We start from the raw sequence: 68,515 nt of genomic DNA on the forward strand, positions 1-68,515 counted from the left end.
ATCAATTTAATCTAGTTCTCTTCCGTCCCCAATATACAATGAGAAAGGGAGACCAGTATGATACAAGGAATATAGTATTGGAATAAGAGTTAGTTTAGGGTTTTAGTTTTATGGGAAGAAGAGTTTATAATGAAAGAAGAGTTAATAATAAAAGAGGTAAACACAATATTCAATGATAAAATTGAATCTCACACTTGACACGGTACAAAAACGTGTCCACATTAAGTCTAAAACTTCTAGCGATACCTTTAAAAGTGTCCAAAGGAGTGTCGACATGTGTGAACACGCGTGTTGTGTCGGACACGGCAGGACACGTTTGTTGGCAATAAATTCAAAGTGTCGGATGAATCATAGATATTATGTAATACATATATCACCAACACATACGATTTTGGCTTCTGTGCGCATTTTGGTTTCGATATGCATTTCGGTGGGGATGAAAATGGAAACATTTTGGTTGTTTCGTGTCGGTTTTAGTAGAAATTTAAAACCATGTCCCTAAGCTCATGGAAACCTTGAATGGATGAACATGGATAAGTTCATGGAGGAGCTGTCCTTGTGTGTTTTAACCACACTCTAAGACACTCTAGAGAATTGGATGAACCTGACATGGAGAAGAGAAGAACCTGGAGAGGAGATGACTGGTAGAGAAAAGAGTTAATTCGGTTGGCTGTGCACAGCTAAGAGCCTCGACGGACCCAGTCAAGAATACATGGTTTTTTTTTTAATGGGTCAAGAACACATGGCTACAAGTACGAAGTGGTGAACTGGTGATAAAACCCAGTTCACAATACCAAATTAGAAATCTGTAGTTGTGAGAGCTAACTACCTTGAACCGTTGATTCTGAGGAGGCTAAGCCTTTCTTCGGAAAAGATTATGAATGAAAACGCACCTTATTGACAAAAGTCAGTGGGAAGATAACACTGTGATTGTGAAGGCAGACATTCACTTTGATATTCTGAATCTTTTTAGCTATAAAGGTGAAAGTTTTAAACCTCATTTGACCTAAGATTAAGGAATCTGACAAGGGATTATTTGTACTCTTTTTGTTTCCGTTTTAAAATTTTATTTTGGAGGAGTTTAAGGGATGCAATATTTGTGTCACTTCAAGGTGGTGCAAACCTCTTAAATAGACCGATAGTGGAAGATATTCCCTCAATTTTATCAGATGGTTGATGGGGAAGTCTCTCCAAATTCTCTGCGGTTTGCACACTGGATTGAGGAGATTATGGTGTGATAATCCATCTCTTTCCAGCACGTTAGAAGATCAGCTAATGGTGATGCCCATAGGCTAGCCAGAGCAGGGTCCATTTTTTATTTTCTCTCCTTTGAGGGAGTAGTTGCTTCATCTATTTTCTATGTTCTTTGTTCATATCAATCTCGGTCACCAGGTTCTCCCCTTTTTATTCCCCTCTAATGCAATTTTTTTACTGTTGAAAAAGGTTGGTGCAAACCTCTACACTGACTCAGTGGAGGTTAGACTAGTTGAATTCAAAGCATCACCCTTCTGTATTCATTTAAACGTTAATCAAATCAGTACTGTTATTAAAATAATCATGTGGCGTAGTAGTTATTGACCAATTATGCTTATTTCATCATGCCTGAATACACCAAGCTAAGTTCTAACTGTGTCATTATATATAAGATTAGAAGATATATTTATGCTGTTACATTTGAATAATGACGCTCTATTTACATTTTAAAAACTCTAGATAATAATACCTCAACCTTATGTTTATTTTATTTTTTTTGTATGGTTACCTCATCCTTAAGTTGATATTATGATGCGAGTGTAATTAGATGTTTGATGTTACACAAACATCACTGAGTTACAGCTCTTGGTAGTGTAGGATTAGTGAGCAAATATCATCTCTCTCGCTCTAATTATGGGTATTATCCCTGATTTTGGTGAACTACTCTCCCGTTCTCCAAACTATCCTCTCCTTAACTTTGTTTTATATGTTTTAGCCGGCTGTAAAAAATGAATATTAGAACCTCTCAAAAGCTCTCTGCAGCCAGTCGGAGAAGGGTAAAACAAAGGGAGTCATACCATTATCAAAATGTGGTTGTGCCGATATCGGTAGCCTTAAAAAATCAGTGTTTTGAGGTTTGAATTCCACGCAAAACTGTAACTTTCTTTAAGAAGTTTTTTTTACCAAACTTGACGGCAAATTATTCTTTCTCTAAATGAGGATATTCTTAGTGAAGAGAAAATGAATCACCAATGTTGTTATTTTTTGCCCAAAAAATCATTGTAAGAGCGATGTGAAAATGACAAAAAATAGAGGACAAATATGTGTATCTCTTAGGTGAACAGGAACCCAACCTGACTCAACCCAAACCGATTTCAGTTAAGATGGGTTTGGCTAGGATTGAGAGATTTAGAGGCTGGTTGGGTTAGGGTTGCCATCCTCAACCTGATGCTTAGGTTGGGTTGGGTTGGGTTAGGGGTTGAAGGAAAGCTAAACCGGGTTGGCCTCAACTCGATCCAACCTGACCTGAGTAGCACCCCTATTCTTAGATGGGCCCCAACTTAGGCCGGTCCAAATTTCATACAGTTGGGGTATGGACTCATAAAGTCATAAGATGTACAATTTAGACTGATTGATGTACAATCGTGTAGATTGTGTAGATTTTGTTAGCAACCGTCCACTTCGTGTAAATGATCTAAACTATGAACGAGCTTAGAGTAACTGGTACCTGACAAGGAAAAAAACACAGATCATATAGATTTGTTTGTGCTCTGGTACCATCAATATTAGAAAAGGAATATTTAGTATATGGTCATGAGATTGATTATCTCAACTGATCTAAGAAGGTAACAGGATTTTTCAGGGGTTGGGATTGAGCCTCTAGCTCGATGGTGGAGTCTTCAACTTTGAGGTCAGAAGGTTCAGAGCTTACCTACCCAAAATTGGGAAGGGGGGTCTTCTCTTCTACTTCTCTTCTACTAGATCAAACATTTACAGAATGATAAGAGATTTGCTAGGGACCATTGCAGAAAGGCATTTTGCGGTTGGCTGTTGCATGGGAGAGCAGCCACGTAGCTTTTCAGCAGATTTTATCCTATTCATTTGATTCATCGGAGGTGGCTGCTCTCACGCTCAACAGCCACCCACAAATTGCCTTTCTGTGATGAATATGCATCTTCATAAAAGAAAATAACCCTCTGCGAACATCTACTTAAAATGGACATCACCGTTTCTAAAACAGTTATGGTCCTAAGTGGGGGCTTGCCTTGGGTATGGGACTAGGTGAGACCCAGTATTGGTACATGACACTTTTAAGGGCCTAGCCTAATGCGTTCTTTCAGCTTTGGAGCTTTTAGCATATTGATTGGGTATCTAACATTTGGTATCAGAGTAGCCACCACATCACACGTTTGAGTCACTGAATGGGGGACCTGTGGGTGGTAAAAAAAATGTCGTGAATGCTTTTTATAGGAAAGTTACCACTGGGTTGGACTAGCTTGCACCTAGCCTGACACGTTCCAGCTGTTGAGCATTTGGCATATTGGTTAGGTACCTAATTGGAAGTCATTGTTTCCACCAAAAAAGGAGCATTCCAAAGGCCATTTTATGCTAGTTTTCTCAAAGCAAAGAAGGAAAACAAACTCTCCTACAAAGCAACAAATGCTCATATACGACATGTTTAGTGGGAGAGAGGGACCAAGAAATCTCTCTAAAAAAATCCATGAAACTTGTTTAATGGTTTCCAACATGCCCAAAATGGGGTCATGCAAGGCGTGAGAAATTTATAGCATATAACATTCAACAAAGAAAAAGTTGAAAATGGACCCCACTTGAGCAAGAGTTTAGGATCATCCAAATACCTACATGGTGGCCCACTATATCAAAAACCCTGATCAACATAGATTCATGAGATACTCGGTAGATTGGGTTCGGCCTCGGTCTCTTTCTATCATGTTAAACGGTCGGCTAATGGGGAGGCGAATAGATTGGGAAAACAAGGAGTTTCGAGAGAGCATTTAGAGCTTTTTTATTCTCTTGTTCTATGTCTTTTCTTTTTCTTCTTGTTGTATATTTTGGGTCCTTCTCGGTCCTTTTTAGTTAATGAAATCTTTTCGCCATTAAAAAAAATACATAGATTCATCAATACATTGCATGGCTAAGATCTGTGCAATTTGCGTGAAAAGGAAAATTTACCACAAATCTCATGTTTTAAATCAGGATCAGTCATGTTTTAATTGGCAGTGTCAAATGATCCCGATCTATGATCAAGGGTCTTTAATGCAATTTATATAGAAATTCATATAGAAATTCCAGTTATTGATGTCGAAGTACTAAATTGGACGCATGGGATGGTCTTGTGGTAGTGTACAAGATGAGCAATCCTCATAACCAATCTTCTTCACTTAAGGATTGCAAGCTTTTCTTGATGAGTTTTAGCCGCCAATCTTCTTCACTTCAGTAATCCTCTGGATTGAATGATTAGAATTCCGGGGAGATTCTTCAGATATGGGCCACGCATTTGGAGTTACTTTTATAAGATTACAATGTAAGCTTTGTGTTAACTATCGGTCAGTGATCTCTCTATCTTCTCTTAACACAAATAAAGGTTATCTTCTCTTAACACAAATAAAGGTTAATGGCTACCTTCTCCTCCTCCTTTATTTGTGTTTTAAAAGAGCGAGGTTAATTTTTGTTAAAATGTCCTTCATTTTCACGTCCACCCTCCTTATACCTCATTAAATTTCTCCTTTCTATGCCGAAGCAGACTAAAACGAAGGTCCTACTTACTCGGTATTGAGACTGTACGTTTTAAATTTTTTTACTAATCTACTAATTTGGAAAGATATGAGAGATTTACTTGAGAAAAAGGTAGATTTAATAAGAGGGAAAAACTTCTTTTTGAAGGACTAGTGAGATGACCCGTGCAAATGCACCGGTTGAAATATATTTCATTTTTTTAAAAGTCTAATATCCCTTTGAATTGCAGGAAACCAGTTAACAAAAAAAAAAATGAAGAAAAAAACTTCCACCACAGAGTCTCGCAGAGTCCCATGTCACTCTTTCTATTTTTTAACTTTTCTATAGGAACTCTGTTGAATACGGTGCGTAGGAGTGCAGCTCGGATTGCGTTAGGTCAGGTTGAAGCCAACTCGAACTAAACCCGAGGAACCATTTACTCAACCCAAACCTAACTCGAACCAACCCGACTCGACCCAAGTTCCAACTCGATGAGGTTCAACCTGATCCAACCCGAGGAACCCTTTTTCCAACCCTACCAAAGTTTCAACCCGACCCAACCTGAATTTTTAAGCCTACTAAAAACTAATAAAAAAAAAGGGAAATAATATCATCACACCCATATTTTGATATTTTCACAAACTATCATGTCTTTTAGTATTTAAAGAGCCGTCAATGGTTATTACATTTCCCAAAAAGCGACCATGAGCCAATTAAAGAAGAAAAGACAGCTTGGTTTGTACAAATATCAAAATATGGTTGTGCTGATAGCATTTCCCACAAAAATGATAAAAAAAAATGTTAGGTTTCACTCGGGTCAAGTTGCCCAAGCCGTCAGCCTGAACCTGACCCGAACTCAACCCGGGTTAAGAACACCCAACCCGAACCGGATTCGAATGACACCCAACCCGACCTAAGTTGCACCCCTAACAGTGGGTGAATCAAGCAAGGAGATTTCCATCCAAAATGTAATAGGGAGTTTTTAAATGGTGCAAGCACGTCAAGTCCGTATTTTTCAAAAAGTATTGTACGGCTTACACTATAGGATAATCCAAACCATCCATTTGATGGGGCAAAATGTAAATAGGCTGTGTCCCAAAATTCATCTCCACAGGATGATCCCAACCCGTGCGATCTATAGATGTTTCCATAATAAGCTGTTCCTCAATAGATCGGATGGCTAGGATCAACTCATTTACAATGTGGCCTATAAAATGGACGGTTTAGATAATCGTATCCCGAAATTTAGGCATCATGTCCCATCCTAGAAAGGTTAAAGTGCAAAGATTTAAACTTGTATTGATTGGATGAAGCTGACCATCGACTGCATGTAAATAAAACATAGATATTGAATAATGAGAAGCGCTACAATCTTGGGCCCTACGCGGGCCATGAGGAAATGACCCGACCAAATAATATGTTTCAATTCAATAATACTAGGAATGATCGTCTAATTAATTGACTATCGCATACTTTTTGTTAATTTTTTACGGGAAATGATATCCCCCTGGCGGATAAAATACCCCCTTCACGCTTTAACGTTTATTTTTGCCTTTAAAGCATAACGAAAAACGTGAAGGTGGGGGGTTTTATTCGTTCCCTTGTTTTGCTCACATACGTGCATGTATGTGCAATCAAGAGGGCACATTTTTAGCAGATTTTGCGTCCAAAAGATAGGGAGAGGGAGAGAAAGTTGCCCAAAATTGGATAAACCAACTAATTAGTCCTTATCTTTATCTTAACTAATTAATCCTTATCTTTATCTTTAATTCCATATAATTCTCATCTATAGATTTTTCCTATAATCATCTCTATCCGTTTTTATATATATATAGTCTCTCACAATCCTATTCTTCTGTCAATTTCAGTAAAATCCTTCTTCTTTTTGGCTGCTCAATCAGCCATGGCTAAAATCCATGCTGCTTTTTCCCTTTTTCTCTCTGTGTTTGCTCTTGTAAATGCATCTGTTGATCCCCAAAAGAAAATTGTTGGCATCTATGAGCTTAAGAGAGGGAATTTCTCTGTCAAGATCACTAATTGGGGAGCTACTGTGATCTCTGCCGTTCTTCCTGATTCAAAAGGTTTTTTTTTTTTTTTTTTTTGTGGGTTTTGATTATTGATTATGGAAAGTTGATTTGATGGTTGATGTGGGTATGAATTTGATATATTTTGTCTTTTTGGTGCTGCTTTTGCAGGAAATTTGGCTGATGTTGTTCTTGGATTTGATACAATTGCTCCATATGTGGTGAGATATTTTTTGTAATAACAATGAATAGGTTTTATGTTTTCTTTTCTACTTTGTAATTATTTTGGCCCTGTTTGGATTACTTGAATTTTATGGAAAAGCTTGGAAAAGAAAAACCTTTTTCAGAATTTCTTGCTTTTCCTTAAACCACTACAGTTCAATTTTTATCTAGAGAGACCCTTTAATTTATAAAGATATTCCTCTAAATAAGCCATAACCTATCATTTCCCTCTAAATTGTGGAAACAAACAAAATTCCTAGGAAAAAAAATCTGCAATCCAAACATGCTCTTAGTTTTCATGATCTTTTTATACTGTTTTTTTAATTATTTTAGTGAACTCATATGAATATGGGTGATGTTTATTCTATTTAACATTATGATTTTTTAATTATGATTTTTCTTAAAAATCATTCATTGAATGCAGAAAATGTAGTAACTACATACATATTCATTAACTTCTTTATTTTGTTTCAGAATGATACAACATATTTTGGGGCTATCGTCGGGCGAGTGGCCAATAGAATTGGTGGGGCTCATTTTGATTTAAATGGAAAAAAGTATAGATTAGTTGCAAATGAAGGAGAAAACATGCTTCATGGTGATCTTTTTTCCCTTAATTTCTCTTCTGCGAGGAATGATAGATACAAGGGAGCCCTTGCATAAAGAGCCTCAGAAGGGCTCATGAATGGATCCACGTCATCAAATGTAACTGATTTTTCATTTCAGAAAATGACGTGGATTCAATGAAGAGCCCTTTTGCCGCTCTATCATTGCTCTTATTTTTTTCTTAATTTCTCTTTTGCTCTTATATAGGCGGCCATAGAGGATTTAGCAAGGTTATTTGGACAGTAAAAGATCATAAAGCTGGGGATTTCCCTCATATCACATTTACTTACCACAGTTTTGATGGAGAACAAGGTAATGCTCCTTTTCCCTTTTGTTTTTTTCAATTTTGTTTGATATTGGCACCACCTCCTTTTCAAGTTCTATGATTTTGGTGTCGCATTTGTTGCATTATATTAAGGGAAAACACTAAAAAATGCCTACACCAAAACTTATTTACAGGAATCCCCTAAAAATTTCCTTAATTACTATTGTCACCACCTCTTACTTTTACTTTTAATAAGATGAGTAGAAATAGCAACAAATCCCTAAAATCACTCCCCTCTTAACGTTTTGATTTTGATGAAAAATCTGTTTAGTTTGTCATTCGTTTTCTTTCCATAGGAATTTTTTTTAGAAAAAATTCTCGTGGAATATTTTCAATGATGGATTTTTTACACCTATCCATAGCACTGGTGGGGCCCATCATTTTAAAACACATTTTGATAGGGTGAGTCCCATCATTTTACACACATACATAGCATAGGTGGGGACCACCATTTTACAGCTCATGTTTTGTTCTGTTGTGATAGGGCCCGCAAATTAAACATTTTTGATGGGGTGGGACCCACCATCTCTACCCAAATCTTGCCTGGGCCTTGGGCCTACCATTTTAGTTCATGTTTTGATGTAGTGGGTCCTCTGATATATGTCCAATTCCATACAAAGAGTTTGATGAGGTGGGTCCACTATGTGCCAAAAGTCATGAATATGTCAGGGCCCACATTTACAACTAATATAATGAGAGAGAGAGAGAGAGGAGATTAGATACCGCTCCAGAGAGAGAGAGACTATTTAATCTTTATCTATACGTAACGGTAAAATTGGTAATGAAAAATTTATACATTATTAAAGGCATTGGACGAAGAGTATGGTAATTAAGATTTTATGGGGAATCTTGTAGATAAGTTTTGATATAGGGGGTTTTTAGTAGTTTTCCCTTAGGCTCTGTTCACTTTTTTTCCCCCGAAAGGAAAGGAAAGGATTTTGTTTTCCATTCCTTTCCAGGTGACAAGGTAGAAGGAAAAGGAATCAAAGAGGAAAAGGCTTCGTTTTCCTGGAAAGCCTCTTTCCGATTTATTTAATCGGAAAGCAAATCTCAAGTAACAAGGAAAAAGTCAATTTCCACGTCATTTTTAGCTTTTAAATAAGAAATTCCACATATGATAATAGTTTTCCCTGGAAAAGAAGTGAACATAGAAATTCTATCTTGTCAAGGTCTTGTCAGGGAAAAAAAGGGCTGTTTTCCAGGAAAAACAGCACCAGGGAAAAGAAGTGAACAGAGCCTTATATTAACGTGTCAACTTTGAATTCTTGACCTATATGTTCACTCTCGTCCAACCTTTCGACTTCTTTACCGATAAGGCCCATTTTGTTTTGGATTTTGAAAACTGATTTTTGAGTTCAAAACTGATTACTGGACTCAAAATTAAACGCAATTTGCCAATTTGGAGTCTAAAAATCACTTTTGGACTTGAAACGAAATTTTCAAAACCCAAAACAAACACAACCTAATGTTTCTTATTTGGGACTGTTAAAGTGGGGCCCATCACCTTCTCAAGGTGCAGGCTTATTTTCCTCCCTCGAGAGGGTTACACATGTAGGGCACTGAACATACACCATTTGTTTAGTGTATACACTATTCACCATTATCAAAACACAATCCTGGTAACAAGTGGGTCGGGTCGCACTTGTATGCATTTCATATGTGTAAGCGATCCAAATCCTTCATTATGTGGACCCAATCCCATGTACAAAATTGCACTATTAAGAGGGAAATGATTTATCCCCCTCTTCTTCTCTGACCCACCCCCTTCTAGTTTTAAGAAGTAGTCATAAATACACTAAAGGAGGTGTCCCGGGGAAGAAAAGGGGGGAAATGTGTCACTTCCCTATTAAGATGATTATTAATACCATCCGACCATCTGATGGGAAATAACCAACACTCTTCCTCTTCATCATCTACTTGCAATCTTCAAAAATCCTCTAATTTCATGGTTAAGATTTCCCGATCAATATGATTTTATTTAGGAAATGATTTCAGCACAACCATATTTTGATATTTGCACAAATCCAGCTGTCTCTTAGTATTTAAAGAGCTGTCAAAACTCGAAAGGTTATTTAAACCAAAAGTTCTCACCAGCTAATTAAAGAAGAAAAAGACAGCTGGATTTGTGCAAGTATCAAAATATGAATGTGCTCATAACATTTCCCTTTTATTTAGCCAGATCAATATGATTTTATTTAGCAATGATAATGGGTCCCACTAATGACACATAGGAGAAGATCCTTGAATTCAATGGCGGATGCACTGGCGAAGGCAGGAGTTGATCTCAATGTCACACATATTGTGACAGGAGAACATACTAGGGAAACATTTTGAATTGTTGTTGTAATTTTGATTTTGTTTTGGTGGGAGATGAACCATTGAGCGTTACCGCGGTTTGTTTTGGCCGGGGACTGCTTGTCCCCATCATAATCTATGATGATTGGAATAAAATTTGAGTTATCTTTAAAAAAAAAAAAGGGCCCCACTAAAACCATGGTTGAGATCATGCATATACAAGCCACACATTCCAGATTAGATTTTCCTTATGGAATCCGTGTCCAATGCTTGATTTGTTCTACTTGTCAAATGATTTTGCTAGTTCTAACACACTCTTCCTTGTGTAGGATTTCCGGGCAATCTGGCTGTGGTAGTCACCTACAAAATAGTTGGAGATTACAAACTAAGTGTCAAAATGAGAGCCAAAGCTCTAGACAAGCCCACTCCAGTGAACCTAGCTCAACATACCTACTGGAACCTCGCAGGCCACAACAGTGGAAGTATCCTCTCAAACACAGTCCAAATCTTCGGGTCTCACTACACTCCGGTCGACGATTCCCTCATCCCCACGGGCCAAATCCTTTCCGTGGAAAACACGCCCTACGATTTCCTTCACCCCAACACGATCGGAAGCCGATTTGCCGATCTCCCTACAGGATATGACATCAATTATGTGCTCGATAGTTCGCGCCCGGATCCCAACGGCTTGAAAAAGGCGGTAATTGTGAAGGATAGCAAGTCTGGTAGATCATTAGAGTTGTGGACTAACCAACCAGGATTGCAATTCTATACAAGTAACAAGTTGGTGGATGTCTTGGGGAAAGGTGGGTATTCTTATGGGCCCCAGAATGGCATTTGTTTAGAGACTCAAGGATATCCTGATTCTGTAAATCACCCCAATTTCCCTTCTCAGATTGTGAATCCTGGGCATGTTTATAGGCACGACATGTTTTATAGGTTTTCTTTTTAGTAGGATTGAAAACAATGCATGGGGTGATATGGGGGGGTTTTGGTTGAAACAGTAAGGTATCTAGTTATCAATTTGTGTTCATGTGTTTTGCAATTGAGGGAGAGAATTCTGTTATTATAATTCAAGAAATCATTTGTGATTAGTGCCTTTGGGCTTTTATTTCTGATGCAATAATTCAAGAAATTCAATGAAGAGTTATGTGTTTTTTTTTTTTCATTTCTTTTTTATTTGTGGTGATATAATGATTTCTGATAGAGACCCTCAACCATGTTCACCATGTGTGGTAGCCAGTGATTGCTCCAGTGGAGATGGCTTTTAAATAAGTTGAGCCTAGTAAGGAGTTTGGCCAACTCAACAGGGGCAGCTGCCCTCCTCATGCTACATGTGGCTCCGCCCCTAATACCAGATATACATGTATAAAATCGGGCCACTGTAAACGTTGGCACCTTGTACGAAGGATGAGTTAACTGGCTATAGGAGTAAAGGGGAGGGGAAATGCTGGAGAGGAAAAAGCCAACTGTTATCATAAATTGTTTTAGAAGACGGGTGGAGAGTAGTTTGCATACTTAGGCCCGATCTTGACCGTCCACCCAATCTTTATAGATCAAAAATATAATATTAGGATAATGATATTTCCCTCCTATCAATCATTTCTTCACATGTCTTGAATTGATGTGCAGGACCATTTCCTTAGACTAAAGCAATACATGTCTTGATTGGTTTTCAAGTATCTTCAAATCCACTCCATCATTGGGCCCCACAAGTGTCCGCAGCCAATGGTACACATGGCACAAACTAATTGAATAAACAAAATGGGCCACACAATTGGAGAAAGGTCATTCGAGTCACCCTAAACAAACAAAGAATTACAACTCATCTGTGTGTTAATAGTAGCCATTAAGTTTTAAATAACGTGCAGTGAACTCATGGCTATCTTCAATGGGGACCACCCGGGGGCCCACTCATTTGCTGTTCTAGTGTTACCTGTATTGGGGACCACCTTTCATTTCCGGACTATTTTAATCTGTCTAAAATTCTCAATGGTCATAGGGAATAAGTATCCCAAAATACCACTCTGAGCATGTTTGACAACCATGAAATTTTTTCCCATAGAAGCTGAGACGGGGGAGGAGCCTTGAGAGGGTGGAGAGTGGAGAGAGCATGAGAAATCCCTAAAAAAAAACCATGAAAAAAAAATACACTAGTACACTGCTCCCTCACTCCCCCCTTCTGCAGTCTCTCCCTCACTACCCATTTCTCACTACTGTCCGAGTGTCCCCCGCTAATATTCAATATTCCATGAAATATTTTTTTCATGTTGCTAAACATGACCTATAATTACTTTTACACCCCCTGAAAAAAACCGCCAAATTCAATTTTGAAAAAAAATATTAAAACGGCGCCAAGACAAACGTTACAAATTAAAGAGACATTCTTCCATACATTCGGTCTTCAGTGTCAAATGCCGCGTAATCAAATAACTAGAATACCCTTAGAACTGTAGAATTTTTCATCTTCCTCTTAGAAGGTAAGGCTGCAACTCGAGCCGGGTTTTACCCGACCCGACCCGAAAATAGCCTGAGTTGGGTTCAGGTTTCATGGGTTTCGGGTCGAGCCGGGTTGAGCATTCAAAAGCCCGCATGAATCTCAGGTCGAGCCAGGTTTGAAGGGGCCCGACCCGACCCGACCCAAGTTACATAAGTTATAGTATGTACATTTTTTTCTATTGTTAGTTAAAAGTTAAAAGTGAAAACCCACGCATGTGAGTGTAATTTCTGCTTCTATGAGTTGAGTTGATTCAGCATTGTTTGATTGTAATTACAACATTGTTTGATTAGAGCATTGTTTGATTCAAGTGTAATGTGAGTGTAATTTCTGCTTCTATGAGTTGAGTTGCCTTGCCAAACAAGAATTTTTCTTTAAAAATTGCGTCAACGTGAAAAAACCCGACCCGCCCGACCCGAGTTGCAGCCCTATTAGAAGGTGACTTCTTTCAGTTCATTATCAAACGAATAATGATATGATAACCGAGTTGAGGACCGAGAGTAGAACTGAACAAATAGCCTCTTCATGTCCCTTGTTTTCTGTCTTTTTTTCCCTTAAAAGGGCAAAACTACCCTTACTGCCGTGCCATGTGGCATGTAGGGATTTGTTAGGTTCCACTCTTTGTCTGCCCCAATTACAGAGCCAAGGAGCTGACTTCATGGTAAAAGAACAACCAAAAGTCTAAAAGAATGACCTGATCTGCGGCCCTAAAATTTTCGGGGCAAGTTCGTCAATCCACTATTCAAGTAACATCTCAAACCTAGATCATTGTAAGCATATTTTGGTCCTTATCTCATGACGAGATTTTATATGGTGTAAGACCTTATAGTACAGTAATTTTCAAAAAGTGCTGTACGGACAACACTATAGGATGATCCAAACCGTCCATGTGATGGGCGACAACGTAAATAGGTTGTGACCAAAATGAAAATTCCCATAGGATGATCCTAACCCTCCGATCTATAGAGGAACTGCATAATGGAAAACTCTATAGATCGGAGGGTTAGGATCATCCTATGGAGATGAATTTTGGGGAAACAACCCTATTTACGTTATGTTCCATCACATGGACGGTTTGGATCATCCTATAAGGGCTGACACCCTATAAAATATCGTTATGACTTATGAGTTATGACAAGCTAAAATCAGAAAAAACAAAGGGTGTATTTTACCACGCATAGTGTATTGGTGTGGGTCCAGGCCATCGACTACCAATGGAGATAACCACTCCGCCTTAAAAAAGTTAAAAAGGAGCCCAAAAAACAAATTTCATGGGTATACAAATATACAATACAGATTTCAGCGAGGGAAACTCGGATCAAACAAATCTCTCACTCTCACTCTCTCTGTGATTCTGAGAGAGATCTAGAAATGGAGGGTGCCATGGATTTGATTCGTAGAATCTCTCCAAACGAGTCTGAAACGGCTCTTTCAGCGCTCTTATCTCTCCTCCCTCACCACTCATCTCATCTCCTCTCTCAAGTTGATCAGCCCCTCCAGGTCATTTTTCTCTCATTTCCCCTTTTTCCATCTGCTTTTATTTCAACAAATTTTATTTTTTTTGTTGTCTTCTTTCGTTTTTTTCCCGCTTATTCTGAAGAAAGTCTAGGATTCTCGCTGTCAAATGCTCCATGCGGCTCTTTTGGCCCTTTGATTTTGATGTTGTTAGGGTTTATAGCGTCCAGATTGGAAATCGAGCTCTGATTGTTCTATTTTTGCATCGATCAGCGCAATTTGATATTTCCTTTGGATTCTGTAACTTATGTATTTCGGTTTACCTTCAAGTCGATTGCATTCGGTGCAAATTCTTGGATTTTGTTCCTATTTAGATTTTCGTGCAGTTTGCTAATGTGTGATTCTTTTGATTTTGATTGATGTGGTATTTTTTTGTTAAATTTTTTTTTTGCCACTGATGGCGTCAAAGGGAGCTAGTTTTGATTTGGTGTGAAAAGGGAGCTAGTTTTGATTTGGGGTTTTGAATGCTTTGATTTTGTGTTTGAGTCGACTTTGTGTCCTTTGGAAGTAGCTGTCGAGAAAAGCAAGTTTTGTTTCATGTTGATTTTTTTTTATATGAACTGTGTTGATTTGGATTTTGCTGGTTGTATTTGTGGGAGCCCATTAAGATATTGTGCTTTGGTGGGAAATGTCTGATTTTCTTTAATGGATTTAACTGATGGAGTGCTTATGGCGATCTATCAACTTATGTGAAATTCCATGGATTGCTTTCCCTTTTGGTCGATTTATGAATTAGGCAATGGTTATTGTGACCCAGAGAACCAAAATTTCAAATCTGCGACATTGTTTCCTTGCATCTGGTACCTTTCTACTGACCGTGATTATGTTTTTTATTTATTCCGAATGCCCTGTATTTGTTTTTTTTTTTTTTTTGTGTATGTGTGATAATTATTTTATTTATTAAGCCTTATTTACAAGTCATGAGTTGTTTATCTTAATGTTTATCACCACATGTCATTTCAGAATATGATCTTTTAAATGGAAAAAATATTCAAATTATTATATAGAAACTGATGCTATAAATTAATCTTTTTGCACCTATATTACCTGCATACTGATGCTGTTGTTAAAGATATTGTGAGGATTTGATATAAAAGGATCCTCTAAGTACCAAAATCATAGGATATAGTTATGCCAAGGACTGATATGTTGGGTGGGGTAGGTCATATGGGTAAGATCCTTTAAATCAAATATGGTCTGAATTTTCAAAAGCACACACATCTCTCGCATAAAACAAGTTAACATTGCTCTTCTAAAAACATCTCTCTCTCTCTCTCTCTCTCTATATATATATATATATATATATATATATATATATATATATATATATATATATATATATATATAGAGAGAGAGAGAGAGAGAGAGAGAGAGAGAGAGAGAGAGAGAGAGAGAGAGAGAACGGTTCCTCCACACTACGGTAGTTAAGTTATCTACACACTAGCTTTAAATACAGTGGGGGCCCACATCCAAACCATTCATTTGAAAGGCCCTCACATACATAGCGTGTGCACAAAAAATCAGATCCAGAGGATCCTCCTAACCATTAGAACCGTTGATGCAAAAAATTGACTGATTTGCGAAGGTTTATAGATGTCCATTTTACATCCACAAATCGTAGGGTTGGGATGATCATATGGATCTGATTTTTTTTGCACACCCTATCTATGTGAGGGCCTTTCAAATGAATTGTTTGGATCACCCAAACAATGTGGGCCCCCACTGTATTTAAAGCTAGTGTGTAGATAACTTATCTACACCAGTGTGTAGGAACCGTTTTCTCACATATATATATATATATATATATGAGGAAAAGGATTGTACGCTCAAGCGTACCAAGCTTATGGTACGCTCGAGTGCCCAATCACATGTGGGCCCACTTTGTTTGGATGATCCAAAGCATTCATTTGAAAGGCTCTTACATAGATGGGATGTGTACCAAAAGTCAGCTCCATAGGATCATCCTAACCCATCCATTTGTGGAGGTCAAAATGGACAGACACTGTTTGTCCACAAATATGCCCATTTTTGCCCTCCACTTTTGGAGGGGTTAGGATGATTCATTGGAGCTGATTTTTTGTACACACCCTATCTATGATAGGGCCTTGCAAATGAATGCTTTGGATCACCACAAAAAATGTGGGACCAATGTGATTGGGCACTCGAGCATACCATAAGCTTGGTACGCTCGAGCGTACAATCCTTTTCCTCTCTCTCTCCCTCTCTCTCTCTCTCTCTCTATATATATATATATATATATATATATATATATATATATATATATGAGGAAAGTGTTGGTGCGCTCGAGTGGCCTAAGCTTAGGTGCGCTCGAGTGCCCCAAACTCATGTGGGCCCACTTGTTAGGATGATCCAAAGCATTCATTTGAAAGGCCCTTACATAGATGGGGTATGTACCTAAAATTAGCTCCATAGGATCATCCTAACCCATCCATTTGTGGAGGTCAAAATGGACAAACTCTGTTTGTCCACAAATCTGCCCATTTTTGCCCTCCACTTTTGGAGGGGTTAGGATGATTCAATGGACCTGATTTTTGGTACACACCCTATCTATGATGGGGCCTTGCAAATGAATGGTTTGGATCACCACAAAAAATGTGGGACCCATGTGATTTGGCACTCGAGTGCACCAACACTATTCACATTTCCCTTATGATGAAGAATATAAATGAATAAAGTAACATTTATTATCTAAATGCCATCTTTCTTTTACCATTAAAAAAAATGTCATCTTTCTTCTTGTTTGCATGGCTCTTTCAGTTTTTATTCAGGGATACTAGTGAAGTGACGTGACATCCTAGTGAAGTGGAGTGGAAAGGAAAGTGAAGTGAGAGTGTTTGGTTGTTGCTTGAAGTAAATCATTGATGTTGTTGGGAAAGTTGCCTTATTTTCACCACTCGGTGGAAAATGCAGCGGCAAGGCAAAATAGAAATTGCCTTTGACGGTGTTGGGAAAAACCAAAAATAACGTGAGATAGGGTTTTCTCTATTGTGGGCTGCAGAAAAACAAGAAATCTTTGGTGTGTCGGCTGCCAAAGGAAGAGAACGGAAGATAGAGGAAGAGAGGAAGAGAGGGAGAGAAGAAGAAGAATAATAGAGGGTTTTCTTCTTGGGTTATTCTCTTGGGTTTCTCTTGGGGTTTTCTCTCGGGTTTCTCTCGGCGTACGATCTTAGGTTTGGGAAGCAAGGAAAGGGTTGCGGGTTTTGGGTTTGGGTTTAATCCATTGTAATCCTTGTATATTGTTTTTCTCATAGTGGAAGATCGTATTTCTCCCCCGTGGAGTAGGCTTTGCCGAACCACATAAAATCTTGGTGTTCATCTTGTGGCTTGTTTATTTTACTTTTCCGTTATATTTGTGCATGATTGGATCGGATTGCCTGGCAGATTTTCTCAACAGATGTCAATATCAATTTGATTGATGGAACAATAAATAAATCCTTAATTTGACAACAACTCAAATGACTAGAATTCCCAAAATTCGATCAAAATTTGACCAAATTTCTCGAAATTTGACCGAAATTCCCAAAATTTGATCGAAATGGTCAGAACGACAAAAAATGGAAAGAGGTTATGATTTGAATTTATTTCATTTTATTAATGCAGAGAATGATATTTGGTAGGCAACATCATTGAACTGCATAGCAGAGTAATTGTATCTTATTCATGGGATGTCAGATCGGCATGAGACCAATAATACCTTACAACTTCGTGGTATTGACATAGAGACGGGGTCCTTGGGGGGGAGACACATCATTTTACTTTCTTATACTTTATTAGATTGTACTTTTTATTGACTTTACTGTTCTAGACATGTGCGACAATGCATATCATTAAGTGCTCGATGTGATTAAGCCATTTCTTGCTTATGTGATGGTTTCGAAGTATGTATTTGTTCTTGTTCTAGCGTTTCCCAAATTTTCATCTTAAAATTTCATCATTTGCCGACTGGAACTGAACTCAAAACTGAAATTTAAGATCTTGTTTAAAAAACCCCTGCAGAAAATAACTGCAAAAAGCTTTCGAATTGAAGTTTTATTTTCCAAGAAAAACTCCACAAACTGCAACTGGCTGTAAATACAAATTGAACCAAAAGAAGATTTGTTTTCTTATTCAAATATCCAAAACCTACACCTACCTACTACATATATATTATATATTATATATTATATATAATATATTATATATTATGGATATATGTGTGTGTAATTTAAAACTCTCAATTCTAATGACTTTCAAAAACAGAATCACAACAGTTACTACTGGACTTAAGAAAACTGGCACAGAAATTTGCAATTTAAAATACAGTCATCCATAAATGGAACCCATATGTGTCACATTGAAGTGGGCCCCATCTGCATCAGATTTTCCATCACGAGCAGTGGCCTCTCCTGTCTTCTCTGGTTCGTGTTTCTGCTCCATTTCTAGGTCATAAACATTACTAATATCTTAAAACTCTCGAAACTAATGACTTTCAAAAACAGAAACACAACAGCTATGGGAATTAAAAAACTGGCACAAAAATTTGCTATTTAAAATACCATATTCCATAGATTGACCTCATATGTGTCACATTGAAGTGAGCCCCGTCTGCATCAGATTTTCCATCACGAGCAGTTGCCTCTCCTGTCTTCTTTGGTTCATATTTCTGCTCCTTTTCTAGGTCATAAAAGTCCCGATATTTCCTCTCATTGCCTATGTTTTAGCTACTTTCGGATCTTCCATCTTTTACCTATGTTGGTCCATCTCATCCTTTACTTCAACGTGGGGTTGTACTACATCAAAAGGACTTGCCATGCCTTTTTATTTGCTTGTATCTATTACTTGGTTTGACGAGCCAAACCCTACAGTTTTGTTTTTGGAAAATTTTTATCATGTATAGTTGGTTTTTAAAATGTATTCTGTCAAAAAATATGTTTTGTATATCAATAAAAATGAAAAATCTCTCTATTTTCTTTTCCACCCTTGGATAATTTAAATTTTGTGTGGACCAAGAGAACAGGTTTTCTGCGATTTGGACTTTGGAAAGGAGTTCATATTGTGTGAATACAACCGAGATGCAGATTCGTATAGGTAAACAGCTAAACCAATCCAATAATGTTTATTCATTGCAATTTTTTTGTTACAATGTTATGGCATTGCAATTTTTTTGTGAACTATTTCAGATACTGCTTATTTTTTGAAGTTCATTCACAGTACTGTTCTATTACTTGTTGAAATTTAGATGAGGGGGTTGTTCACTTGCCATTTGCCTTTGTAGATCTCCTTGGTCAAACAAGTATCATCCACCCTTGGAAGATGGACCATGCCCGTCAGATGATTTGAGGAAACTTGAAGTCGAAGCAAATGATATCTTTGCAATTTATCGTGACCAGTGAGGTCCTTTGCTTCCCTTTGTCCTAGACTATGTTTATATTTCTTTAAACATAGTCTTTCTATTTTCTTAGCAATATCTTTAGTTGTTGGTTTGTCCTTCCCTACTTTATGTAGCTAGTTGTGCAAGTAATTCCAGCTCTCACATTTGAGGGAAGCTTTCTTTGTTTCTGAAGAAGTAATAGCAACTTTTTGCACAACTGCATTGGTAGGTATTATGAGGGTGGCATTTCATCAGTCTATATGTGGGAAGATGATAATGATGGCTTTGTAGCTTGTTTTTTAATTAAAAAAGGTCAGCTTTTCTACTATTATGGCATCTCTCCCAACAAAAAATTTATATGATCGCATTGATATATAGTGATTGCTGTGTATGAAGATGGTTCAAAGACATGGCACGGTCGAAGAGGTTGTTTGCAAGAAGGCGCATGGGATGCTATTCATGTTATTGAGGTGTGAACAATTTCTTAGTGGATAGAATGCACCAAGTAACTGAATTTTTTTCCATTCTTTTCTTGTTTCCTGCAACCTCGCTCTATTTTAACTAAAGATGGTTCCTTTCCCATGTTTATTATGATATATTAACTTTCTCATTTTCTTACTTACTAGGTTGGTGCTCAGGAAGAAGGAATAGCCCATTACTGCTTAACCAGTACCGTTATGCTATCATTGACCACAAGTGATAAGCCAACTGGCACTTTCAATTTGTCCGGATCAATCAGAAGACAAGTATTTCCTCTTTAAAATTTATACAAATAAGATTGAATCTTTTGTGCTAAGCATTAGTAGTTATCTCTCAGGGCATGCCTCAGTACTAATAGTTTTCTTATTGAATATTTAGTCTACAATAGATGAGTTTTATTTTCAGATTGCTAGCATGTTCATGCAAACTCATATGGATTTTTATTGCTTTGGTCTTATTATTCATAGTTATAATTAATATCAAACTACAGGAGGCAAATGTAACTAATTCTGCATTCTTTCTAGCTCTATCCAATAGTCGCTGTGGACATTTCTAAAGTGAACATTGTTAAAGCTTTTTTATCTCCCATTTCTCAACTTATTATGTTTGATTTCATCTAAATGTGTGTCATAGCGGCAATTGACGATTCAGTGTTCACTTCATCTTTTCTCCACGGGTACGGCTGGTTCCCGCTCACCCTCCTATCTACATTGGGGAAATCCCCTTTTACTATTAGTCTATTGAGGTCACTACAACCCAATCATAGCAATCAAGTACAACCTCTTCATTGTCATCGCCACCTTGTATAAGTCTTGGGAATATCTCTACTAAAAGTGTAATGTGACACCATTTATGATGTCAGAACTTTACCCTTTGCCCTTGTAGACTCTGAATATGATCACCTCGTTAAATTTATGATTTTGTGTCGGAAATTCCCTCCACCAAGTCAACCCTTTGAATCTGTAATTGTTGTCTAATATCCAATTTGCTGGCGTCCTACCATATTTACTTTGTTGTTAGTATGGGAGGTGAGGAACAAGAGGCTAATAAAAGGGGTTTTGATGCCAATGCAGGCGATTCACTATTCTATTTTCTCTACCATGGTAAGGTAGGCCATGGGTGTGAATGAGTTCAGTAGTGTCATATAGACTGATCTTCGGGCCGTCTGGGATGTGGTTATGGTCAGTTATATATGCATGACTGATCGTCTCCTCAGCGGTCACCTCTCCCTCTTGGCGTTCTTAAGCCTAACTTGATGGTTCTAGCATAGACAGTCCTGATACGGGTTGGATTCTCGGATCCACAGAGGTCATCACAGCTCGGTTAGGTGGGTGTTTTCAGGGCCTATTGAACTGATGAACTCCGATGAGGCTAAAGCCCTCATACTATAGATAGGAATCCTTATCATCAGGTGTGATGCACTTGGTTCTTAGGTTGTTGAGGATAATTCGCTTAATGATTGAAAGAGGGAAAAGGATTCCCTTGGAGATTTTTCTCATGCGATGGAGGATGTTTTAGATGGTAGGGGCCAGGCTGTTGTTTCTAGCACATCTATCAGCGGGCTAGTGGAGATGTGGACTCTTTAGCCCACTACCGGGTGGCCATAGAAACCCTGACTATTTGTGGGTATTCCTGTTTCTGTTTTGAGGATATGGCTTGAGCTATTGTTTTGTTGTTTTCTTCTTTCCTTTGGTTGACCAGCTTGGTCAAGTTTTTGTCCTCTTTGTTTTCTTAATAATGCTTTTGTCTTTTGATTACCATTCGAAAAAAATTCCAGCAGGTGATTTTTTTAATCGAAACAGACTCTATTAAAAAATCTCCAATTACACTTGACTCCCAATCGAGATGATTAGTCACTAAGCTATGGGTACTAGAAAATAACCTGAAATAGACATAGATCAGACAAAATATGGCATGGAAGGATACTTCAAAACAGCTGTTACTCTTGCATAAAGCCCTTGGTAATCAAATCAGCACGAGACACTCCTTCATTAACTAATTTATCAGCCTCCTGATAGCTTTTTTCACAACACTGCAGGATTTGGTGATACTCTAGGCTGTCGAACACTTTCTCAAATATATCTTCGAGTCTCCATGGGTGTCCAATATTTTCCTTACGCCACCCGAAGATTAATATCAAAGAGTCCAATAGCATTAATTTCAGTTTCACCCCCTGCCCAAGAGCTACTGCTTAAACATCTGTGGCATTTTTAATTCCAACTACACCGGTAGAAGTTAGTAAGATGACACCATTGCCATCACTAACAATACCTCCAACACCCGCTCTTTCTAGGGTGTCTTTACTTGCTCCATCAGAGTTTAATTTTAAGCAGCCCAAAATAGGTGGTTTTCATCTAGGGACATTCTTCAACTTCGGTTCAGAACTTTTGATGTAAAATCATCATTTTCTTTTCACCATTGACAAGTGCACAACTCTGAAACAGTTAGTCATTACAGCCCATTCCACCACCTACTAATAACTAATATTTCTTCTTGAATCTTGTTATCAGAACTTGTTCTTCTAAATATTCTCCCATATCTTTCCAACCATATTGTCCATGGTGTGGCTAGGAGACTTCCATAGAGTTCTTCATCCTGACGACCATGAAAAAAGCTCTCCAAGCAGCTATAAGTAAATCAATAGATTTTGGCATCATCCAATGGCACCCAGATATGAAGAATATATAATTCTACTAATCTGGGGCAACAGGGCAGTGGAGAAGGAGATGATTAATAAATTTTTATTGCTTTGACACATGCAGCAAGTACTCAGGATATTTCGATTTCTGTCAATGTGTTATACATTGATTTCACTGAAAATATTCTATTCAAAGACAATGGCCAGATTCCATGGTCCTTTCGTGGGACTTAATATATGTAGAAAACCGAGAGGACTCTAATCTCTCAATTAAGGATAAAACCATGGTTTTAAATTTCGACTGAAATCCGAAATTTCGAATTTCGGATTTCGGTGGGGACCGAAACCGAAATCTGCCGAAATTCATTATTTCGCCATTTACGAAATTTCGGAATTTCGGTCCGGAATTTCGAACCAAATTACCAAATTTAGGATTTCGCCGAAATTTCAGTTCGGTGGGGTCCGAAACGGTTACCGAAACCGAAATTTTAAACCATGGATAAAACACAATGTGCAGCAAAATGTTAAGAAGAGATGCAAGAAATGCAATCACACAAAACAAGTTCCTTACTTAACGGCACCACCCAAGAACTCTCTGATTCTTCTCTACGAATTAGAGTGCTCACTGCTGCTTACTTGTTAACAGCGAACCTAAATAAATCCATGAATAAGGTACTAAGGGGTTCATCACTACACCATTTATCCTCCCAAAAGTTTACCCTATTACCCATGCCAACTCTGTACTATGTCCACATGTAGAATTTCTTTGCTACTTTGTCAATACCCTTCATCCTTTTCCTCCTGCTAACTTCCTTGGGCACCAACCATTTTCTTCCACTCCAGTTTTTTTTTTTTGTTTTTTGATAATTTCTCTCCAAAGACTTGATTCCTCTTCCCTAGACCGCCAAAGCCATTTCCTTTGGAGAGCAAGGTGCATCTCCTTAGCTTTCTAATTCCCAAACCGCCCTCTCGTTTTGGTTTGCAAACCATATCCCACAATGCCAAGTGGTATTTTCTGCTTTCCTCCCGATCATTTCAAAGAAACTGCTTTTGGATTCTTTCCAACTGATTTAGTACACTATATGGGCAAGCAAACGACGACTTGTAGTAAATAGGAAGGTTTGCTAGTGCTGATTTTTAAGTGCTATTCTATTACCAAGAGATGACGACCCCCCTCCAAGTGGATAATTTTCTTTCAAACCTCCCCATCACCAGGTTCCACAATGATTTGTTTGGCTTACAAACTCACAATAGCAGCCAAGATAAGATCCTGACAATTTCTCTTTGGTGCTCCCAACAACATAAGTAATCTCTTCTATTGGTGGATCTTCCACCCACACCCTGTCACCACTAACTATGAGAAGTTTACTTGCTTACTCAATGCCGCCTCATAACATTGGATTACTGCTTTTAAGTCTTATAGCCTGCTCTATAGCTTAGATGCTCCACAGAACAGTAGTGCATAGTCTGCAAACTTTTAGTGACTAATTTTAAATTGTAAATCATCCACCTTAATGTCATCGAGTAAACCCCCCCACCAGTTCTCTTGCTCTTCCACTCACACTAGGTGGAGTTTCTATCAATGTACATGCGTTTTAGGGGAAGATCTAATCATGGTTTTAATGTTTCTTCGAAATTGACATAAAACGACCAAAATATTTTGGTTTCCATCCCCACGAAACAATATCGAAACCAAATTGTATACCGAAACCAATACCATAAATATATTAGTGATATACTATACCTGAATGTATTACACAATTATATTTATATGGATTGGCATGTGAAATGTGTTATATGTATTATGGATTACATGTGAAATGTAGTATATATACTAAATTATGAGACATGCGTGACACCGCATGTCACTAGTTGTTCAATGTATGATGGTCGTGTTGCTTATGTGAAGGTTTCTGTGTGTATTTGCGCTTATTCTAGCATTTCCTGACTTACGATTGTAAAACTATATCTTTTGCATATGTTTCCATATGTTTCCGTGATTGTACAAGACTTCTGCCGAAATTTCCATCTGAAACCGAAATTTCCATCCGTTTCTGTGGCGACTGCAACCGAAATTTAAAACTCTGGTTCTAATATTATTCATTTTTTTCCAGTATTTTGTTGTTTTCTTCCAAAAAATCCTCACACCATCTAAAAAAAAAGCACTTTTCTGTTATTTAACCATGGATGCATGTAAGATGTGATGCTTGATCTGCCTTGCTCATGGAGCAAGGAATGATGAAATAATGTGAAACAAATGCAGAACTAATAGAGAAATTATGCACAAGAACACATAACTACGCGATAGAGAAGTGCATGAAACAAATGCAGAACTAATAGAGAAATTATGGACAGGAACACATAACTACGCGATAGAGAAGTGCAACTACAGGAAAGGAACTCATTTGTTGAGAAAGTTGCCTTGTTTGCCGTGTATTGTGGGTTTTGTGGTGGGAAACTAAAATAGGAAAGGATCTCGTAAGGTTTTTTTTTTGGAAAAAATAAAACTCTCATATATCTACGACAAAAAAAGGTGGGAGGCTAAAGTGGCAGCTGCATGGGGGAGGTGGGGGGCTAAGAGGGAGAGAAAATGAGAAATAGAGTGAAGTAATTTCTTGGTTTTTCTCTTGGGCTAGTCTTGTTTACGGTCTTGGTTGAGCAGACAGATGAAGGGTTGCGGTTTGCAGGTTCGGGGTTAATCTTGTTGTAATCCTTGTATTTTGTTTTCTCATAGGGGAAGAGCGTGTTCTCGCCCGTGGGCATAGGCATCTTGGCCGAATCACGTAAAAACTTTGTGCATCTTGTGGGTTGTTTTTTTCTTCTATTCGATTTCTTTGCAGGGGATCAGATCCGATTTTGCCTGGCGGATTTCTCAGTGTAAGTGTTATGAACCTAGTGTCTGAGCAAATACATTGCATGTCACATCAGAAGTATTTCACCACTGAGAATAACATCGCTCCTATAAATCCAAAAGTTTAATATTTCCTACCATGGCAATGGTGCCCCCTTTAATGATTTCTTATGTTGATAGAGGGTTATTACATCCCATGTCCCATTGTACTTTGAATGTGGCCACTCTACTTGTATGTTGTTCTATTTCTTGAATATGACCATAATGGTCTTCGTCATTCGAAAAAGAGCCGTCACTAAGTTATGAGTGGATTGCTACTGCACCCATCCTCTTCTAGAATGGGAACTATTTGCCATTTTAAATTGGATTGAAGATGGAGAAACAGTTAACTAACAAATTCAAAAGAACTTGTAACTTAAAGATGGTTGAGTTGAACGTGTATGAATACTAGCACCTTAATCTGCCTTGCACCAACTTGACAATGCATAGGTTTTACTTCACAAATCCTTTTGCTTGCATGTCATTTTGAAATTTGATTGCTCATGAAAACTAAGGCCCTGTTTGCGTTGGATTTTGAGAACATATTGTGATCCGAAAATCAGTCATGGACCCAAAATTACATTTAATTTTGAGTCCAATACCCAGTTTTGGACTCACAATCGGTTCTCAAAATCCAAAGCAAACAGGGCTTCAAGTGTTTTCGTATTTCCACAGCTTGTATTATTGTAATCCTTGTTCCGTCCTTATAGAAGTTTTGGATAGTGTATCAATGTTTGATTTCATATAACGTTTGGATTTGTGCTCCAAAATATGAACATTTAGTTAACATTTCTACTTGCAGATGAGTGTAGACCTATCGGTCGCAGAGGGTCACCTCTGCAATATGGGGAGGATGATAGAAGAAATGGAGAGTAAGCTGAGAAACTCTCTAGATCAGGTTATTCCATCGTGTCCTTTTTTTCTTCCATCACTATCTGCTAGTTTTGTGCAAGCATTGTATTCCTGAGCCATCTCAACAACAGGTATATTTTGGGAAGACAAAGGAGATGGTTTTCACTCTACGGCCACCGCCTGAAGGAGTGCAACTTAGACTGCCAGATTGTTGATGTTGCAATACAGTTTGTGTCATGAGAACTGTGAGAGGCCATATTCTGATACTTTACAGTATGCTTCGCTTATTGATGCTGTACTTTTTTCTTTTTTTTTAAAGTTGACATATTTCGTTAATATTAAGATAGCAATCGGGGCCAGTAGTCCCATCTTGCATTACAAAATATTAAGGTGAACTGGGGCTACATGCCGGTACCAGTCCAAGAAAAAGATAACATTGACATTGGATTATGTACATCCCTGTACTGCACAAAAAGCTGTGATCTTTACAGTACCGTTCAACCGCAAAATATTTACCGACTAATCAAGTCACACGACAAGCACACACTGCTTGGCCACACCTTGGAACCTAAAAACTTCATCTTCCGCGAATGGGATTTAGATGACTTTACGCCTTTGACCTCTGCATTTCGAGACTCCATCCCCAGGCAGGACCCAAATAAAAATGACCAGATAGAACGAAGCGAAAGAACGAATCTCTCAAGCTACTAGCTTTAAGAGAATTCCTTCTTGATGTTATACTAACTATACCTATTCCTGCTGAACTTTGGATTGCAGGCGTCAAACAAAAGCTCTTATTGGCTCCAAGTTTTATTCTGTTTCATAGACTCGTGTTTATGTTATCTGAGATTCTACTTCCATATGGGCAACAAGTTGAAGCTACCACGACGGCGTGAAGTTGTAGTAAAGTAGCCCTCTGCAAAAGTCGTCCATTGTCGGATATCCCATGGCCAAAAAATACCCCAATCTTGTAATCCTAGTAGCTTTTTGAGATTTAATGTGGCGAGTGTGGGTGAAATTCAGTTTTTTTTAGAAGTACAGTGGGGTTTGCATTTTCTTAGGATGATCCTAACCCATCTGATCTGTAGATGGACTGCACATAATAGAAAATTCTACAGATTGGAGGATTAGGATCATCCTATGGAGATGATCTATGGGTTTGTGGCCCAACAAATGAATGGTTTGGATCATCCTTTGAAGTGGGCTCCACTGTACTAAAAATACTGGACTTCTCGCACTCACCATATGAAAACTCTAGTATCTTGGAATCGTATGATTCGGAGGGGTTTTTTTGGGCCATAGGATATCCAAAGCAACAGGCAGAGTGCTAGAAACCTGCTTGGGAGGCGGGGATTCGGTGAAAGCAAGCAGAGCCAAACACCATTCTTGGCTCGGATCGGGAAAAACACACAATCACTCGTTTTATGGCTGTTAATTTGCGCCATAATTTTCAAGTGCAATAGACCAGATGGGATTGGGCTTTTTGTTTCTCGCTTCAACCATAGTTACAGATTTGGAGCAATTTAGGTGTTTTACACGTCAGGAAGAGTTTGGAAAGAATTTTGAGAAATTATTCTTTTTTCTATTTACTAGAATGAGGCTGTTTCACCTCTGTATCTAGGGGTGCAACTTGGGTCGGGCTCAACCCGAACCCGACGGGTTCAACCTGATTTTGGGTTGACATTTTCTCGGGTTGGGTTGGTTTAGGGTTGGGAAAAGCCAACCCGATTTAAATTCGGGTTGGGTTAGGGTTGAGGTCTTGGCTACCCGACCCGAACCTGACCTCCGTCCTCTAATTTTATCATGATTTTCTCAGGATTATGTTTTTTTTCTTGTATTTTTCCGTTTGGCCCTAGATGAACCTGAACCCAACCCTACTCAACCTGACCCGATTTGGAGGCGGGTTGGGTTAGGGTTGACCATCTTCAGCCTGAGGCTCGGGTTAGGGTTGAGGGAATGCTATCTCGGGCTGGGTTAGGGTTGGCCTCAATCCGACCCAAGTTGCACCCCTATCCGTATCCACTCTAAGTGCACCTTGAAATCAACATGTTCACTTTTCCGGGAATAGCTTGATTTCTTGTTGCGGCGGTGGTAAAATCCACTATTTAATACTAGATTAGGATGTGGCTTCAATTTCTACTACTGTATTTGTGCAAATTATTTTGAATTTCATGAGATTTACTGTAATGTATGAGAAATCAAAATTACTTGTCACATTTAATTTGGAAAATAATGGGATTACTTAATTATTCAAAGAGAATTATGCAGAAGAGGAAAGCAATTGTCACATACATAAAACATTTGCACGATCAATTTGAGGTAAAGAAGCTTTTAGAAGAAACTGAGAAACAAGATAAAATGTGAGGCTCATAACATTTGTGACCCGAAGGTTTGGGGCAAGCTCAATGCACTAAAATTCTAATAATATCCTCTCGAAGAGAGACATAATGAACAAAAACTACATGCTTAGATCAGCTCAATCATAATCATTTCTTGTAATTATTTAATTCTCTTACTTTAGGATGAGGACAGAAAGGATTTCTTTGGAATCCTTCTGCTATTGTTTTGGGTTTTGAGAACCAATTGCGAGTCCTTAACCAGTTTTGCACTCGCAATAGACTCAAATTTTAAAACAAACAGGGCCATACTAGCAAGAAAATAGGATTTGTACGCTTGCATTCCTCCTAGGGAATGTTTGCATAAAAGAATAAAAAAGCCCACTCTGCACCCCTTTTGGACTCGTCTGGTTGCAATCCTTGCAGTCTTTCATTTTTTTTTTAAATTTTTGGCACCAGCACCAATTTTGAGTCGTTGCACTTTCTGCTTCAATTGAACAGAAATGCTTTGTATATGAAAAGTTTCTTTTAAGCTTCCAAACGGAATTTCCAGCTCAAGCAGCTCCCAATCAAGCATCCATTGGTGTTGCTAGATGGAACTTGAACCAAAGAATGCCCAAAAGTAAACGCATAGGCCTTGATTGATTTCTCACCAAGTTCAGTAAATTTGATCCAATTCAAATGAAAAATCATTCTACTCAAACCCAATTTCTGTCTGATTTCGACTTGGGCCCCATCTAGGTATAACCGACAGCAACGGATCATATGATTATGGGTCCTGAAAACTCATAATAGGATAAGAACTCTCAAACCAGAATCAAAAGAGCTTTCAAATGACTTGAGGCCAAAACCAAGCAAATGAAATGAGCAGAGACACATTAGACTAAACAGACGCACTGCCATGGAGACTACATTTCAAAATAACCAAGCCTTGATCCTACATGAAGTGGGAATTTAACACCCTAAGCATTGTTTTTGTTTATAGACATAATATGCATTCATCAAGAGAGAATATAGAGAAAGTATGGAGGAGAAAACATGGATAATGTAAATTATTGCTTTAAGCTTTCGCCTCTGAATCGCCGGCTCCTGAAGGAGCTTCTTCTTCCATCTTCAGCTCTTCAGTGTCACTGTCTCCTGCAAAAGAAAGAAACATCGTCTGGTTAAAATAAATGTCTCAAATTCTTTAAGCCTTTTGAAGCAAATCAAGTATGGTCCAGTTTTGAAGGAATATGCTTCAAGCGTTGAATAATTTCCACAAAGATGTCTTATGTTCCTCAAAGCAGCCTTTTTTGCACATGACATACATGCATATCTCCAAGTACTTAAACTTCCAAAAAACATACAATAATCTGAGAAATTCTTAAAATATGCAACCATTTAATCTGTCCTGGAAACAAAAACAGATCAGCAGATGAGTGCATGGGAAAGACTAACCTTCGTCCTCATCAGCCACATCACCATCAAAATCGTCTGCGTCACCCATGTTCAATTTCTGAAAAGGGGAGAAAGAGAATGAGAAAATATGTATAATGTAACAAGTATATAATGCCTTGCAGATTTTACAAACAGGTTTGGCTACATACCGAGAAATCCATGTCACCAAAATCCATATCATCTCCAACTGGAAGTAATATTTTATATAAACATACCAGTCAGTTAGAATAATTCACAAAATGCAAACTGCTTTTCAATAAATACATAGCAAGTGGCAAATACAAGAAAAGAAAGTATAAAAGACTCACATTTGCGTTCTGGTTCCTCATCTTCATCAACCCATTTGTCCCAATCAACTTTTAGAAAAGCAGGAGTCTTTCCATCCTGCTTTAACAACTTACTCCACCATTTTTCCTCCGCTTTCTTCACAAGGTAACATATATTCCTCAAACCAATGCTAGCTTTGCTCTCCTGCAGTGTGATATTAATGCAATTGTCATGGTTTTATTTATCTACAAGAGATTGGGCAAAAATAACACCTTTCTAACATGCACTTACATCCACATTAACTTTATCACACAAGTCAATGTCAACTTCATATGGTATTTTATCGGTCCCACTAGTGGCGGAGAAATAGAATTTCCCTTCTGGTTCCAGTTTGAGCTTTACATCCTTGGCATCTGGTAATTCAATAGTGATGTAAAGCTTTTCAGCTCTCTGCGCCCATTTGACTATAGGATGTCGGCTGAAAACAAGAACAATGGAAACAATAGTTGGAATTAACTTGGAAACAAGTATATCAAATGGAAAGAACAGATCACACCAGATAACCTTATAATAGGCAATAGACACTTTCTCTAAGAAAGCTTCTTCCAGGACAAAGAAAAAGAATGTAACTTGCCCAAGAAATGGCAGACATGCACATTGCAGACATTCAATCATGTCTTGAACACGTAAAAGAGATGAAAATTAGTAAAAGGAACATGTGCATAAATCTTTAGATGATCCTTTCTCAAGGAATAACATAAAAGGAGAAAAGTTAACTATCAATCACATGCTAAATATCAAGGCCTTCAACAAGACTCAAAAACCATTTTATTTTTACAAGACACCTGTCAACAAACAGCCAAATCTGTTTTCATACCAATTCTCCATTCACAACGTTGCAGTTTAATTCACTAATAAGTTGGAAGATATACACAAAAATGCTTTGTCTTGATCAAGATAGACAGGCAGTTTTATCTTTACACATGAAAGAGAGCATGAAAGAGTTTGAAAGAAATAAAAGACAGACTACGAACTTAGCACAGTTATATGGGGCGTTTGTGAAATCATTGGTACCTCGAACTGGCCTTAAAATCCATTTCCATTCAGCATGAGAGGCAAATACACAAACAACATTCGGATTTTCATATGGGTGATAAGTAGTTCATGGCTCTCCAAGACATTCTTGCTAAGGAAGCCTTTGTTTCAGTAGTTAATGGTCACCAATAGAATGAGAATAAGAGATATAGGGGATACCGGCTTGCCAATACTTGATTTGCTTAGTTCAAAGTAGGTTGTTGCTATTTGGATCTGCAAGATTCTCCTTTGATATGCAGGCAATTGTACATCCATGGAGAAATAAGGAACTTTCACCTAGGATGCTTCACTTTGATAGTATGACTGTCGAGAGGGTACAATTATGTTACTATTGAGACAGATGAAAATCTGTCCTAGCAATGTGTGTATGCACTCTACAAACGGTGACACAGTATAGGGGCAGGGCAATCTGGAGTGCTCAAATTTGGGGGGCGACGTGTCTCTGACTTGTAAATACTATATGTATCAGATACCTGGAATTCCTATTCATATTGTATCTTATAGTCTGATACAAGCGTTGTATTGGATGTCATGGTCTCATTTTTGGATGACTAGATGATACACATTTTTTTATTCGTATCCCCATACTGAAAAACTGATAAGTGGAGTGTGATATGTACCCATATCGAATCAGATTTAAATGCATGGTTGGGTATGTGCTTTTGATGGATTCAACATTCCAAAGAGCTCCAAGCACTTCAAAATAAAGCTCGAAAGTAAAGTTGGCATGTCAAGCTAGCACCCTAAGCATAGGGCACAATTAACATGTAGAGGCTACGAAGGAATACTCTATCATGCTTATAACATCGCAATGGGTTTAATTCCGACAACAAATGCTGACAATAGAATTGTCAAACATACAAGTAGACTTCTACCATGTCAAAAATGTTGGTTGTAGACTGGCCGTAGAAAATCTCTAGAATGCTGTCTACCAAAATTATGTGACCCAGTAAGCTGTAGAAAATGAGAATTCTACCTGGTTACTCATGGACTAAGGTCAGAAGATGTAGATTTCTCATGTCTATGGTCCTCCTCCTCCACATGTAACTATAAGCACTACTTTTTAATCCGCATATTTAAGTATTGTCTTCCTATTATTTCCCAACGTACGCAACCACTTTAATAGAGAAGTATAGACACTAATCTACAACACAGCAGCTTTTTGGAACAACAACGACAAAAATAATCTGTGACAACATCTAAAGAATCTGACCGTACTTCCAAACCATACAAAGGGAGAGATGAAAAGCATTCAGTTGGCGAAATTACACCTAAGAAATAATTACACTAACAGCCAACCTTACAAAACTAGATCCTCAAACAAACCCTATCACTACCATCGGTCCATTGGGCCCACTACAATATACATAGCACATGCACGATGGTCGATGAAATAGAAAACTAGCTACAAGCACATAGATAACATGGGTGTTTAAGTGGGTTGGCATGGTTGACTACATCGATGGGAGAGAGACATAATCTGCTACTATATAAGAATGAAACAAGGGTCACAGAGAGATTCACACCGATCTTTTAAACTCAATCCTCACCCTCAGATTCTCACAACCCGTAGATCACCCTAAGCTACCCTCACGTTCAAGAGAAAACCCACACGTCTCTCTTCTCCACACGAAAAACCTCTGTTCTAAAAGGCGGCCGCCCAGGCGTTGGGAGCAGAAAAAACGCACCGCCCAGGCCCTGGGCGTTTAAAAAAGCGGTCTCACCGCCTGGGCGTTATTAGGCGACTGCCCAGATGATGAGGTAGCCACCCAGGCCCTAGGCGTTTTTGACTTTTTGTTATTATTTAATGTTTAGTGCTTATGCATAAAATGGTTTGGATTGTTATGTATTCAAGTATTTGTATTTTATATAAAAAAATGCAAGATATTATGAAAATATATTAATATCTAAAAAAAAGAAAAACGCCCAAAACGCCTAGGCGCTGGGAGGTCAGTCAGCCGCCCAGCTCTGCCCAGCGCTTTTTAGAACATTGCGAAAAACTGTCATTTTCTTCTCATCTCACTTGACATAAGGTTTAACACTACTTTATATAGCTTTAGGTATCCTAAACTCTCTCACTAACTATCCTAATCTAACTAGGAAACAATCAAGATACAACTCTCACAATTCTTCAAACCAAACAAACATACGAATCTCTCTCTCTCTCTCTCTCTCTCCTAATTCCATTAGGAAACTCTAAGAGAGCCCCACTAACGAGAAACAAGACACTAATCCCAACAATCTCCACCTTGGCTTGTTTTTCAATCACACTTACGATTTTTCATTAGTCTCCATTTGTTTGGTATAAACACAAACATCCCTTGACTTTCTGCAATGACTAGCTACACACATCATAGAATCATCCTAATCTTGACTCCACCTGACTCAATCAACACAGCTGGTGCACATGTGTAGCTTGCCTTGAGCCAACTCCTACCTAGTCAACGTTGGAGAGAAACCTCACCCCATCCTCTCCACCAGCAAGAACTACCACCCCTCACCATCGTCTGTAGCCTACAAATATGTCTCTACACCAATTGTTAAAGAGAACGTACATTTGGCCTTATGATACTGTGTACTCTGTTTCCAATTAACCGTCAAGTATTAAGAACATATGTCCCCATGTCCCCTACCAGAAAATACAAAACGTCACACTTCTGCCCTTTCATCATGTCCATATAACCACGTGTAATTTTCATAACTCCACTTACAATTGAGTACTTGCAACTCTTGGAGCCTAACTAAGAGACACTAGATTCTTCAGCATCTTTAGATATACAACCCAACACCCAAAATGTGCAGCACTCCTTCGAACATCCTAATCATCACCATCCTAACTCTTGTGACATTGCAAGTTAATCCATCACCCAAAGACACAGTCTTGGTCATTCTCTCATGAAACATATCAAAATATTTCCGTCTCAAGCCTACATGAACAGAGAAACAAAAATCTAGAATTCAATCATCTCGCGGAGTGAATCTATCTATGGAGACCCTGCGGACAACTCCATCTCCCTTTTCATTCATTATCGCCTCCACTATATTTCCAGTATCGTTGTCCAACTTGCCTACGATTTCTAAATCCCCCGTCATACGGCCTTTCTTTTTTATTCTCACGATGACCAATCAATCTATGCTTTGACTGTCATCTCGATAAAGCCTCTTAATAGCATTTGATAAGAGTACCGTAGTGATTTCTTCCAAGTTCATTGAATCTTTTTTATTAGTAAGGTAGCGATCACATTGTCATAATAATTAGATAGGCATTGTGTTGAGAAAATCCGCTTGGCAATCCAATCCAACCGTGCACAAATTTAACGGAAAAATAAAATAAACCAAACAAGCGATGAACACCGAGATTTTACGTGGTTCGGCCAAGCCTACTCCACGGGCGAGAAACACGATCTTCCACTATGAGAAAAAATATACAAGGATTACAATGGATTTAAACCAAAACCCAAAACCCGTAACCCTTTCCTTGCTTCTCAAACCCAAGACTGTACACAAGAGATAACCTGAGAGATAAATCCGAAAAAGAACCCAAGAGAAAAACCTGAGAAGAAACCCGAGAAGAAAAAACCTCTTCTCCCTTTCTCTCTCTTTTTCTCACTCTCCTTAGGGCAGCCGACACACCCCCAATCTCCTGTTGCCGTTTCCACACGAGAAACTTGCTATCCCATAGGTTTTAAAGAAAACCTAAAAGCTATTGTTTCTTAACCGGCTACTTGCCTTCCCACCTAAGCAATCTGTGTGAGTGGGAAATGAGGCAACTTTCCCAAGAATCTCCACCTTGGCTTATTTCCCAGCCACCTGAAGATTTTCCGTTGATGTCGCCGCCACCAGTCCGCTTTGCCGCAAACCACCATTGGCCTTCTGAAGCACCGGTAACTCACCCTCGAATCACCTTGGTTCTGACTCCTCCCAATTTGATCAACACGGCCAATGCACATGTGTAGCTACCAACCCGTTGACTCACCTAGTCAACCTTGGAGAGGGATCTCGATCCATCCTCCCCAACGTAGGTACCGTCATCCTCTCACGCTTACCATCCTTTCCCTTCAACGCCATAGCCAAGCCCTATTGAACTAGGATATCCTTCACCCTCATTTGCCATAGGGTGAAACTACGCTTTCCGTCAAATCTGTCGATGTTGAACTGAGTAGAACTTGATTTTCCCGCCATCTTAGATTACTCTGCACTTCACGGTGTAGAGCTCCACCTTGAACGAGAATATTTCTTGGACAATCTTTCTACTCCCAAAGATCGCTCTAACTGCGATCCAACCACAACACCCACGATCACTCCACCCGGCCTCAACGATCCCTCAACCTGAGCTCTGATACCACTTGTGGAGAAAATCCGGCGGGCAATCCAATCCGACCGTGCACAAATTTAACGGAAAAATAAAATAAACCAAACAAGCCACAAGATGAACACCGAGATTTTACGTGGTTCGGCCAAGCCTACTCCACGGGCGAGAAACATGATCTTCCACTATGAGAAAACAATATACAAGGATTACAATGGATTTAAACCAAAACCCAAAACCCGTAACCCTTTCCTTGCTTCTCAAACCCAAGACCGTACATAAGAGATAACCTGAGAGATAGATCTGAAAAGGAACCCAAGAGAAAAACCCGAGAAGAAACCCGAGAAGAAAAAACCTCTTCTCCCTTTCTCTCCCTTTTTCTCACTCTCCTTAGGGCAACCGACACCCCCCCAATCTCCTCTTGCCGTTTCCACACGAGAAACTTGCTATCCCATAGGTTTTAAAGAAAACCTACAATGTATTGTTTCCTAACCGATTACTTGCCTTCCCACCCTAGCAATCTGTGTGGGTGGGAAATAAGGCAACTTTCCCAAGACATTGCTTTATATCTTCATCTTTTAACCTTGTGAAGCAATTCCATTAAACATTTTCATGTGTTAAAAAAAAAGATTTTTGCCTTCTTAAATCTCCAGCCCATACAATTGTGACTTCATATACAATCAGTTGGACAAACTTTTTGACAGATAACGCTACTTTAACTTCTCCCACAATTTCAGCAGTGACTCTTCTTCCATAATGTTAAACATAAGGTTATCTGTAAGATACAATTGAATTGTGTTGACATCCTTTGATTCAGCGTCTTCCAACTCAGCATCCTGCATATTATCTATGTTCCCATCCTTTCTCTTCAGCGCCTTAATAATGCCCCCTGTTGAACTAGGAGGTCTTTCACTCTCTTTTGTCATAGAGACAAACTACCATTTCCATCAAAATTTCCACTCTCAAATTTAAATGTCAAGCCGTTGGCCACTATTTTAGATCATCTCAGATCACTCCACACGCTTTGAAAGCAAAAAATTCAACTTCAGCTCTGGTCATCCAATTAGAACGATAACCAACCAATCAACCTCTTGTTGTCCATGCACAACAACGCCTGACCATACCCTAGACGATCAGTTCGGTGATATGTCAATAGACCAAACATATTATGTTGCGATAAACAATTCTGATTTCACCCGTTTTCTTTTTCAATTGATTCATACTACATTCAATCGATCCACACACCTCGAGAATCAAAATTAAACCACACAGAGATCTAAAATGAAGGCTACCTTATGAAAAAAATCTATAAAACTCCACTTCCCACTAGAATCTCCAACATGCTTTCAATATTACTGTTCTTGATCGTTCTTCGCAAATGATTGCTCCAACTATGGCTTTGATACCACTTTGTCGAATGATTTGTTGGGCCTGCCATGATCTACATGGCACATATATGATGAAATAGTAAACTAACCACAAGCACTAAGATAAAAGAGTCCTTATGTGGTTCGGCAAGGACGCCTACAACCACGGAAGAGACACGATCTTCCACTATTTTAGAATGAAATAAGAATTACAAAAAAGATTCATATCGACCTCTTAAACCTAATCCTCACCCCGTCATTCTCAAAATCCGAAGATCAGCGAAGCTACCCTCGCGTCCAAGAGAAAACCCCTGCATTTCTCGTCTCCAAAATGAAAAGTCATCCTATTCTTCGCATTTCACTGTACTTAAGGTATAGCACTACCTTATATAGATTTAGGTTTCCTAAATCAAAATCCCTCCCTCCCTCCATTTAGGGAACTCTAAGAAAGTTCGACTTGGGTGAAACAAAACACCAATCTCAACAACTACAGAAATAATCAAAGCAAAAACTTGCAAACAGCAGGCTGGATTTGGATGTGCTTATTGTTGCAAATAAAATCACAGTAATTAAATGTTAAATATTTGGATATTATCCCAACATAACCTGCATCAAATCACACACACACAAACACACACACAAAAAAAAAGAAGCTAAAGTCTAATGGGCAATATCTGAAGTAAATATAAATGTTGAGTCCAAACTCAGCACTAGACATTGACAAATGGAAGGCAAATACACCATTGACAATAGAGGTTAAAAACCCAACCAACAGTACCAACCCATAGAAACCCAAAAACAGCTGATCAAATGAAGTAATTCCATTTCATATCCCCAATCACAAAACCCTACTTCAATCCCAACAAAAAAGAAAACAATTGTAACACACTATATCTGGTGAAATCTCCAAAACGACAGAGTTCCCATCAAACCCCATGAATCATTTCAGCAGCAAATGCAAAACCAAGAAAGTCTAATACCCTATGCAGGACGATTAATGATAAGCAAAACCCAGAAAAGAAAATGAATTAAAATCCCAAGCAGAAGCTGCGTAGACTCACACACATAGGAATAAATATCATGGGTTTTTTTTTAATATCTGGTTTTAGATTTTTAGCAATGCAACGATGAGAAAATAGAAGAGGCTTACCTCATTTTCTTCCTTTTTTTTTTCGCTTCGAAGATTTTTTTTTTTTGTTTGAAACGGAAAGAGCGGAAATAGTAATCAAGATAGGCAGGGAGAGGGGATTAGATGTATTTATATTGTGCTGCGGGTGTCTGTTTATAGACTCTTCCATCATATTCGCGAAAGTCCACCCAAGTTGGAGTGCAACTCGGGTCTCGTCCGGTTGAGGCCAACCCGAACCCGACTCGACCCGAGTTCTAGCCCAATCCAACCCGACTTTTTAAACTTACTAGAAACTAAAAAGGAAAACTGATAAAAGAGAAATGTCGGGTTTCACTCGGCTCAGGTTGACTAAGCCCTCAACCCGAACCCGACCTGAACACAACCCGGGTTAGGAAAACCCAATCCGAACCTGAACCCGAACCCAACCCAAGTTGCACCCCTACACCGAAGGGTTCCAATCAAGTTTAGATTTGGGGTTCAATGGATCCGCTTCGGATTGGATCCACCTACTTTTAGTTATGATCCATTCAAATCTCTCATCGGTCATATTGGATTTGGATTGTTCTTCGGATCCTACTTCCCGTGTCTCGGTCACTATCCATTTCAAATTAGACACTCTAATCCTAGTCAGTCCTACTTACATTTTACACAGTTAAATTTCTCAAGAGAGAGAGAGGCAAGCACGAGCTTGATCCAAGGATTAACCTCTGCAATAACAACACAGTGGGTTATGGGCTCAGGGTCAATAGTTACAAAAGGAAGAGAAGAGGGTGAATTGAGATTTTTTTTTTTTTTTTTTTTTATGGGTAAGCTGGGTCAGGCGGACCCCTACCAGATATATTAATAAACAGAAAGATGCATCAATAAGAACAAATAACAACCCCTAACAGACAAGCGAAAGCAACAAATGGATAAACCAAAGGCTAAAGAGCCTACAAAGAAGAACAAAAGACGCAACAAGAGAGAGCCAAAAGCTAACCAGCCGATAGCAAACTAAAAACAAGAGAGAACCAAGAACCCAAAAATCACCACCAATAATCCTCATGTACCCACTGTCCCAACATCAAACAAAAGCCCCGGCTTAGGTTAGGGAGGTTTGTTTAGGGACGGTAGGACACAAGAAGAGGAAGGGTGGAGAAGTAAAGGGGCTTTTCCCTTTTTTTTCCTTTGGACCTTTTGCCAAGCTTCACCATCGGTAGATTGGGATTCTTCAATTCTTATATGCTGACTTGGAGAAGTCTCAAGGATGTCGAGAGCTGCAAATTGATTCTTGTAGGAGATTCTTGGATTAGAAGCGGATTCAGAGATGTAGTCAATTTTTCTAAGAGGGGGATGCAGTGATTCGAGACTTGAGAGAGAAGAATTAAAAAATACTAAAAATAATAACATATCGAAAAAATACATATATATATTTTTTTACTAAAATAGTCTTAATAATATTTAAAGTTATAAAAAAAATTAGAGGGTATTTTTGTAAAATATTATAATAAAATTGGATTTAGGACCGTCTTTTGTTGGTTGTCTGGGTAATAATTTTGGATCTGACAAAGGTTCCAAAATGTGTCCATGGATCCTAATAATGTGTCTATCTCCAGTCCTTTTCAATTTAGATTCGGATGGTCCATCGGACCGTTAGGATCCATTATCTCCCGAGTTTAGATGCTTCATCAATACCTTTTGTGGATTGATATCCGCATCACCATCTGTTCATAATGGCACTAATCACCTTTTTTTTATGGACAAATTTCCATCCTGGACTCGCATCATCAAAACATGGTCATGAGTTTGGACCGATATTAGGAGTCTAGGGACTGATATGGGCACGACCATGTTTATAGGAGATTTTATATGGTGAGTGGGCGTGAAGTCCAGTATTCTTTGGAAAGTACAATGGGGCACACTTCAAAGGATTATCTAAACCGTTCCTTTGTTGGGCTTCAACGTAAATAGGTGGTACACTGTAGATCATCTCCATAGGATGATCCTCGCCCTCTTTACGTTACAGCCCAGCAAATGAACGATTTTAATCATTCTGTGAAGTAGGCCCCACTGAACTTTTTGAAGAACGCGCCCACCCTCCAAATAAAATCTGTCCATAGAGAACTCACAAAATCCTACCCTTTTTCCCATACAGGATACTTTTAGAAAGACTCTTTATCTCTTACTAATGAAAGCATGCGAACTCACAATCATCCATTGCTGTAAGAATTGCTTTATGTGCCACTGTATACCACCTCTGGCAGGAAAGAAACAGAAGAATTCATGGTGAGGCTCCATCTCATAAGCAAACCATTATGCACTCTATTCTCTCCATCATCAGAGATAAGTTGATTCATCTAAACCTCCCAGACTCTCCCAACTCCAGAGCTTTATCAATTGCAAAGCACCTCAATCTCTCAATCCGCCAACTCAGCAAACCAGCAAAAACCTGTAAGTGGTCCCCCCTGGTCACAATGAACTAAAGCTTAACACTGATGCCTCCCTTACCAGTTCAGTGGCTGCTATTGGAGGTCTCATTCGTGATTGGAATTGCAATACACTGGCCATATTCTCCACTGATCTGAAGCAAGACTCCATCAATGTTCTAGAAATGCAAGCGATTAGCAGAGGATTATCTATTGCAACAAACTTCACTTCAGGAAATCTTTGGATTGAATCTGACTCCAAAATAGCTATGGAAGTGATAAATTGTTCATATAAATGCCCCTGGTGTCCTTGGTCCACTCTCACCAATATACAGAAATGCCTAACCAGATTTTCCTCATGGAGGATCACCCACATTCTGAGAGATGGTAACAGTGCAGCTGACTTCCTGACCAAATCAAGCTGTCCCTTCAAAGGTATTGCTTATCACCCAGAGACATTGCCCCTTGCTCTTCTCGACATTGTTTTGGCTGATTCGAGAATGACTCCTTAAGTGATGTTTGGTTCTATTCTGTTGTTGTTTTGATGTTCTGATTGTTGTATTTCTTTGCTCCTGGAGCTTGTTGGCCGTTATAGCCGTCCCGTCCTGTCCTGTAATTCTTTTCTTTTTCTAATATATCTGGTAGGGGTCTGCCTAACCCAATCTTACTCACCAAAAAAAAAAAAAACATGCGAAGAGAATTGACAATTTGGAGTGAACGATTTTAGGCAAAAGTGGCTGTGAGCCTGGACACAATTACAAAGAAAGGGATTCCCATCCAACATTATTTTTCTAAATTGGACTCTTAATGGGATTAAACTTAAGTATCTAATACCTTTTTAATAAAATCCTAACTTCGATTAATCTAGCGAAATGATATATTCACCCCCTTCTCTTCCTGGCCGGCAGGAGTGGAGCCAGGAATTTACACTTGGGAGGGCCAGACTAATTTACACTTGCCAGCATTGGTCATTTGGGGGGTGTGGGATGGGGGCGAGGGGGCATGGCCACTTAACTAGCTAAGCATGCATATGCATGTAAAGCCATGCACCATAAAAGGTATTTTGCAAGTCATTGGGGGGCCATGGCCCCCCTCATGCTATATGTGCCTCCGCCCCTGGTGACCGAGGAAGGAAAAAGGAGGCAAATATATCACTTCCCTAAATCTAAATATGAGTGGCAATGTGTCCATCCTAGTAGATATCATGAGAGATAACTCCAGCTAAACCCCTCAAAAAATTTTGTTAAATTTGGATTGATATTTTTAGTTGCACAAAGAGATCAAAACGTATCCTTAAGTCTCAGCTCCTCTTTAACAATTGGGCCCACAAATATTCCATAAATAACTTTCATTGTTGCCAAATATGCGCTTCAACCATTCTTAGATGAAAATGGCCAAGAAAAACGGGGTGGAAAGAGCACCTTCATTTCTAGTATTATCAATTTTGAAACAAAAATCCACCAATAAGGTAGGGAAAGAGAATGCATTTCGATGCAAAAATAAATAAACAAATAAATACAAATTTCGAGGACCCATGTTACTACTCTCTTCAGCTTCTAGTCTCCATTGAGAATTTGTCTAGTGCTTAGAAAAATTGCTCCAAATTATGGGCAAATTTGGACAAACACGGGCAACCTTCGTTTCTGGAAAGGGCCGTAGAGGACATTGTTAACATAAGCTTCCATGGAGTGATTCCCCAAACCCAAAGATATGGCTTCTTCCACCTTCAGCATGAGGGCTAATGCAGCGGTTCTCTCTCCAAGTTGCTCTAATCTACTTATGCCAGTGAAAGTCTGCAGAAAGAGCAAGTTAGAAACCAGGGAACTAATCTTTTATACTTTAACACTCCCCCTCATGTGCGGCCCTTCTTTTTTAGGGCTGCCCCTACACGTGACACTTATAGCCCCCTCTTCTGGATTGGCCATTACATGTGCCATTGTGAAGAAAAGAGAGAAGAAAAACCTCGGCTTGTTTGTGCCTCTTGAAATAGGGAGAAGAAAAAAACAAGGGTTTTATGTCTCTTGTTGGTTTTCTTGGAGAGAGGGAGGAAAGATGATTTCTCCTTGAGTACTCTAACTTAGAAGTGAAGAAGGATGGCGAGAAAGATTTGTATTCTCTTGTGTTTTCTACAAAAGTGGAAGTCAAGAAGGGGTTTTGTTACTTCTTGATTAGTGGAATATTTTTTCTTGGATTGCCCCGTAGAAGTAGGCCATAGTGTCGAACTTAAAACGAGTGTGTTCTTTATATGGGTTGAAATTGTGATTTGTTTTATCTTCCTTTTGATCGCGGATTTTGATAGACCTTTGTCCGTCAAATTTTTACACTATTAATTTCAAAGAAAGAAAGAAAGAAATCCATGTGGACAAAATTCAATCGAATAGAAATATGCTCAATTCCTACCTCATAGGTCAAAGAACGAGTTTATATACTATAAATTTCAAAGAAGAAAAAGAAACCCAGATGGAGAAAATTCAATCAAATAGTAATAATCTCAGTTTCTGCTTCACAGGTCAAAGAAAGAAAATCATATGGGGAAAATATCAAATCAAACAGCAAAAAACTCAGTTCCTTACTTGAGTAGTCTCTCTTTTCATTGCTATTGAGGGTGGCTGGATAAAAGAGGCCTCTTCTTCTATTTTGGAATTAAGCTTAGATTTCCAACATCCCATTGTTGTTGTAGGTGATTTGGTGAAATCTGAGGAAAATCTGTTGGTGAAGGAGATTGAGGTTCGAAAGAAAACAGAGGACGAAAGGAAGGAGTACAAAGATTTGCGTTTGGGATATTTATCTAGTGGTGGGAAGACAGTAAGGAAGTCTAGTTTGATTGAGAAACTATAAATTAAGAAAGAAAACATGAACTAGGAAAGAGACAGACGTATAAAAGCCTGTTGGAGAAAGAAATTGTGAAGGAGTAGGATTATACCCCCTCTGTTAACGTGAATTCTGGCAGACTTTAACGCTTTTTTGACGTCAGATCACGTAAAAGGGGAGTTTGAAGGTTACTATTGTTTTAATTTGGTAAATTTTTAGGCCTGGCCCACCCACAGTGTGGCCCAGTTGATGAATGGCTTGGATTGTGGTGCCGCTGATGTCTACTTCACTACTCACATATAAGATTATAGTGGGCCCCACTTCCACCTCATTTACTTGATCAGATTTTGATGAAATTGGCTCCACCAACTGCCATTGGGAACACCTTGATCAGATAATCCCAGGCATCCATTGATCCATATTTAGGATTCTCCCAAGACCATTTCAATCACCTCATGACGGTCTGCAAGACCAACGGTTATGATTTCACATACATGCCCAAAAATTGCCTTTTATCGTTGATCAGACCATTTACTTGGAGGACCAACCTTGAACTCAAATAGCTGAAAAATTCAGAGAGGGCGCTTGGATCCTTCAAACAATCATGAAAACAGAGACATGAAAGCCTTGCATGCTTTCTTCAAGGATTTAAATAATAACTCTACGAAATAAGAGAAGACCAAAATTAACTGTTCAACTCACAACTCGTCTTCTCCATTCATTTTACGAATAACCCACCCGGATTTACATTGACTCGACCCAGTTCAAATCTCAATAAAGAGGTTAGTCTGATTTTTTAAGCATTGAAATGTTGATCGGGTTGCACTCAACACCCAATCAGAACAGTATGTTCAGATCAATGTGATTTTGGACCATGGATGATCCATGGTGGAGCCTGCTATTGGACCGCCAATACCCCATGCGGATCAAAAGTTGGCCCACCTGTGGATGATTCCTTACAACAACCTACCAACAGAAAAAAAATCTCAAAGTGGGACCCAAAATTCAGTCTCCGTCCTCAAGTGCGAGTAAAAAAGAGCAAAAAGTAAAGGAAAGAAAATAGAGTGGGCCCTAATCGGGGCAAATCTGTGAAAACACAGACAGCCTTCGTAGTCTTCGGGTGGGGCCGTACAGAAGTTGCTTGACTCGAGCCTCGGTTGCGTCATCTGCCAATGAGAGTGCGATCATTTCCTCCGGCTTCATCTTGCTTTCCATTGCCACCGGTTCCGGTGCCGGTGCCGGTGCTGTTGGGGTTGCCGCCGGCGAATGATGGACGTAGCGACACTTGGGTCCATAAATGCAAGCCCCCGTCATGGCGAACGATACACATATCTGAGAATTTGTCAAGTTCAGAAGGAAAATGACGAATTGAATAAAAAGTCCTTTTTGCAAGGGTCAATTCAGCATTCTTTGAAAGACAACAATGTAGATAAAAAGAGTACTTCAGGGGCCTGCTAATGATTATGGGTTAATTAACCGTCTGGATTGAATTAGAAGTGAAATAATAAAAAATTCCCATAATCAGTTATTATAAGGTTGATTGAGTTATTGGTGCATCCTAATTAAATTCAGTAGGCCAACCGTATCCAGTTATGATGGTTTATTGATTAGGCTAAATTTGATATGATAAGATCGAAGTAGCTTACCTGTTAAGAGTTCTATAATGGGATAAACTCTAATAGGGCTTTTCTATTGTTGTCGTATTGGTCCCACTACCATTCATCAATCATTAAGAGATTCAGTCCAATGGGAAGGTCTATCAAGAAAAGATAGTGGAAGATCCAAGCCTGAATCAATCGGTTTATGAGATAAGTGTTAATGCCTTGTTTGTTTGGAATTTGAGAACCGATTGTGAGTCCAAATCCAGTTATTGGATTCAAAATTAAACATAATTTTGAGTCCCATAATCGGTTTGGACTCACAGTTGGCTCTCAAAATCCAAAACAAACAAGGCCTTAGGCTCTGCTCATTTAAGATTACGACAACTGATTGTGAACAACACACTTCATTATTATGATCTTAAATGAAGAGGGCTTTAATAATTCTGAGTTTTTGTTTTGTATCCCTGAATCTATATGATTTTAGATTAATCAAATATATCTTAGAACTATGCTAATTAGAACACTAATAAAGGTTTGATGTAGTTACGCAACCCCACCTTCATCTGATGATGATCCTAGCCCCTTGATCCTTCAAGCCGAGTTGGGGCTTTCACCAAGAAAGATTGAAATGCAAGAGAGGCCCAAGAAGGCCATTATATGAAGATGGTTAGGTTGCCAACGATATGAAAATGTTTTTACGTTAAGATTATCCTAACCGGCTGAATTATAAGTTGAACAGTTGCCATTCTATTTTTTAATGGTCCACTTAAAGTACACGAAAACAGGCTTAGGATTGTCTAATGAGTGGGCTTTGTTATTGAATTCACATCAGTAGTTGGGCCCACAAATCGGTGAATGTTCTGTAATCACTAATCAACAACTTGTATCACTTCCCGTATTTCCAAAGGTTTTTTGGTTCGCTTCACCAATTGGCCATACAAATAGCTCCTATTTGAGACGTCTCTCTCTGTCCGTTGAATTTTCAATTCTCAAAGAAGCTCAATCAAACAGCTAATGAAATAGGTTGAAAAAAACATGTCATGGCGGTAGTATGCAAACGTGAGAAACACTTGGACGTGAAAATTGACCGTTCCATTTGCATAGAGCGTATATATAGTAGTAAAGTACCAGAAAAATGAAGCCCAAAAACATTAGGACCCACATTATTTGTGATCCAAACCATTCATTTGTTGGTCCCCTATCTACGATAGGGTGTGCCCAATCAATCTTCAGAATATAATCCTAATCCTCCAATAGAAACCTCCACGGATCGAAGGGCTCGGATTATCTTATGTGGAAGATTTTCTGGGCACACCAATACACCATATCTACGTCTAGGTCCCAACAGAAATGGTTTGGATCACCCAAATAATGTGGACCCCACTGTTTGTTTATTTTTTTACTTTAAATTCTAGAAAAGTGCAGTTATTTTGACGTGGGTGTTGTACTACTCAAATACAAGAACAGAACACAGACGCAGAAGCTTCTTGAATTACCTCTGGTTTTTGTTTGGGGAGACGAACACATGGTCGCAATTCCTCTTTTCCGTGGGCAAACTGAAAATCAAATCAGAAAGTTAGCGACTCGAGATCCAGATAAATAGATAGGTAGATAGAGAGATAGAGAGATCAGAGAGATGGGTTAATTACCTGGCATTTGGATCCATACCGACAGCTTCCCAAATCCTCCCAAGCTCTGCAAATCTCCGTCTTATAAAGACTATTAGCAGAAGAAGACCCAGAATCCGAAGAAGACCTCGTTCTATTCCCATTCAAAGTATTAACAGGTATCTCATCCATCACCAAAACCTCCTCCTCCGTGACCTTCACCGGAGTTCTATTCAACGGGGTTCTGTACACCGGCGGAGACCTCGAAGGAGGCGTCTCGATATTCTCAATAGATGACAGTGGTGATGAAGAGCCTACGGAGGAGAATGAGGAAAGGTGGCGTAGGTGGTGGTGAAGAGGGTTCGAATCGGTTGCCGGAGAGATGAACGGATCGGTGATCGGACTGAATATTCCGGTGGGAGTGTAGGATGATATATCAGGGGTGTTGGTGTTGAATGTGGGTCCCAGGTAAGGGGTGAGGGAGAGAGGGTTATAAGGTGGTCTGGTGATCATGGGTTTGTTGGATGATTCGAACGAATTAATCGTTTTCTCCGAAATGTCGTTTTTGTTGGCGGTGTAGAACATCTCCATGATATCTGCTTGTCAGCTTTTTGGGGCTTTCTTTTTTTGATTTTTTGCTTTTCTAGAAAGAGGATTGGAAAAAAGTTAGAACTTGGAAGTACAACTAAAATGGTTAGAAACTTAGAACTAATAACAATAAGCATATATTCACTCGACGTCCCAGAGGGAGAGGTGATATTTCCACCCCCTCTGTCAGAATTATGAAGTAAAGTGATATATTCAGCCACTTTTCTTCACTAGGCCACTTCCTCTAGTGCATTTATACTGCTCTTTTTACACTACAAAGGGGTGGCAAGGGGAAGAAAAATGGGCGACTATATTGAAAGATAAGACCCGATTGGTTGATTTGGTTTGGTTCAGTGTTGTCCCAAACAACCCTATAGGTAAAGGATATATGTGTCAATTTGTAAGACGGAAGGGGTATTCTTATCATAATGAAATGTCTACTTGAAAACAGGCGCGTCCAAATAGTAGCTCTGAATAGAATTTTAGAATAGATTTTGCAATTTCTATGCGCTATCCCAGAAATAAAAGAGCCTAAATAGGTGAGAGCTGAGAGCGGATGGAGGAATGGGATGTGAAATTACCACAATGCCCTACAGAAGTATAATTTAATCCATGTTTTTCCTTGAAAAGTGAGTTTTTTCGTATAATTTAGTCCATGTTTTTCCTTGAATGGCCTTTGATATGATATTATGCTTGTGCCCTAACGGAGAATTTAATCTTTTCACGAGGGTATTATAGTCCATAAAGATTGACGCGGTGGAAAATTTGACGAAATTAAGCTCTGAAACGGTGGGAGTTACCGCATAAAGGAAAATTAAAAGACAGCTCGGAAATTTTTAAATCTATCATACAATCATTTAGAAAAGGCATTAATCAGATTATAATAAAACAAAAAAAATGAAAAATCTAAGATAAAAAGGGAACTATATTAACTAATTTGATAAATTAAACTCCATAAATCAGAAATGAATAAAGATGAAAGAAAATCTAGCTTCAAGAAAGCATGATCACAGATTCTCTCTAAACTAAAGATGAAACAGAAAATAAGCTGAGATTGCTCCGATCTGCTGATAAAAAACTAAAGTTCAAATCTCTGAAATTTCTGGAATCTTTCCTGGCCTAGATGTTCTTCTTTTCACCAAATATTAAAAAGGAAGAAGAAACAGAAATTAAGTAAAACCTGTATGAAGATTGATCATATATCCCTTCCATGTATGAGAAATTTGCCATGAAACGAGTAGAAATTACAGTTAGAAATTTTCCATTGGAAGAGAACCAGTTTCAAGCTATTGAAAATATTAAGAAACGATGCAGAGATTCATGAACGAGAAGAGATTTGCCATTAAACAAGAAGAAATTACAGTTAGGCATTTTCAATCGAATGAGAAATAGTTTCAAGATGACATAAATAAAAAACTTTCGAAAAGATTAAGAAAAGATGCAGAGAAGTATTACCTTACTTTCAGTTTTTCGAGATTTGTTGATTCGGCAATGTTCTTCTGAGATTCTTGCTATCCTTCGTTCAATCGATTTCAGATCTGTGAATTTTCAGATCTGAATTTCAGAATTCCAGCTATTTTCCCTCTTTTTTTCTCTTTTAAGACTCGCGCCGCGCGCGGAGTCTTGAAAGAACTGAGACTCTGGAAAAACACTTTTTCTGTTTGGAAAATGGAAAGCTTAAGAACGTATTTATAGCTGAGTTGGTAACTTTGTGGGACCCACACGGGGGAAAAGTCCGACGTGGAAGCTTTTTCAAATTAGATCATTGCGTATTCAGAGTAGGGCGGATTGTGTCCGTCGGATCGTGGGACCCACACGGGGGAAATGAATTCACAGTGAGCCTGCCACACGAGTCTGGTAGACCTAAAAACTGACTTAGATAAAGGCCAACGAAATCAATGGTTTAGATTTTCTCAGTGGAATCCTATACGCTTGATGAATCAAGGGGCTAAGATCAGGTGATCAGGGTGGCGAGTCAACGAAATCAACGGACAAGATAACAAATGAGCCACTCGCTGTTGATACTTGATTTATATCGGTATCGGATGCTGATATGTCAATGATGGCGTGAAAAGTGTAGAGGGCTGAAAACCACAGTATGATATTTTGATAGGGGCACTGTACACTATTTTAAAAGTAACCATGGATGAGGGTGGAAAGATTTTTCGTTTTTCTGACGTAGTGAGAGTTAAATGACATGTCACCTGACGTATGAGAGTCGCTTTTGAAACAGCTGAGTTAGGAAGAGTTTGGTTCGAGGAAAAGGAAGCGCCACTGCGTGGTTGGATGCTAGTAGCTTTTCAATCTACCATACCATCTTCGCCTTTGCATTTTTTTGGACCGTCCATTTTGTTGGCCACAATTTGAAGGGTTAAGATCATCCAAAACGGGATTATTGAGACCATATAACCACGATTAAAACTAATCTTTATCACCAATACTTCTGACATTTTTCAAATATAACAATTTATAGCAACATTTTGATAAAATGACAAAGGGGATTGACAAATCGACTCCCATGTATCTATCTCTCTCCTCTTTCTCTCTCTAACCCAGATGAGAGAGAAAGACACATTGGGAGTCGATTTAAGATATTTGGGAGTCGATTTATCACTACCCAATGACAAAATCGCAATATAATCCTGATATTTTAGGGGAATAGTATCCCCCTCCGACAGATAATATCCCCCGCCCCCCAAACACACACAACGTTATTCATTTTAAATGAAAAGAAAAATGTAAGCCTCTGCTCTCTCATGCGACAGCCTGTGAACTGCTTTCTGTGATGGTCTCTAGTAAATCCCTTTAAACTATATGGCAATATTTTCATTTTATGTGAAAATAACTTTGTGATATATTTAAGATATTTTTATTTAATGTTTTTTCTTAAATTATGTATTTTTAAATTATTTTATTTCATCATTTTTCCTTATATAAATCCAAATTAATATATCCGGAGACTTCCCCTGTTAAGAAGTTCCTAAGAATGATATATGTGGCTAGCCTAACAAATGATTCATGTTTCATGCATGCTCAGGCATATCATAAAGTATGTTGATTGGATGATCCTAATTCACCATTAATCCCAATAAAATAAACTCGTCCTTAAAATGGTTGTAATGCCCTCGATCTTTCACCATATTTTCTCGGCCATAGATCTTAGAAATCATCTTGCAAACAAAGCAACAATCGGCATACAAAGGCAGTGCTTGGCACATACCTAGATAGTCACAATCCAGAATCAGACTTAGGGGCCGTTTGGATATGTGGATTTTAGAATCTTGGATCTCATCAAAATCCTAGATGGGAGACGTGAGAAGATGGAGACTGTTCATCGTTTTCTAATTTCTCGCCTTTCTTTCCAACGAGTGAGGGAGTAGGAGACTGCCCCGTGTTTCCAGGTATTAGAAATCTTAGGATGAGGGAGAGATTTTTAAAACCTAGATTTCTTACTTAAAATCCATATTTTGACATCGCTTTCAAACTAAAACCTGGATTCTAAAATCCCCGTTTGGATACGCGGATTTTAGGATCTCGGATTTCCTCAAAATCCTGCATGGGATACGAGAGAAGAAAGAGACTGTATGCTGTTTTTTGATTTCTCGCTTTTCTTTTGATCAAGCGAGAGGGTAGGAGATCGTCCCATGTTTCCAGATTTTAGAAATCTCAGGATCGGGAGAAATTTCTAAATTGTGAATTCCTCACTTAAAATTCAGGATGATGGATTGTAAAAACACCACTTTCAAACTAGAACCTAAATTCTATAATCCATGGCTAAGTGTTTTGGGTAGCCTAAATTAGGAATTAGAATCGGCATCCTAATCCGGTTCTTATTCTGATCCCTTATAAATGAAATGGAAAAGGAAAAATAAAAATTAATTATATCGTTAAATTCAAAATTATTTTTATAATTTTTTTATTCAAATCCCACCCGAATCAGAATATCATATCTTGGGGCAGGAAACAGATTTCAATATTTTTCTTCCTTTATAATGGGTAAAAATCCTCATTTTTTTGGGGCACGGTTCCATCTCCCGGGGCTAAAAAATTGAATGGTTTAGATCATTCATTAATGTGGGCCCAGCTTGGAAGTGCACGTATAAAAACTCCTCCACGTGTTATTTTACACGCTGTGGCCCAACAAATAAACAGTTTGGATCGTCCTATGAAGTGGGCTCCGCTGTACGTTATAAATAATATGGCGGCAGTGTTAAAAGTGCCTCCCGCGCACGTTAGCATTTAACGCCAGTAAAACCCTGGAGTTTGTACTAAACCCTAACAACTATGTTTTTTACCTTCCCCCCCCATTTTCTGCCATTTTTTTTTTCCTTCTCTCTACTTCGTTTTTTCCTCTTGCAATCAAAGCTAGTAACTCCGCGATCTGAATAGATAGAGCTCCGAGTTGGCGGGTCTCTATTTCAGGTGAGGGATTTTTTTTTCATAAGTTCACCGTTCTTTCTTTATTCAAGAAAAGCGTCACTGGAATCTCCTAAATCCATTTTCTTTTACATTTTCTATCACTTTTCCTAGTCAATCAAACCCTAATCTGTTGATTTTCAAACTTTTGTTCTTTTAACGTTTACTCTTAGATACATTTTGTTTAAATCAGTGACTGTTGCTGCATATGGTTCTAGGGTTTGATTTTTTAATCCATAAGTAGTTTTGATATTTTAGAAATAGAGTTTTACAGGCTTGCAATCTAGGGCTTTTCTGTATTGTGATCTGAATTCCATATTGCTGGACTCCTTTTCCTTGATTTACGATTGTATAATTGCAGCGAAAATCGACATTTCTTTTGGGGAGATGATATTTTCACCCCCCTGCATTACGTGCACACCCCCCTTATAACCTGATTTGACTTGAAAAGTGGGCAACTTTATGTCAAATCACGTTATAAGGGGGTGTGCAAGTAATGTAGGAGGTGAAAATATCATCACCCTTTTTTATTATCTTTTTTTCATTTTGAAATTTCTGTTTTCATTTTCCTGCAATAGCTAAACTCCTTTTCTTTGATTTACGCTGTCCATCAAATCAATCATGAGGTCATGTATGGTCTCTCTCTCTCTCTAAAGGTCCTGCTTGGATTGCGAGAAAAAACATTTCTAACAGAATTTTATCTCGGATTCTTCGTTTCTTTCACGATTTAGAAGAAAATGATTTGGTTATGGTTAATTTTGAGGGATATTATTGTGAATTGAAGGTCCCTCTAAGTAAAAATTTAATACGATAGGTTCAAGCTATCTCCTTTCATGTGGAAAAGAAAGTAGGAAATTTTAGAAATATTTTCCTTTCCAAACTTTTCCAGAAAATTCTTGCAATCCAAACAGGACCTTGAATTTCCTACTATGGAAAATTTTATGTTTATATTTGTGGGAAAATCAATTAACTTCCAGTTCACTGCTGAATTTCCTACTATGGAAAATTTTATGTTTATATTTGTGGGAAAATCAATGAACTTCCAGTTCACTGTTGTCATTTTTGCTTTTACATTAGGGTTAAAGAAGAGACAACCCAACAATGGTGGATTTATGGTGGTCCTTACTGGGGGCTTCAATTCCTGCCATTGTTGCAGGGCAAGCACTTAGAGTGAAGAGAAGGCGCTCTGAAGAACATAGGATTAAGAGTGCCCGAGGGCGTGAGAAGAACTCAGATGATATCTTTGTCTGTGAGAGGGTTTGTACGTCTAAGAGAATGCTGAAGAAGGTTGGTGCTTTCTCAAAAGACCCAACTCCTGATACTTGTGTTACTGTGTGTGGTGTTTCTGAGCTTGATGCTTGCACAGATGCTTGTGCTCGCACTGTTTGTGTGAACCAACACCTAGTGCCCAATTGGAATGACATTTGCCTTCGTAGGTGCCAGAGCCAATGTCTTAAACTTTCATCTTTTTCTTCATCTTAGAACTGTCTTTTGTCTTCTCATAGAACATTTGTGCAAATTTTTACTTTAATAGAAATGTCATTTGCTCAATTTTTGAATTGTGTGGCTTATGTTTATGTTTCTGTGTTGTGATCTTTTGTTTTAGCATTTGTTGTGTTGCTACGTGTCATCGTGAACCACCCAAGTCGACTCCCTTTTACCTTGATCGTGTTCATATCGAAGTCCGGGTTTTGCCCTACAAAGTCGATCAAAACTCCTATGAATCTCTTCTGTTTGGTTGCGGCATTTACCTTGTAGAGTATTGGTATAAGGAGTCAACAGGGAGGAGACAAGCCTTGGGTTTACCTGGAACTTACCTAGTAGACTTGTACAATTTAGTTTGGATATATCATTGAACATTACATGAGACGAATTTGGCTCAGATTTGCCACTTGCTAGTGGGGTGGATTAAGATAATGGCTAGTGCCAGTGGAGAAGTTGTAGTAGTGCTATTTTTGGTGAAGGTGGAGCAGTGTTACTGGAGTAGCAGGATTCTATTGTTGGTTAAGGTGGAGTGGGCATTGTGGCAGTTCAGGGAAGGTGGAGTGGCATTACTAACAACAAAGGTGGAATACTCATGGTACAGATATTATGCCTACATGTAATAAAAGTAAGGGCTGCAACTTGCATTACATGGAAAGTATTATCAAAATCCCTTGTTTTTTAATCAGATTGACCAAGTTCTAAGTCATAGTTGTAGGGTCCCCAATCAATTCTCGAGTCAGCAGTTTTATGGTTAATTAGACCTATCATTCATGTATCTATATTGTACTTCTGTTTAGCAGTTTTTTGTTCTTGCTACTGATTTTCTGTGACTCTAAGATGATTACGGCAAATACTTATGTTCAGAGTAAACAGCTTAAGGGAAAATGATTCCTGGATAGGTTGGGGGATTCTCGATCAAATTCTCAAAACCTTTTATTTTCAAACTTGAGATCAGTAAAACAGCGGCACCTGAGGTGTTTCTCTTTCAAAACATGCATCGTTGTGTCCCAAATTCGACCTTAACTGGCCATTTTTTAAAGGGAAATGTTATCAGCACTACTGTATTTTGATGAGGGCACAACCTATTTAGGCCGTGGACAATCAAATAGACGGTTTGGATCATCCCATAGTGCGAGCCATCCTGTACTTTTAATAAAGTGAGGAGTGCCCTCATCAAAATACAGTAGTGCTGATAACATTTCCCTTTTTAAAATCTGTTTTGGTTGTTCAAGCTGGCTTAAGTTCAGAAAACCCAATTGAACCTTCCGGTTCTTAACTTAATAAAGTGTGGGAACCATTTGAACAGGCCTTCAGTACACACCGCCCGGTTCTTTTTTATACTAAACATGGGTGCTTATATGATGGATGCATAAACAAGAGCAGGTAGAAGTATAAGTGCGTTCCACTGGTTCTATGATCCAAACCATTCATCTCTTAGAACCATCATTGCTTGAAGCATCTCATCTTGTTGAAATCTCTGTTTATTTAATTTTCAACATCTTCAAGCTAATTTTTAAGGATAAAAAATGTGCAATTATTACACTAACAAGGAGATGCAAAGACAGCAATAGTACTAGATAAAAGTTCAAAAAGAGGGACCAAGATTTAATTCCGATGGGAGGAAATACTGCAACTATTTCCTTGTTATTACAAACAACACTTATTGAGCTATAATATCGACTCATAAAGAAAACATATACAATTAACTGATTACAGATCCTAATTTCGATCAAAGCTCTGGTTCAGACTCTGTTCCAGGACTAGACACAGTTCTTTTCAGTTTCTCCAGTGTATTGTGAACGGTTTCTCCTGTCACTTCGGCCGCCGATTTTGCAATGTTTTCAGCAGCTGTCTTACTTGTTTGGAAACTCTTACTAACGGCTTCTTTCATGGCCTCTCCAGCACTTGATGAAGCTTGATCATTCCTACACAAAGGGACAAAAAAGAAAAAATAACACCCAAATGCCCATGTTTTGAAAATGGGTGACAAGCAAGATTAGAGTGAAAAATCAAAGAAAAAGAGTATTGAATCCAGTGAAAAGAAAGATTAAAATGACAAATCTAACAAATGGGTATTGAATCTCATGAAAGTTACGCTGAATCTGGTGGCCGAAAATTCATCAAAGCAACATTTATCAATGATTTGATCTTGTTCCAAGGGCTTATAGGGGTTGTTAGCCCTGTGGCTCTTTCAACTATACTTGGGCCTTGTTTCTCTACCTTCTCCTCCTTCCCTCCATTTCCAACAGCAGATAAGGATAAAGAGAAGATGAAGAAGAAGAAAATGAGAAATTTGGCGATTGTTCTAAAGTTTTCCATGGCTTATGATTCAACTGAATTAAAGGGTGTTGCAGAAAATCACCCTCCATTTCAGTGCTTTTGTAGTTGGGAATTGGGATTACGTGGAGGTGCGATCCTTGGACACGTGGCAGAACCAGTATGTGGACCCAGTCACGTGGCATGGTAGTTTCTTTGAGTAAGTTTCTGGTCTTGATATTTGATGTGGGCCAGGCTCCCTTTTTATTATTATGGTGGGTCCTACTTGGGCCTTATGTCAGATATTTTGAAGGCCCAAAAGTAAGGATAATTTCTATATCTCTGAGTTCTATATGTCGGCACCTCTTTATATTATAAATAGTCCCAAACTTTTGTCTTAAGAGGTGCCGACATATAGAACTCAGAGATTAATCCCTTGATAGGTAGCTCAGTGGACGGATGGATTTGCAGATCTGGAGATGTTCTGTTCATTTAATTGATCTAAGAGAGCAGCCACCTAGGCTCCTGTTCACTAGATTCTGTTCTGTTCTGTTCATTTAATTGATCTAAGGTGGCTTCTCTCCCATGCAACAACCAGCTGTGAAATGCCTTTCTACAAAAGTCTATAGCAAATCCCTTAATAATATATATTTTTCCAAAAAATCATGTTGGTATTTTTTCAAAAAAATAAAAATAAAATCATAAGAATTTTATTTTGGCCTGATTGGTCATCGGATTTCATCAGGGTAATTATATTTAATTATCGTGCATTATATGAGGCCTCTAAATATACTTATATGAGGCCTCATATAATGCACGATAATTAAATATAATTACAGATAAATTGATGAAGAGAGTTAATTTATTAACTTCAATCAGTGTATTAATGGTATTAAATTTTGACCGAAATCCGAAATTTCGGATTTCGGTGGAGATTGACACCGAAATGTCACTTTTCCGAAACAGTACATTATTTCGGCTGAAATTTCTTCCGAAATTTTGGGTTTTTTCCAAAATTTCACACAAAATGCCAGTTTGTTTTTTTCTTTCTAATATTATACCGAAATTTAATTTTGAATAAAATAATCTTTTCGTTCTAATACCAGATTTCGACGAAAATTTTGAAATTTCAGGGTCCGAAACCGGTACCGATACCGAAATTTTAAACCATGGTCCCAACATGAGTAATCATCACTCTGTACCATGTAGTGTGCTATGTTCCATGACAAAGAGTTCACAGCAACGATTTCTCTAGTTTAAGTATATGCATACGACTATTGTATTATTGTAACTTGTAAGCACGTGACTCAACGTAATCTGTAAAACATAGATAAGCCTAATTCTGTTGAATTACATTATGGTCCCTCACATGTGTGTTATCACATGCTGTGAATGAATACATTCATATTTGTGACACACCAATACACAATCCATGTGTTTCCTCAACCAAATAGGGTCTACAATCTTTAGGAGTTGATCCCTTTAGGCAAATTCAAGCAAAACATTTCAAGTACCACGTGTTTATGTTTATGGGTTGATATTTCATCAATAGGTCCCATGGTCCTATCACCACTACTCGATGTATTTCGTGGTCTTGTTTAGGTCTTATTTAGGTTAGTTCGTATTCTTAACGTCCCATTCACCATGAAAATATAGGTCCTAATTGGCTAAGAGAATCTACTAAAATTCCATCAATCTCATGTTAGAGTACAATAAGAGATAAAATGAATTACCGACAATAAAATGGTCTTTGCAAGGCCACATAAATGTTATAAAGTCTCAACATCTCCTACTTGGCCTAAAAGACTAAATTTCCCCTCACTTCCTAAGACGCACTTTCCTAGAATGCATTTCAAATGCTTCAGCTTTCAAATTTAGGCCTTGGTAATGGCTATTGTTGCTCAAGTATCACAACACAGTCACACAGTGTAGTAGATTCTACCCATATTACAACTTTTTAGTATAACGATCCTAGATTTTGTTAGTACCTATTGAGTCTTCCGACTCCAAAGCAGATGTTAGGTCGCATGCATATTGTATCGTCCATCAAGCTTCTCACAGTTGTGATGCATATTAGTAAATAAAACTATTTTTTTCATCTAGGTTTTTTACTCGCAAGTTTGAGTACAAAATGCCAATTCAAAAGTCTTAACTATGGATGGCACTTTCCAAGTTTTTAGGTTCACCGGGTCTACATGTGGGAAAAAAAACTAAACCCAACCCAAAGAGGCGACCTCATCCTTAAACCCAACCATCCAATGGAATGCACTTGTGAATATGGACATAGCCTAACAAATCCCATATTTCTCTCAACTCTAACCCAACCCCATTTTCTAAATCGGCCGGTCTTGGTCGGGTCGGAACGAATTGGGTATGGGATATAGCCAATGGCAAAATCAGAAAAAGAAACCCGAAAGATTATAAATTGCAATAAATTAATGTAAAATTAGGGGGAGGTGGTAGGGTCGAGTGGCCCAAGGCCTCAACCCTAATCCTACCCAAAATTAAATCAGGTTGGCTTCTCCCAACCCTAACCCAACTCAACCCGAGGAAATTCAAACCAAACCTGAGCCGACATTAGGTTGAATTAGGGTTGGGTTGAGCCAGCCACAAGTTGCATTATAAATGCACTCATGATGACGTGGATCCAATGGAGGAGCCCTTGTAGCCGGTTTCTAGTTTAGCATCCCTCGGAAAAATGAGTGTAAAATTTGTCTCACCAAAGAAACGGAGCCTGGATGAAAATTACACCTATAAATTCATCACGAATCATGTAATATTAAAACTGACCCACAAACAATTGAAATATTCTTTAGATATACACATCACGACGCTCCAAACCTCATTGTCACACAACAAGACACGCCACAGTCACGTAATGGGTCCTCCTGTCTCCCATTTAGTAGTACCTAGTTTGGATCTTTCATGAGAACAACCATGCGAATCAGTTTAACTAGTTTTGCTACCTACGATAGGATCTATATCCTATGGAGCGAAATTATTTCGGATCGAGCTCAGACGTAGTGGTTAAATCCGATGGAGCATCCTCGATCCAAATAGAAAGTGCTAAGGTATGAAAATACCATTCATATTGTCCTTCGTTAAAGTCTATTCATGAGGGTGTTTTTGTAACATTAAGAATCCTACTCAAAACCACAAACAATATTTCATTTTCTCACTTTTAGTTTTGATTACATACTCCTATTCATCTCAGGTTTCCTCTCTCTTACCTAACCCTAAGCCCAAACTACGTATAACGTAAGTAGGACCTAGGACATTCCGATGGACAATCAGATTTAAAATGGTTCCACTTCGGAAGTTGGGGTCAATTTTTTAATTTACTGTAGACAAATTATTTTTTTGATGTCCACACCTGGTAACTTACACAAGCAAATTGCTAAAACAATACTCACTTCAATTAAATAACTTGAGAAGTGTTAGAAACATACACATATTGGCACAGAGCTTCCTAATAATTCTCTCTAATAAACCAACAAATTCATTTGGAAGTATGTTACCTTGATCACTATACGTCACTAGCTTTTATATACGACCTATACAATTGAGAAGTCATCAAGCATTCATTCCATCAAAGTTATTTGAACTAAATTTAAACTATTTCAGCTAGTTAAATATAATCTGCGTACAGTTGAACTGACTCCTTCGCATAAATACAAAGCGTGCAACATATTACTATGTACATAAATAATAGGGGTTGGGTCGGGTTACGACCATTCGTAGCCCAACCCAAGGACCCAAAACCTCAACCCTAACCCGACCCAATCCGAGCCTCGGGTCAAGTAGGGTCAGCCCTAACCCAATCCGACCCCATTTTCAAATTGGGGAGCAAATTGGGTTTGGGTTAGTCCAGGGCAAAATCAAAGAAAAATAAAAAAACACCATAACCCTAAAATTTTAAAATCGTAATAAATTATAATAAAATTAGGGGGATGGGTTGTGTCGGATTGTTCAAGGCTTCAACACTAACCCAACCCAAAATTAGCAGGTTGGCTTTTCAGAACCCTGACCCAACCCAAGTCCGGCCAAGATTGGGTTGAACCCGTTGGGTTGATCCCGGCCCAAGTTGTGTTCAAGTATAAAAAGAATAAATAGCGCCTTCTCCAATAGCGTAAGTTTTTGGAGTTATTGGTAGTTTAACATGATATCAGTACCAAAGATCTCGAGTTCAAACCTCCCGGATAGCAAAACACCTAATGCGATGGTCGGCCCAAAGCGGGATTACATGTGCCATGTGTTTGCCAAGTGGGCCATATGTGCGGTGCGGGGGAGTGTTAAAGTATAAAAGATAAATAATGCCTTTCTCCAATAGCTTAAGCTTTTGGTGAAGTTGGTAAGTTAACAAATTGCACTTCTACTAAATTATGGCGACGCTCGCTCAATTACAACCATAGAAAAATACGCATTTTGATTGCCAAACGAAATGTACACCTATTAATTCTTTAAGAATCATGTAAAATTAAAACTGACCCACAAACAAATGAAATATTCTTTACATATCTAGATCACGAGGAATGCTCAAGGCTCGAAACCTTACTGTCACCCAACAAAACACGCCCACTATTACGTAATGGGTCCCACCTTTGGTTAATCCAATTTGTCCATTTAGTAGGACCTATAAAGCTATATGGTTGAAAGGTCTAGTTGTTGACTTGAGAAATAGACACGATGTGAGCTTGCATTATGATAGCCAAATTATAATATACTTGGCAAAAAATTAAGGCCCTGTTCGTTTAAGACTACGACAATAACCGATTGTGACTACAAGACTGATTATTGAACTCAATTTTACGTTGGAATTTTGAGTCCAATAATCAGTTTGGCACTCACAATCGGTTTTCATAATCTTATACGGTTATACGTACAGGACCTAAGTGCATATATCATATAAAGATCAAGCATATTGATATTTTATACTTTTCATTCACGAAATCACATGTTATAGGCCGGCATTATTCCTTTTGGAGAAGATAAATGCTAAAGAAAGTCTAGCTTCTTGGACTTGATTAGCGTGCATCATAGTTTATTTGAACACCCTGTAAGTAGTGCAGAAAACATGTAAGACAAAGTATCTTTCGGTGGATGATCTAATATCACTCTTCGAATTTTTCAGAGCAGAACAAGTCTTCCTTTTTTCCCCTATAAAGTAAGGCAAAATATTTCCTATAATAATGAATACAAGAGTGATCCCTCATTGACCCTTCGTTGCATCCGAATTGGTGGTTCACTCCAATATATCTTGATTAAAAGAGACCAACTATGTATGCAGAAACTCTCTTTTCCCATCTGTGGTAAAATGTAATTTTTGAGTTTTAAGAGGTAATTGATAAGGCACATTACTTAAGTGTTTAAGCATTGTTTATGTAATTTGACCGATAATTAGTGAACCTACTAATGGATGTTAGTTTTGAGTCCAACAATCAGTTTTGGACTCACAATCAGTTCCCAAAATCCAAAATGAATAGCAGCCTTAAATTTGAGTCCAATAATCAGTTTTGGACTCAGAATCTGTCACGGTACATTCAAACTGAATCTAGAGATTTGAATTCTATTGGAAACAGACAAGGGAAAAAGACAGTTAGAATCTAGAGATTCAAATTCGATTTGTGCTTGCTTGTCAAAGGAAAGAGAGAGCTAGAATGCATGTTGCATTATGTAATAATCACGCACAAGGGTGGCAAGATATCATCTCTCTTTGAATTCTTTAGAGCTAGTATACAAAGTCTTCCTCACTATAATAGTATCAGGGAACGATACTATGAGAAGCTCTTATTATGAGAAGCCTATAAGAAGCTTCAACCAGTCTCCCCTTCTTGGTAAAATAGCATGATATTCACCAAGGTTGCAACTTGGGTCGGGTTTTGCCGGAAAATACCCTGGGCCTGTTTCAAAAAGCATGGGTCTTGGGGTTGAGCTGGTTTTTTAGTTTTAAAACCGATTGGGTTGAGTCGGGTTTAAAGAAAACTCAATACACAATTCGACTCTAATAGGTGTACATTAAATTTCTTAAATATCTCTTGAATAACATGCCATTGTTTTTCAGTATATTGATATATTTATTTCCATTAAGGTGATTAGATTTGCGATGCAAAAAATTAGTTTCCTATTTAAATTTATGCACTTGATGACTTAAAATTTAGAGATTTTTGGTGTGAGTATTTCCCATTTTCTACGATCTTTGAAATTAGTCACTATCCTAAACTAAATGTTAAAAATCCGACCCGAGCTGACTATCTTGGGAGGGTGTCGGGTTTATGAATATCAGGTTTTCCCATAAAAGGCTCGACCTGACCCGTGTTTCAAACCTAATAATAATCACACTAAATTGAACTTCCATAACCATCTTAATTACGTTCTTAACCATTCATTTGCAAGGTGGTAAATGGATAGTTGGGATCATCCAGCAGAAGTATGATTCCAAGGTTATGTGATTCCAAAGATTTTGGCCCACCAAACAATGGGACTAGATCATCTCATGTGGGTGGGCCCGGACCAGCCCGGGCATGTGGCTTCTCAAATTGTAGCTTCTCACTGTATCCTTTCCCAACGAGATTTTATTTAGTAAGCAACGTGTATGACTTGCTAACTTCGGCTTTTAATGACCACCCAACTGTTAGATTAGAAGGGTCAAACTGGGTTTCTGCATCGCTTGTTTTGTTAGATGACTTCTATGTACATCATCATTATATTTTTATTTTTTTGTGACAATTAATCAAACGAGCATTCGCTGCTGGGGGAAGGAATGCGGCCAAAGCAAATCCTAGTCAATGATGCCGTGTTCAAATTTAACTGGTAAATGGTCCATCGCTTACAAAGCTTCTTTGCGAGAAAAATTATAATATTGTAAATTTTGTGAAAGTGCCTTATAAATAATCTCCTAACAAGCATCATAAACATGCAATTCTCCACGACACCAATGGGTTATGTATGGCTTATGGGTTCATTGAACTTCTTGAAGGGCTACGCACAAGAAATCTTGTTAGCCATTGCTTGTTTCTTTGTTCTTCGTTGGTTCAATCGAAAGGACATGGGTCCTTTGAATTGGCCTATTGTTGGAGTTCTCCCTTCCCTTCTTTTTAACCTCCATCGCTTGCACGATTGGTACACAGATGTTCTCAGAGAAAGCAGCTACACTTTTGTGTTCCATGGCCCATGGTTCACACGCATGGACACAGTACTCACCTGCGATCCAGCTAACGTGACTCACATCACGAAATCCAACTTCTCCAACTTCCCCAAGGGCTCTGATTTCTCGGAGATCTTTGATATTTTTGGTGATGGAATTACGAATTCTGACTCGGAATCATGGAGGTCTCAGCGGAAAATTGCCCACACCCTTATCAATTATGACAAATTTCGTAGATCGGTTGTCAAGACTAACCGAGAAAAGGTGGAGAAGGGGCTTATCACAGTTCTTAAGCACATATCGCAACATGACGATTGTGTGGACCTGCAAGATGTGATGCAAAGATTGATGTTTGATACCATGTGCATCTTGATTTTCGGTATCGATTCGGGCTGCCTTTCTATAAACTTTCCTCCGGCGCAATTTGCCGAAGCCTTGGATGATATGGAGCAGGCAATTCTTTCCCGGTATGTCACGCCAAGAAGTTGGTGGAAATTGCTAAGATGGCTAAAGATGGGGAGTGAGAAGAAATTGGCTGAGGCTTGGGAAACCATTGATCATTCCATAGCCAAATATATTTCAATGAGAAGAGAAGAGTTGAACAAACCTTCAAGGTCTATAGAAGAGAATGAGGAAACGGGTGATTTGTTAACATTTTACATGGATTATCAACTGGAAGATGGAATAGGAAAATCAAATTCCGAAAACTTTCTTAGAGATGCAGCATTGAATCTCATGCTGGCAGGGAGAGACACCAACAGTACTGCCCTCACTTGGTTCTTCTGGCTGATCTCCAAGAACCCAATTGTAGAAACCAAGATCTTGGAAGAACTGAATGGGAATTTGCTAGAAAAAAGAGACGGGTTCCTAGAGAAACCAAAAGTGTTCGATATCGAAGAACTCGGCAGGTTTGTTTATTTGCATGCGGCCTTGTGCGAGGCCCTACGGCTTTTTGCACCCGTTCCCTTAATACATAGGGGCGTTTCACAGCCGGATGTTCTTCCCAGTGGTGTGAAGGTACGGCCTGGGATGAAGATTGTTTATTCTCCGTATGCGATGGGAAGGATGGAGGGGTTGTGGGGAAAAGATTGCTTAGAATTCAAGCCGGAGAGATGGATTTCAGAGAAAGGGAAGTTGAAATTTGAACATTCCCAGAAGTTTTTGGCCTTCAGTTCCGGGGCACGGAATTGCATCGGGAGGGACCTTGCTTTCATTCAAATGAAGGCAGTTGCAGCTTCTGTTCTCTATAACTTTCATGTGGAAGTGATAGAAGGCCAAAATATTTCTCCAAAGGTTTCAGTAGTACTTCCCATGAAGAATGGGTTGATGGTTAAGGTGAGAGAAAGATTAGCTTCTCGCTGATGGGTGATGCGTGCTGAAAGTTGTTATGGAATATTGGATTCCCAAGTAATTTTAAGGTCCTTTATGTTGTAAAAAAAATGAACTTATTATTGGTCTGTTTAGTTTGCATAATTTTTATAGTTTACTATGTGTAGGTTTGTTTTGGAGCGCCACATCTTCTACCACTAGTGTTTGATGGCATGTTTTTATTCGAAGACTACTTGCATTGCTTTCCCTATGTCTGCCCATGTGGCATGCCTTTCGTTCACCACCAAACAACTTGAAAAATGAAGGTATTTTGCCAGTAGTCTTGGGATCTCTCTCTCTCTCTCTCTCTCTCTCTCTCTCTCTCTCTCCACACACACAACTTGAAAAATGAAGGTATTTTGCCAGTAGTCTTGGGATTTAGCACCCCCCCCCCCACCTCTCTCTCTCTCTCTCTCTCTCTCTCTCTCTCTCTCTCTCTCACACACACACACACACACACACACACACACACATCTCTCTATATATTATTAATGACACTCCATACTGCCCATTTATTTTGGTAATAACACCCACACCAGGAAACTTCTTTAGACAACTACCAAAAACTATATACCAATATTGTACGAGGAGACTTCTTCACTGCTATATATTACACATGTTCATAACTTCATTTCTAATTCACTACTACTCTACAAGGCAACTATGTAAACATTGAGGATCACTTTCCCTTTCTACTCATACATGTGTGTGTGTGGTGATTAGGTTGTTAGAGTGTATGCCCTAAAAACTAGTCCCTGTCGTGTTGAAACTGTTATTTATTCTTTCATGACATCTATTGGGTACTATAAAAGAATGTATGATGTGCTTCTAGACACATTTGTCCTTGAGCAGTATCGTAAGATTGATTGGTCATGCATATATAGATTATGTGGTAGGGAGATATGGCCTTCTGGTTCTTTGCATACCTAGAATGTTCCTAGTTTGGGTTGAGATTGGACATCTCATACCTGTACACAACAAGCATCGAACCTGTCTCCATACACGCATTGGGGTGGCCTATCTCGGTCACTGGGGTAGTTGACTCTAAGCAAGTAGAATGGGTGTGATGATTGTATCACGCATCGAACGGATCACTTTACAAAATAACACGTGGACAAGGATTTGGATAAGGCTATTCTGTCAGACAGGACTCTTGGATATGTCTTTAGACCCGAGGGGGTCATTTTGGTCTGTGGGCTCACCTTATAGCTTTCGTCTATTTGACTGTAGTCCCCAATTCGGGATTGGTAGCGGATAGTATTGGGTCAACGGATAAACACATGGGATCAATAGTGACGCCCAACGAGGAATCCTCCATGTCTCTTGTAGAGAAAAATCATTTACAGTTTCGATTCAAATTATGTTTGTCGTACCCAAATTTACTCTGTTGAACCCAAATTATGTTAGTCAAACCCAAAGTTACTTACTCAAACCCAATTTTACTTAATCGAACCCAAATTTGCTTACTTGAACCCAAAGGGCATTTTGGTTCTTGAATTTCATTTTTTTATAAATTAGCATTTATAGAAAGTTTTCTCAACAACTGGAATTTTGACGTTATTTTTTCAATACTTCACAACGCCTTTTGAAATTTACCCTTATATTTATCACAAGATTGAAATGCCATTTCAATAGTCAATGCAGGAACCAGAATAGGACTGAATATCATTCCAAATAAAGGAGAGGGATTAATTGAATGCAAACACAAAAAGATTGCAACTGCCAAATAAAGCAGTTAAACTTTTAACAAAGTAATAAATTCCTTTGTCGTGCAAAAACTTGTTGGTAACTGTAGTATCTATAATACACTTAATAATGAAAACAGTATACCATTTGTACATGATAAAAGAACGAAAATTTATCTACAAAGAAATCTGAAATCAGAAATCAGTGCCCACTGCTGCATGTCTCTTTTAATCAAGTAAGTATAATGATTTCGGAATAACAACTCTCATGGTAGATAAGAAGTAACAAATCAATGAGGTGAACTGAACAGTTTGTAAAGCCCTCTTGATAGATTTACACGAAAGTGCATTTTTCTTTCAACTTGTGCGGTGAAAGTTTTCAGCCTACTCATGGGTCAACTTAGCTAGCTTTACAAAAGTTGGTTACAAAGTAAGGAGACAGAATCTAATTTTAGCGAATCAGAAAAAGCTAAATGTTGTCTTCTTCATATTTTCCTAACCAAGAGACGATAGTGTTGACTGTAAGTAATCCACTTCACATAGGATGAATATTCCCATGGCGGACACAAATACACAAAAGAAGATACGCAGCACCAACTCAAGCATGCAAACACATCCACACATTCACCACAATGTATATGGATATATGCATACTTACAAGTACACACATATATTAAATATAGAAAACAAAGGTATGTATCCACCGTTGCTAAAGTCACCTCTATACAAAGGTAATAAACGAAGTACAGAGAAGATTTACATGAAGCCCAAGAAAGCAATTTGGATGTCTGATGTACTATATTGATTATACTCTCCATTTCTGTTCAGAACTGAGTGGAAAAAAAACATTGAAAGACTGACAAACAAATAAGAAATAAAGAGATAAGAGGGTGTAATAAATGCAAAATTCTCTTTGTATGTACAGACACTTGTATGCAAGCAAGACCCAATTGTCTGCTGCCTCTAATCCATTTGCTTCTCAAATGGGAGTGCGAGAAAATCACAAATATCTAAACAGAACCCAACTTTAACATACTTTCAAGATTTATATCATCAATGCACAAAGAAATTAGTTTATCTCTCATTTATTGAATTTGTTACAAACAAGAGATTCATTTCCCCTGTTTTCTAAGATTGTTTGACAAAGGGTTTACCAAGGAAATAAACTTTATTCCTATGCTTTAGTCAAGAAAATACACTATGCCTCTGATATATTACATTACCAATCAATCTCGTGCAATTACTAGATGAACTCCATCTTGTCAAGATGCACACCACTGGGTTTGAAGTAAAAGAAAACAAATTGTAATTTCCCTAAGTTCTTTATGTTCAATCAAATTGTCGCAGGCAGAAACAAGTAGAGATTGAAATGTGTGATTTAAACTCAATATTTTGTAATATTGTTCATTTCTAATAATTCCAAATCTTCCTGCAACTGTTCAGTTGTACCAAAACAATTACTAAATGCTAACCACACCAAAAGAATACTAAATTTCTGAACTCAGATAAATGAGAAAGTGTTCCCAGGAAACCCAATACTTGAACTAATATTCCTAAAAAGAATCCAATACATAAAAGGAATTTTGGGAACAATTGTATCTCCCTGGGTACACAAATACAATCTAACATGCCAAAGATGAAATCACCCCTCTTAACATTCCTCGAACTGGGTTCCAAACTGATCCACCAAAGGGGTGGATAAACAAAAAAGGGTGGATACCAAACATTTATATAATCTTAACCATCACCCTTGTGAGGAGTTACACCCCAAATTATTTAATTAAAGTGAAATGCAATCAAAGCATAGAAGAATAAAGCATCAAAACAAATAAATTGAATAAATAAAACTACAATTGAGATGTATTTGTAATCCTAGCATGAATGGTACGGTGAATTTAAAAATGCAATTGAGAACAGATGAAAATTGGTGGAATGCTGAGAAAGGGATGGATTAACAAAGTGATGCGGAAATGCAGCCATTTTTAGAACAGATGAAAGCTGGAAAAAAAACATGAAGACATGCTCAGATTAAACCCTAACCAGTTTCGGGAAAAAGTTAGAAAAAATAGAAGAAAATTTGGGCAACCGAAAAACCTAACAAGTTTTGTGGAAAAAATTGGGTTCTATTGGGAAAACTGAAAACCCTAAACCATCAAACTCCAGGAAAAACTGAAAAGCATGTCTTTTAGAAATAAAGGCTAGGGCTGCAACTCGGGTCGGGCGGGTCGGGTTTTGGAGAACCCAACCCTACCCGAGAAATATCTCGGGTCGGGTAGTTTTTTTTGTCGGAAAACCCACGATTCCCGAACCCGGCCCTACCCATGATAAATCTCGGGTCGGGTCGGGTTTTTTCACGTTGACGCAATTTTTTAAGGAAAATTCTTGTTTGACAAGGCAACTCAACTCATAGAAGCAGAAATTACACTCACATTACACTTGAATCAAACAATGATGTAATTACACTCACATTACACTTGAATCAAACAATGCTGTAATCAAACAATGTTGTAATTACAATCAAACAATGCTGAATCAAACACTTGAATCAACTCAACTCATAGAAGTAGAAGTTACACTCACATACAATAACAGCGGGTGCGTGGGTTTTAACTTTTAACTTTTAACTAACAATAGAAAAAAATGTACATACTATAACTTATGTAACTCGGGTCGGGCCCCTTCAAACCCGACCTGAGATTCATGCGGGCTTTTGAATGCTCAACCCTGCTTGACCTGAAACCCATGAAACCTGAACCCAACCCAGGCTATTTTCGGGTCGGGTCG

At 38.4% G+C, this 68,515-nt stretch overlaps 5 protein-coding genes and 2 pseudogenes across 7 annotated transcripts; 4 read left to right on the forward strand and 3 right to left on the reverse strand.

The window, feature by feature from the left end:
* Window positions 1-6,539: 6,539 nt before the first annotated feature.
* LOC143848537 (uncharacterized) lies at window positions 6,540-11,348 on the forward strand. Its single transcript, XM_077357489.1, has 5 exons — window positions 6,540-6,791; window positions 6,906-6,955; window positions 7,431-7,554; window positions 7,770-7,874; window positions 10,512-11,348. The coding sequence occupies exons 1-5, from the start codon at window positions 6,614-6,616 to the stop codon at window positions 11,132-11,134; spliced, it is 1,080 nt and encodes a 359-aa protein (XP_077213604.1). The 5' UTR covers window positions 6,540-6,613; the 3' UTR covers window positions 11,135-11,348.
* Window positions 11,349-13,940: 2,592 nt separating this feature from the next.
* On the forward strand, window positions 13,941-26,784 carry LOC143848264 (F-actin-capping protein subunit beta-like). Of its 2 annotated transcripts, none has more exons than XM_077357163.1 (8): window positions 13,941-14,179; window positions 19,212-19,282; window positions 19,470-19,583; window positions 19,795-19,877; window positions 19,962-20,035; window positions 20,192-20,311; window positions 26,376-26,445; window positions 26,557-26,784. In XM_077357163.1, exons 1-8 carry the CDS (start codon window positions 14,051-14,053, stop codon window positions 26,607-26,609), a joined length of 714 nt encoding a protein of 237 aa, XP_077213278.1. In that variant the 5' UTR covers window positions 13,941-14,050; the 3' UTR covers window positions 26,610-26,784. The 2 variants fall into 2 exon arrangements, with proteins under 2 accessions (XP_077213278.1, XP_077213277.1); XM_077357162.1 differs by having other exon boundaries at window positions 13,942-14,179; window positions 26,376-26,471.
* A 2,855-nt stretch (window positions 26,785-29,639) lies between these two features.
* LOC143848571 (co-chaperone protein p23-1-like) lies at window positions 29,640-38,543 on the reverse strand. Its single transcript, XM_077357533.1, has 6 exons — window positions 38,387-38,543; window positions 30,757-30,943; window positions 30,507-30,669; window positions 30,348-30,385; window positions 30,199-30,256; window positions 29,640-29,898 (listed from the first exon to the last, which is right to left on the reverse strand). Exons 1-6 carry the CDS (start codon window positions 38,389-38,391, stop codon window positions 29,822-29,824), a joined length of 528 nt encoding a protein of 175 aa, XP_077213648.1. The 5' UTR covers window positions 38,392-38,543; the 3' UTR covers window positions 29,640-29,821.
* A 5,748-nt stretch (window positions 38,544-44,291) lies between these two features.
* LOC143849122 (uncharacterized) lies at window positions 44,292-49,008 on the reverse strand. The gene is made up of 4 exons (XM_077358171.1): window positions 48,833-49,008; window positions 46,832-47,432; window positions 46,679-46,738; window positions 44,292-44,913 (listed from the first exon to the last, which is right to left on the reverse strand). The coding sequence occupies exons 2-4, from the start codon at window positions 47,378-47,380 to the stop codon at window positions 44,653-44,655; spliced, it is 870 nt and encodes a 289-aa protein (XP_077214286.1). The 5' UTR covers window positions 47,381-47,432; window positions 48,833-49,008; the 3' UTR covers window positions 44,292-44,652.
* A 2,636-nt stretch (window positions 49,009-51,644) lies between these two features.
* Window positions 51,645-53,344, forward strand: LOC143848598 (uncharacterized protein At5g64816 pseudogene; annotated as a pseudogene). Its single transcript, XR_013235424.1, has 2 exons — window positions 51,645-51,799; window positions 52,871-53,344. The product of XR_013235424.1 is annotated as an uncharacterized protein At5g64816 pseudogene (transcript).
* Window positions 53,345-54,862: 1,518 nt separating this feature from the next.
* LOC143848760 (uncharacterized) lies at window positions 54,863-55,624 on the reverse strand. Its single transcript, XM_077357800.1, has 2 exons — window positions 55,374-55,624; window positions 54,863-55,203 (listed from the first exon to the last, which is right to left on the reverse strand). The coding sequence occupies exons 1-2, from the start codon at window positions 55,595-55,597 to the stop codon at window positions 55,008-55,010; spliced, it is 420 nt and encodes a 139-aa protein (XP_077213915.1). The 5' UTR covers window positions 55,598-55,624; the 3' UTR covers window positions 54,863-55,007.
* A 6,764-nt stretch (window positions 55,625-62,388) lies between these two features.
* LOC143848559 (alkane hydroxylase MAH1 pseudogene) lies at window positions 62,389-64,192 on the forward strand (annotated as a pseudogene).
* The last annotated feature ends 4,323 nt before the right edge of the window (window positions 64,193-68,515 follow it).

Source organism: Tasmannia lanceolata, unplaced genomic scaffold (genome assembly GCF_043159265.1).
Source record: "Tasmannia lanceolata isolate RefF3 unplaced genomic scaffold, GAP_Taslan_0.1 ptg000016l, whole genome shotgun sequence".
In the NCBI taxonomy this organism is placed as follows: domain Eukaryota; kingdom Viridiplantae; phylum Streptophyta; class Magnoliopsida; order Canellales; family Winteraceae; genus Tasmannia; species Tasmannia lanceolata.

Bases quoted from the DNA above. Each gene is read 5' to 3' on its own strand.
- LOC143849122 (XM_077358171.1), bottom strand. From the start codon at position 47,380: ATGGAGATGTTCTACACCGCCAACAAAAACGACATTTCGGAGAAAACG. The intron at 46,739-46,831 runs GTAATTAACCCA...TTTGATTTTCAG, and splicing joins GGTATGGATCCAAATGCCAG to TTTGCCCACGGAAAAGAGGA. The intron at 44,914-46,678 runs GTAATTCAAGAA...ACAAATTCTCAG, and splicing joins TCCCCAAACAAAAACCAGAG to ATATGTGTATCGTTCGCCAT.
- LOC143848760 (XM_077357800.1), bottom strand. From the start codon at position 55,597: ATGGAAAACTTTAGAACAATCGCCAAATTTCTCATTTTCTTCTTCTTC. The intron at 55,204-55,373 runs GTAACTTTCATG...CCCTTTGTGTAG, and splicing joins TTTCGGCCACCAGATTCAGC to GAATGATCAAGCTTCATCAA.
- LOC143848571 (XM_077357533.1), bottom strand. The intron at 30,670-30,756 runs GTAAGTGCATGT...ATCACACTGCAG, and splicing joins GTGATAAAGTTAATGTGGAT to GAGAGCAAAGCTAGCATTGG. The intron at 29,899-30,198 runs GTTAGTCTTTCC...TTTCTTTTGCAG, and splicing joins TGTGGCTGATGAGGACGAAG to GAGACAGTGACACTGAAGAG.
- LOC143848264 (XM_077357162.1), top strand. From the start codon at position 14,051: ATGGAGGGTGCCATGGATTTGATTCGTAGAATCTCTCCAAACGAGTCT. The intron at 14,180-19,211 runs GTCATTTTTCTC...CCAAGAGAACAG, and splicing joins AAGTTGATCAGCCCCTCCAG to GTTTTCTGCGATTTGGACTT. The intron at 19,584-19,794 runs GTGAGGTCCTTT...CTGCATTGGTAG, and splicing joins TTTGCAATTTATCGTGACCA to GTATTATGAGGGTGGCATTT.
- LOC143848537 (XM_077357489.1), top strand. From the start codon at position 6,614: ATGGCTAAAATCCATGCTGCTTTTTCCCTTTTTCTCTCTGTGTTTGCT. The intron at 6,792-6,905 runs GTTTTTTTTTTT...CTGCTTTTGCAG, and splicing joins CGTTCTTCCTGATTCAAAAG to GAAATTTGGCTGATGTTGTT. The intron at 7,555-7,769 runs GTGATCTTTTTT...GCTCTTATATAG, and splicing joins AGGAGAAAACATGCTTCATG to GCGGCCATAGAGGATTTAGC.